Consider the following 72,089-nt stretch of genomic DNA (forward strand, 5'->3'; position numbering starts at 1 on the left):
TGTATGTGTATGACTGTATATCTGCACAGCCTATCTATTATCTGTTTCTGTTTGTGTATGCCACCATGTATGATTTGATACACAATAACCTTCTTTCCCGATGAATAACCAGCTGTTGCTAAGCTAATTTCTCACAGTAGCAATTAGCGCTCCGAAAATTCATCAGAGATCAGATCTCTGGTTAATTTTCTAAATGTCCACCAATTGCCCCCAAATTTCAGTGTAGTGTTCTTTATTAAAAATAAAAATAGTAGCATCTTTATTTTTTATAAAAGTAACTGCACAAAGCAGTTATAAAGGTTTAAAGTTGGCGGGTGTGGGGTGTTAGAAAAACTTTTTGAGCTTGTGTTCGCATTTCACCTAATTTGTTAAACCAGTGCATATTTGCATACCTTGGTATTACTGAGTGGAGAGCAAATATCACCCTTACAAAAGCAATATTTTGCGCTTCACTTGTAATCTGGCCTATAATATTTATATTTTACAGCATTAACGTAGATGGGGGTCATACATTGCCATCCCTCAAAAACTGTATCTTAGTAATCACTTACACCAGGTATAGTTTTCTCAAATCAACCAATTTACCTGTTTGGTTTGCCAGTAACACACATAAACAGTAGTGATATTTTGAAGCCTTGACTGCCCCTCACTTTCACATTTAGCTAACACACATGGGTCATGAACGTTGAAAAACTGAACATTTATGAGCCCAGCCTGCTAATATACTGGACTGTGGGGGCGGAGCCAACTGCCAATTCAACAAGACGTGCCGTTGCAGAGCTCCTGAAGCTAGATCATTAAACTATCATTTTATTCCGGCCTAAGAGCTTATTTATCTTTATGTTTTGATCCTAACATATACTAGGACATAGAACTTTTAACCTGGGGCTCAGATAAAACATAATTGCTACGGAGAGGACACAGAGGCCCGCTAGCCAGATGAGGCCGTGACAGGCAGTACAACATTAAGGCCGAAGTGACAGATATTCCCTTGGCGGACCAGATTGCCCCCTGATTTATCATCTTCCCTGATAACCAAACCCCTGCAGTGATATCAAGATGGAGGAGTTTTCTGTACACCTTGCTCTTTTGGTGGAAGGGCTATGCAGTAAAGCTGACAGACAGTTTCACAATCTGCGGTCTCTCATCGCTGAACTGCGCAGTCAAGATGGCGCCTCTTATCTAAACGGCTCTTACACCTACATGCTAAGCCCGATAGAAGATTTGCAGTTGCCAACCTTGCTCCTTCATGAACGAGCACAAGTAAAGCAGCCTGGGCAGGACTCGCCTAGCATCTTGTCTGAGGCAGTAAGTCATGTCTTGTCGCAACCACACGCAGCTGACATGTTACACTTAACCGCTGTCACATCAGGACCCACAAGAGACGTCTATCGGGCAATATCCCCAGCTATCTCTGTCTCCTTACCGGCGATCCCGAGTGGACCCAAGACCTAGTGCTCTCAAGACTCCAGAAAATACAGCCGGCTACTGTGGGCAATTAGCGGAAAATCCCCGCACTCCATGTAAGGTACTTATTGCATGGGGGAGAGGAGACCAGGCAGCGGTCCTGTTGTTTGTCCAGGACAATCCTAAATGGCTCAAAGCTCCAGCTCGACTGAACAGACTACAACCCCTCAGAAACAGATTAGACTGCAGGTTTGGCATAGGTTAATTTTATGCCCGAGGACACCTCATTTTACATGCTCCAGATTTGCATGTCAGTTATTTTTTCTTTCCTGCAAGTGAAACAACGCAGTAATTACTAGTTTGGTGTTAAATGTTTTATTGTTTATTAACCTATGGACATATCTCTGAGACTTCCTCTAATATGGCACACTAGATTTTGCATCAGATGTCAGATAACACGCACATGCTGCTCATTGAGAAGTGAGGTTTTGTTTTAAAAGAGATCGCATTTCAGTTGCAGGGTTGTTTGTAAGTTTAGATGCTGACACCCTTGCTACAACAGTGATATCATTACGGTACCCTAAGTCTGCATAAGTTGTTTAGATCTGATGTCCCCCCTGTCCTGCCCCAAGTTTATTCAGCTGTCTGTTATATCACTATAGCTTTTGTTTATGTTCACACATAGGATGGTTAGTGTAATTACCTGTGGGCTACATATCGTCTCTGTCTTTTGTCTAGTTTGTATCTGTCTGAGTAGGCAGAGATAGGGGTGAATATGGGAAGCAGATCATATTGTACAATTTCTGGGGAAGTTATACCCTAATATTCACACATCCTCTAGATACCCAAGTAGGTTTATTGGTGCATTTCTCCTCTTCCTATGACCTAAAAGTCTATATATAGTTTTGTTATATTTGTATACTAAGCAAGCGTGCTATATGTAAATTCCCCATATATGCTGCATGCTATTATCTGTGTATAGGTTTTTGCACTGTTGGAGGGGGTTTATGATATATTAGCTCTTTGAGTCATTTTGCGATCACTTGAACAAGCTGCGCATTAATTTTAGGAGAGACCATTCCTCATAGAACAGGTCCTAGTACTTTTCAAATATTACATTAGCAAGGATATATTTACTGTATCGTCAAAGGTAACAGTTAGGAATAGGTTCGGTGAGTGTTTCAAATTACATGCCTACTAAATGTGTCCCACACATTAGATACAATGGCAGATTAGATGCTATGTATATGTGTACGAATCTATATGTTTACTAATTACCATGCATCCTTGCCGATCCTCTGTATGAGTCTCCCTTCTTAAAGTGGTTCAAGAATTTTACAGTAGGCTCAGCTCCACACCCTACATATTTTGACTAGTAGGTATGCAGATTATTAAAGAAAAGTAGAACCTATACATAGAGTCAGCATAATATGTCAGGAACGGTTGGTATGCATTTTACAAGTCTTTTACCTGCTGTACATGTCTCACATGTTAGGTGTCACAGCAGAATAGATGTTATGTATATATGTACCCGCCTATTTCTCTACTAACTACTATATACACGCCATAGGTTATTATACCCTTTGAAGGCTTTAATGTAGATTATCCGCCCACCATATAGATTAGATATAAAAACTTCCTTCCCTCATAGCTTCACTTGTTTAAATACGCCTCTCATAGTTTCCTATCTTGGCCACTACTATGTACATATTTAGCATACATAGATTTATAACCGAACCCATACTGCAGCCCCTCCAAATTAGGCTCCGTCCCCCAGCTTTCTCCTCCCCGTCCCTTCCCCCTCCCACAACTCGAGTGGCTTTGGCCCACTGTAATCCCTCTTCCTTCCAGTGCTCTATGACCTACCTATGGTCACCCTACAAGCTAACTCCCCACATCATCGCAGCAATCCTCATTTTATTCATCCTAGAGATGTGGAGACCAGATTACAATTATTAAAATATAAAATGAAGTTTCACTTCAGTTCGCCCAAGCATATATTTGACACCCCCCTAGACACAACATAGGTTTCTACATGTTAAGGCTGACCTTATGATATTACTATGGTTATGTTTATTTCTGTGAGCCCTAAAAATGTATGATTTACCTTGATATATAGTTCAGTTACTCCTCCACTAGCCTAACAGATATAAGGGGTGTCAACACTGTTGTGCTGTACTTTTATGTTAATTTTATGATTGGGCAAATGTTGTATTTTGTATTCTTTGTGCTTTCTGAAACTTCAATAAAAAATCTTTTATAAAAATAATATACTGGACTGTCCCATTAAATACTGGAAACGTGGCACCGTAACTTCAAACAATGGCTGAGATTTTTTTTTTCGTATTTAAAAACCAGTAAGAATATTGAGCCAGTCTCTTGCTTGTTAGGAGCCAGGCAAACTTAGGTGGTGTGTGTGTGCGCGTTTGCCTTAAAAATGGAAAATGCATAAAAACTCATTTAATTAGGTTCTTTTGTGCAACCTTTTATTCTGTGCTTTAAGAGGGGCCACATACAGTAAACTCTCAATTAACCGGCACCCATGGGGATCGGTAGATTCCGGATAAGTGTATTTCTGGTTGCTTGAGAGTCACTATTAAAAATAGGTCTAACTAGTTCTATAACCCAGATTTTACTATAAACACTGTATTTACTTGATATACAGTAAATAAAAGCAAATTAATACAAATAAAGACAAACTTAATTTAATGTAACACAGTTTTATTATGCATTTTATTTCAAATGCTGTTACAGTAAATAAAAGCAAATAAAGGTAAACTTAACTTTATGTAACACAGTTCAATTGCTCTTGATCACCTTTGTTTTTTTCCTATTGGACCAATACTTTTTAATCATTGGTGATTCGTGGATCACATGGGCAGGAGCCGGTTAGAGGCGCACACTAGATGTATCATATGACCAGACTACTACTGAGCCCAATGGGAGGATCCACTTCAACAGGATGCTCAGTCAATAACCAATTCCCAGAACATCTTAATCTCTTGCAGAGAACAATGTGTTTATTCAGGAAATAAAACGCATTGTTTTCAGCAAGAGATTGAGCCGTTCTGGGAATTGGTTATTGATTGAGCATCCTGTTGAAGTGGATCCTCCCATTGGGCTCAGTAGTAGTCTGGTCCGGAAGAGTGATACAGTACATGACAATGACAGAGGGATACTGTGCAGTCGCGAGATAGCCCGCCCTGATTGCCAAGTGCTGCAGTATATTTTCTGTCCGTATTACTGTACCGTGTAGCAGATAAGTGTGTCTCTATATCCTGTTGAAGGAAATCCTCCTATTGGGCTCTATTTCTGTCCCTACCGTTTGTCTAATGAGTGGGTCTGTGAGTGGGTCAGTGTTTTCTACATGCTCTAACAAAAAAATTAATGTCTAAAAAAATAATTTATGTTTAAAAAATGTTTTTGGTTGCTTGAGAGTTACGGTTGCTTGAGTTCCGGATAATCGAGATTCTACTGTATTTATGCTTAAAGGGCCATAATGCCCAAATGTTTAAACACTTGGAAGTGATGCAGTATAGCTGTAAAAACCTGACTAGAAAATATCACCTGAACATCTCTATGTAAAAAAGAAAGATATTTTACCTCAAACGTTTCTCAGTAGCCACATCCCATTGTAAAGGACTTCTAAGCAGCAAATCAGTATGTCTGTCCCGGAACAGTGAAAGGAGCGAGCATTCATGCACACTCATATTATTTCCCTATTCAATGTAAGGAAGTTTACTATGAAATCTCATGAGAGTTAAGTGAATTCTCATTAAATCACAGTAAAAGGCCCCTATTTAAGAAAGGTCTTGCGGACCTGATCCGACAGTGCGGATCAGGTCCGCAAGACCTCGCTGAATGCGGAGAGCAATACGCTCTCCGTATTCAGCATTGCCGCCCCCTGCAGACTCGCGGCCAATCAGCCGCCAGCAGGGGGGTGTCAATCAACCCGATCGTACTCAATCGGGTTGATTTCTGACGATCCCTTTCCGCCTGCTCAGAGCAGGCGGACAGGGTTGTGGAGCAGCGGTCTTTGTGACCGCTGCTTCATAACTGTTGTTTCTGGTGAGTCTGAAGACTCGCCAGAAACACGGGCCGTCAAGCTCCTTTCGGAGCTTGATAGATAGGGCCCATAGAGTTTATGACCTCAGCACTGCTGATGCTGATTGGCTGCTGTTCATTTCTTCATATTTTGTTTTTACCTGCAGCTGGGCAACAGCTGAGTATAACTTTTTACACAGAACTTACTCTGCTGAGCTGAGGAGATTGTGAGGTAAAATATCTTCCTTTTTTACATAGAGATGCTCAGGTGATATTTTCCTGTCAGCTTTTTACAGTTATACTGCATCAGTTTCAAGTGATTTAGCATATGAGTATTATGTCCCTTTAACCTAAGGCCTCACTAACTCTAGAGCTGCCTCTGCAAGCAGATTATAAAACAAATGTATTTTCTGTATACACTCAGATAATCATCTGCAAAGACTTAAACAACAACAGAAGTAATGCAATCCCTTATGTATGTAATTAAACATTCCTATTTATATTTAGCGTAAAACATGTCGCCTATTAGATAATATTAAAGAATGTTTATCAACCTCTACTTTTATTTTTACTTCCTGCATCCAGGGGCCACTTTGTACCCAAACACACCGCATGTGTAATAGTAAGCAGGAGGAGGTTACGTATGTAAAAGGATGTTTATGGGCCTTACTATTAGCATATGATGCATATGACAGATATGCTACACAGAGCCAGATCTCCTATTGGTCCCTATTTGATAGGGAAAATCTCTAATTCTGAGCTCTGTACCTCTGAGGCAGACACGCCCATAGACAAAACAGACACGCCCAACAAGCACACAGACACGCCCAGAATCACACCCATTATACACATTGACTCCGCCCCAAACACGGTCCCACACACACAAAATGGTGATGACCACACCAACCTTCTTAATACCAAGTCACAAATGTTGGGAGGTATGCAGAGCCATTTTTAAAAATATGTTACAAACGATATCAAAACGTACTACAATAGAGCAAACTATACTACCGCCCCAAATGGTATAACTAATTTAGCTGGTGTTCCCAAACTATATGGAAATTCAATGGAATTCCATATAAAAGTATCTATAAATATAAATATCTGTCTATTAAATCCTGAAATATATATTAATGTAATAAAAAATAATTGAATATAGTTACGTTAAATGTATTCAGGCTATAGATTTTTATTGTAAAATGGTGCAATAAATAGCTGTTAATCCATCTATTATATGCTATAATGTGATAGCCTCCAGCCGACACAGATCACTTCCTCACATTTACCCAGATGACCAGGCTCACCAGGAACTGTTAAATCAATGGAAATAAGTTACATGAAGCAAAACAAGGCAGCTGTTTTTTTCTGATTTAGTGCCAATTTCACTCAGCTAATTTTATGCCTCAGTAAATATCGTACCTTAGCTCATCTGTGTGTGATTTCTGCAGGGGTATAGTGGAATAAGGCCATGCATATTAATTGGTGCAAACTCATATACAGCTTAACCTGCAACAAACATATACAAGTTCAGTGCACATTTTACCTTTCTAAAAAAACTCTCACAATTTCTGTTGAGCATATGATGACATTTGGCAAATGTTTTATTAATATATATCTGGATTTTCTTCTGACGTTTTAACTTAGCTAGATTTTAGTTTTAAAGTTTTAAAGGGGCATACAAACATTAGTATGCTGGCGATGTAATGCACTAAAGAGCCTGGTTTAACCTTTTTAATTCTGAGATTAGCACTATGTGCATGCATAAACACAGCTAGCCACTGTAATTTTGTTTGCAATAGTTCCATTGTTTTGAAGTCTCTTATCTGATCATTTCTGGTTAGGCCAATTAAAGGAAAACTAACATCAAAATAAACGTGTTTTGGCTTGAAACGCCAAACCAAAACACGTTGCTTAATTAGTTTAGCTTCCATACGGCTAGATTACGAGTTGTGCGTTAGGCTTAAAAAGCAGCGTTAAGAGGTCCTAATGCTGCTTTTTAACACCCCCTGGTATTACGAGTCTTGCAGGAACAGGTGTACCGCTCACTTTTTTGGCCAGTCTTGGAAATACCGCAAATCCACTTACGTAAATTGCGTATCCTCTTTTTTCAATGGGACTTGCATAGCGCCGGTATTACAAGTCTGCCAAAAAGTGAGCGGTAGACCCTCTCCTGTCAACACTGGTACCGCATTTTAAAGTTAGTAGTTAAGAGTTTTACACTACAATGCCGTAGCATAAAACTCTTAACTAAAGTGCTAAAAAGTACACTAACACCCATAAACTACCTATTAACCCCTAAACCGAGGCCCTCCCGCATCGCAAACACTAAAATACAATTTTAACCCCTAATCTGCCGAACTGGACATCGCTGCCACTATAATAAATATATTAGCCCCTAAACCGTCGCACTCCAGACTCGCAAACATTAGTTAAATATTATTAACCCCTAATTTGCCATCCCTAACATTGCCGACACCTACCTACATTTATTAACCCCTAATCTGCCGCCCCCAACGTCGCCGCCACTATACTAAAGTTATTAACCCCTAAATCTAAGTCTAACCCTAACCCTAACCCCCCCTAACTTAAATATAATTAAAAGAAATCTAGATAAAAATTACTATCATTAACTAAATTATTCCTATTTAAAACTAAATACTTACCTATAAAATAAACCCTAAGCTAGCTACAATATAACTAATAGTTACATTATAGCTATCTTAGGGTTTATTTTTATTTTACAAGTTTGTATTGATTTTAACTAGGTAGAATAGTTATTAAATATTTATTAACTATTTACTAACTACCTAGCTAAAATAAATACAAATTTACCTGTAAAATAAAACGTAACCTATGTTACACTAACACCTAACACTACACTATAATAAATTAATTCCCTAAATTAAATACAATTAAATACAATTAAATAAAGTTAGCTAAAGTACAAAAAACAACAAAACACTAATTTACAGAAAATAATAAACAAATTACAAGATTTTTAAACTAATTACACCTAATCTAATCCCCTAACAAAATAAAAAGCCTGCCCAAAATAAAACAAATTCCCTACCCTACACTAAATTACAAATAGCCCTTAAAAGGGCCTTTTGCGGGGCATTGCCCCAAAGTAATCAGCTCTTTTACCTGTTAAAAAAAAAATTACAAATCCCCCCCAACATTAAAACCCACCACCCACACAACCAACCCTATTCTAAAACCCACCCAATACCCCCTTAAAAAACCTAACACTAACCCCTTGAAGATCACCTTACCGGGAGAAGTCTTCATCCAACCGGGCCGAAGTCCTCAACGAATCCGGGAGAAGTCTTCATCCAAGCCGGGCAAAGTGGTCCTCCAGACGGGCAGAAGTCTTCATCCAGACGGCATCTTCTATCTTCATCCATCCGGCGCGGAGCGGGTCCATCTTCAACACATCCGACGTGGAGCATACTCTTCCTTCCGACGGCTAACACTGAATGAAGGTTCCTTTAAATGACGTCATCCAAGATGGCGTCCCTTCAATACACAGTACAGTTACACAATAGCGATTTACGCTAGAATTATTACCACATCCTAAGAGCTCTGGTTAACTGTATTTTGAAACAAAAAAGTTGCACAAGACACATTAAAAATACATTACAGAGTAAAATTACACTCATAATAACACCGTCTAATAAAAATACATTACACAGTACAGTTACACTCATAATAACACCATATAATAAATATGCATTACACAGTACATTTACACTCATAATAACACTATCTAATACATATTCAGTACACAGTACAGTTAAACTTATAATAACACCATATAATAAATATACATTACACAGTACAGTTACACTCATAATAACACCATATAATAAATATACCTTACACAGTACAGTTACACTCATAATAACACTGTCTAATAAATATACATTACACAGTACAGTTACACTCATAATAACACCATATAATAAATATACATTACACAGTACAGTTACACTTATAATAACACTATCTAATAAATATACATTACAGAGTACAGTTACACTCATAATAACACCGTCTAATAAATATACATTACACAGTACAGTTACACTCATAATAACATTATCTTATAAATATACATTACACAGCACAATTAAACTTATAATAACACCGTCTAATAAAATACATTACACAGTACAGTTTCACTCATAATAACACCGTCTAATAAATATACATTACACAGTACAGTTTCACTCATAATAACACCGTCTAATAAATATACATTACACAGTACAGTTACACTCATAATAACACCATATAATAAATATGCATTATACAGTACAGTTACACTCATAATAACACTATCTAATAAATATACATCACACAGTACAGTTAAACTTATAATAACACCATCTAATAAATATGCATTACAAAGTACAGTTACACTAATAATAACACCGTCTAATAAATATACATTACACAGTACAGTTACACTCATAATAACACCATCTAATAAATTTACATTACACAGTACAGTTACACTCATAATTACACAATCTAATACATATACAGTACACAGTACAGTTACACTCATAATAACATCGTCTAATACATATACAGTACACAGTACAGTTACACTCATAATAACACTGTCTAATAAATATACATTACAGAGTACAGTTACACTCATAATAACACCATCTAATAAATATACCTTACACAGTACAGTTACACTCATAATAACACCATCTAATAAATATACATTACACAGTACAGTTACACTCATAATAACACTGTCTAATAAATATACATTACACAGTACAGTTACACTCATAATAACACCGTCTAATAAATATACATTACACAGTACAGTTACACTCATAATAACACCATATAATAAATATACAATACACAGTACAGTTACACTCATAATAACGCCATCTAATAAATATACATTACACAGTACAGTTACACTCATAATAACACTGTCTAATAAATATACATTACACAGTACAGTTGCACTCATAATAACACCATATAATAAATATGCATTACACAGTAAATTTACACTCATAATAACAGTATCTAATAAATATACATTACACAGTACAGTTAAACTTATAATAACACTGTCTAATAAATATACATTACACAGTACAGTCACACTAATAATAACACTGTCTAATAAATATACATTACACAGTACAGTTACACTCATAATAACACCGTCTAATAAATATACATTACACAGTACAGTTACACTCATAATAACACTGTCTAATAAATATACATTACACAGTAGAGTTACACTCATAATAACACCGTCTAATAAATATACATTACACAGTAGAGTTACACTCATAATAACACCATCTAATAAATATACCTTACACAGTACAGTTACACTCATAATAACACTGTCTAATAAATATACATTACACAGTACAGTTACACTCATAATAACACTGTCTAATAAATATACCTTACACAGTACAGTTACACTCATAATAACACCGTCTAATAAATATACATTACACAGTACAGTTACACTCATAATAACACCGTCTAATAAATATACATTACAGAGTACAGTTACACTCATAATAACACCATCTAATAAATATACCTTACACAGTACAGTTACACTCATAATAACACTGTCTAATAAATATACATTGCACAGTACAGTTACACTAATAATAACACCGTCTAATAAATATACATTACACAGTACAGTTACACTCATAATAACACCATCTAATAAATATACCTTACACAGTACAGTTACACTCATAATAACACTGTCAAATAAATATACATTACACAGTACAGTTACACTCATAATAACACCATCTAATAAATATACATTACACAGTACAGTTACACTCATAATAACACCATCTAATAAATATACATTACACAGTACAGTTACACTCATAATAACACTGTCTAATAAATATACATTACACAGTATAGTTACACACATAATAACACCATCTAATAAATATAACATATAAGGGTGTTAGAGAGAGTGGGAAATATTGCTGACTATTGAAATTCTGGTGCCACCCTTAATAGGTAGTAAAATTAAATATAAATAGAAAGATAAAGTTTTAGACCATATAGTCCTGATCTGAAAAAGCAAGGGAATAAATATAGGCACAGAAGAATTTAATTTTCAAAACATGAATTAAATTTATTTATAATCCCATATCACATTTCGTGAATCACTGTATTTTGCTCAAACCAACATAATAAAGTGAACACCATATAAAAACACCTAAAGTCTAAGGTAGAATAACACCTGCATATAATACCTATCAAGGCATACGTATGCCACTAAAGCCTAAATATTCATATCACACACAATAATCAAATTGCAAAATTAGAGAGAATACCTTAGATTGAACACATCAGCTAATATCAAATGCATATAATAGCTATGGTAACAAGTACAACGCCATATAGCGTAATAGATATGCAAAGACGCTGAAAATGTCTCTCTGTGTGAGCAAAAGTGGGAAACAAAAGTAAGCTGCAATCGATCCCAAAGAGTGCAATAGAAATACAGTCCTTCATACAAAGGATAATTATAGCGCAGTAGTTCTTACTGTAACTCGCTCCAGAAGGTTATGTATATAGCACTTGCCACAGTAGAGTTACACTCATAATAACACCGTCTAATAAATATACATTACACAGTACAGTTATACTCATAATAACACCATATAATAAATATACAATACACAGTACAGTTACACTCATAATAACACCATCTAATAAATATACATTACACAGTACAGTTACACTCATAATAACACTGTCTTATAAATATACATTACACAGTACAGTTACACTCATAATAACACCATATAATAAATATGCATTACACAGTAAATTTACACTCATAATAACAGTATCTAATAAATATACATTACACAGTACAGTTAAACTTATAATAACACTGTCTAATAAATATACATTACACAGTACAGTCACACTAATAATAACACTGTCTAATAAATATACATTACACAGTATAGTTACACACATAATAACACTATCTTATTTATTTACATTACACAGTAGAGTTACACTCATAATAACACTGTCTAATAAATATACATTACACAGTACAGTTACACTCATAATAACACTGTCTAATAAATATACATTACACAGTACAGTTAAAATCATAACACTGTCTAATAAATATACATTACACAGTACAGTTACACTCATAATAACACCGTCTAATAAATATACATTACACAGTACAGTTACAATTATAATAACACGTCTAATAAAAATACATTACACAGTACAGTTACACTCATAATAACACCGTCTAATAAATATACATTACACAGTACAGTTACACTCATAATAACACCGTCTAATAAATATACATTACACAGTACAGTTACATTAATAATAACACCGTCTAATAAATATACAGTACACCGTCTAATAAATATACATTACACAGTACAGTTACACTCATAATAACACCGTCTAATAAATATACATTACACAGTACAGTTACAATTATAACACGTCTAATAAAAATACATTACACAGTACAGTTACACTCATAATAACACTGTCTAATAAATATACATTACACAGTACAGATACATTAATAATAACACTGTCTAATAAATATACAGTACACAGTACAGTTACACTCATAATAACACCATCTAATAAATATACCTTACACAGTACAGTTACACTCATAATAACACTGTCTAATAAATATACATTACACAGTACAGTTACACTCATTATAACACCATCTAATAAATATACATTACACAGTTCAGTTACACTCATAATAACACCATTTAATAAATATATATTACACAGTACAGTTGCACTCATAATAAAACTATCTAATAAATATACATTACAGAGTACAGTTACACTCATAATAACACTATCTAATAAAAATACATTAAAGAGTACAGTTACACTCATTATAACACTGTCTAATAAATATACATTACACAGTACAGTTACACTAATAATAACACTGTCTAATAAATATACATTACACAGTACAGTTACACTCATAATAACACCATCTAATAAATATACCTTACACAGTACAGTTACACTTATAATAACACCATCTAATAAATATACCTTACACAATACAGTTACACTAATAATAACACCGTCTAATAAACATACATTACACAGTAAAGCAACCCTCAAGAGGGGGTAACAAAGATGAGATCCTAGCCAGACAGGAAGCCTTCTGGATCTTCAAACTCCGTACACAGGTGCCGGAGGGCTTCAATTCTGAATTTGATCTCATCAATCATTGGCATTAATGAATATTTTCCACTCTGACCTTATCTGATATATATATATATTTGAGCTTATATATAGAGGGTCTTTTCAGAGGTCTGCTGAGATTTCCATTATTACCTAAACTGTTACCTTTACGTATTTCCCATTGACCTGGACTGGTGCCCATCGAGACCATATTTGTAATAATTATAATAATTGTAATATTTGTAATACCGCCAATCTTCCATCGTGATCGATCTGGTACCAGTTTCTTTGAAAACATACACATATTGTTGCAATATTATAATTCACAAGCTGGTTTCTGTTCTACAAACTCTCAGACTGGCTATATATATAATATACATTGTTATGGGCATTTTGAATATGTTAAAACATATTCAATTGTAACATACATGTGTTAGAAAATATTTCATGGCTATCATTATCAAATAGTTTTCTCATGTTTTTCCTAAATAATTGCTCTTATAGTAAATTAATTTGTTGGTGTTATCAATCACCATACATCTGTCAAGATATATTAAGGTTTACAGCAATATCTGGTTATAATGAGAATAGTTCTATTATTATTGATGGCATTTATGTTTTCTAAACTAGGTGTATAATTAAGATGGCCCTCACTAGTTTAGTATCCTTATATATTTTTGTATTTTTTGGAAATATATTCATTAACAGCCTACTGAGTGTTGAATAATTAATTATTGCTATTTCTGACATAATTTTGATACATCATAGTTTTAAATGAAAGGTTCTGCACTTATTAGTAAGGGTTTTCCATTCATCGTATAGGGCTCTAACCTGCAGGTCAGCTTTCAAGATTACTAGAATATTGCATTTTATAAATTTGTATTTTGTATTAAACAAGCGATTTAATTGATGTTCTATAGCCATAGTTGGAATATTTCATGTTAAATGCTGCATTTAGATGCAACAAGTTATTTACAAGTAAGAGGTTAATATGTAAGGGAGGGGTTGTAACCTCCCATTAACATTGACCAATCACTGTGTTAAGCAATCCCTTTAAATATGTTCACTTCTTAAGTGATTGCAGGTTTATGATTACGGCACTGCTGAAACTAGTCAACTACCTGCATTCCTTTTACCTGTTTGCTGTGATGTGATATTTTAAACAGAAGAATAAAGAATTGTTTTTTACGCATACAAGGAACCGACTGCTGCCTCATCTTTTGCAGTACAGTTACACACAGTACAGTTACACTCATAATAACACGTCTAATAAATATACATTACACAGTACAGTTACACTCATAATAACATCGTCTAATAAATATACATTACACAGTACAGTTACAATCATAATAACACTGTCTAATAAATATACATTACACAGTACAGTTACACTCATAATAACACTGTCTAATAAATATACATTACACAGTACAGTTACACTCATAATAACATCGTCTAATAAATATACATTACACAGTACAGTTACAATCATAATAACACTGTCTAATAAATATACATTACACAGTACAGTTACACTCATAATAACACTGTCTAATAAATATACATTACACAGTACAGTTATACTCATATTAACACTGTCTAATAAATATACATTACACAGTACAGTTACAATCATAATAACACTGTCTAATAAATATACATTACACAGTACAGTTACACTCATAATAACACTGTCTAATAAATATACATTACACAGTACAGTTACACTCATAATAACATCGTCTAATAAATATACATTACACAGTACAGTTACAATCATAATAACACTGTCTAATAAATATACATTACACAGTACAGTTACACTCATAATAACATCGTCTAATAAATATACATTACACAGTACAGTTACAATCATAAAAACACTTTAATAAAAATGTATTTAAAAAAATATTGTACACAAAAGTTATAAGGGCTCAAAGATATGAGCCCTTATAACTTTTGTGTACAATATTTTTTTAAATATGATATATGAGGTCTTAGGTGTCAGAAATAAAAAGGCAGCCAAAGGGCTTTAACATTGTGATACATACATTGGGATACATACATATACATAGCTAAATATGTATATGTATATTTATAAACATATGTCTATATGTGTGTACATATGTATTTATATGTGTATATATGTATTTACAGACATATATATATATATATACACACATATAAACACATAAATGCATTTGTAGACATATATAGAAGTGCATTGGAGCCCTTTGCAGTAAAGTAGAGGAAAACATGTAAAAATATATTTATGCAATATTCATTTTTAATCAATTGTTATGCTGTGTATTTACTGTAAATATTTCACATTCCAATGTTCTTCACATACCAGAATATGTTCTAAGTATTTATAAATAGATATTCCTATATTTATCTGTATATATCTATAGCTATATACAATCATGTATATATAGGTATATATATATATATATATATTGTACATAAATACCATCAGATATATATAGAAATATGTACTTATGAATAAATAGAACATACTCTTCTACATGAAGAACATTGGAATGCAAAATATTAATATTTTTATGTCACGTTAGCGCACTTTAGAATATGCAATCGGGTTTGCGCATGAGTAGGGTGTTAGTTTTTTCCCACTTCATCAAGCGTGTAATATAAGTTCGGCTTTTTATGCTCGCCTGGTTAGCGCGCAAGCAAGAATTGTTTACTTTCAACTTGTAATGCGAGTGCTAACTGACACATGCAAAAAAAAATGACTTCCAGCACAGTTAACGCTCGAGCGGGAGCATTAAATAATGTTCCACTCTGACCCTAAATGGTATATGAAACCCAAAAAGAATTTTGTGATTCAGACAAAGCATATAGTTTACAATTTACTTCTATAATCAAATTTGCTTTGTTCTCATGATATTCTGTGTTGAAGAGATACCTAGGTAGCATCTGGAGCACTACCTGGCAGGAAATAGCGCTGCCCTCTAGTGCTCTTGCAAATGAATAACATTCTTGCAAAACTGCTGCCATATAGTGATCCAGAAATGAGCAGGCTCCTAAGCTTATGTATCTGCTTTTTAACAAATGATACCACCACCTACAGACAACGCTGGTATTACGGGTTTTTAGAAACCCAGTGTTAGCCGCAGAAAAGTGAGCGGAGAGCAAAATTTTGCTCCACATCTCACCTCAATACCAGCGCTGCTTACAGTAGCAGTGAGCTGGCAAAACGTGCTCGTGCACGATTTCCCCATAGGAATCAATAGGGGAGTGCCGGCTGAAAAATACCTAACAACTGCAAAAAAGCAGCGTTTAGCTCCTAACGCAATCCCATTGATTCCTATGGGGAAAATACTTTTTATGTCTACACCTAACACCCTAACATGAACCCCGAGTCTAAACACCCCTAATCTTACACTTATTAACCCCTAATCTGCCGCCCCCGACATCGCTGACACCAACATTATATTTATTAACCCCTAATCTGCCGCCCCCAATGTCGCCGCCACCTACCTACACTTATTAACTCCTAATCTGCTGCCCCAACGTCGCCACCACTATAATAAAGTTATTAACCCCTAAACCTAAGTCTAACCCTAACCCCTCCTAACTTAAATATAATTTAAATAAATCTAAATAAAATAACTACAATTAACTAAATTATTCCTCTTTAAAACTAAATACTTACCGATAAAATAAACCCTAAGATAGCTACAATATAACTAATAGTTACATTGTAGCTAGCTTAGGGTTTATTTTTATTTTACAGGCAACTTTGTATTTATTTTAACTAGGCACAATAGTTATTAAATAGTTATTAACTATTTAATAACTACCTAGCTAAAATAAAGACAAATTTACCTGTAAAATAAATCCTAACCTAAGTTACAATTACACCTAACACTACACTATAATTAAATTAATTACCTAAACTAAATATAATTAAATACAATTATCTAAAGTACGAAAAAATAGAACACTAAATTACAGAAAATAATAAAATAATTACAAGTTTTTTAAACTAATTACACCTAATCTAATCCCTTTTATAAAATAAAAAAGCCCCCCAAAATAATAAAAAGCCCTACCCTATGCTAAATTACAAATAGCCCTTAAAAGGGCCTTTTGCGGGGCATTGCCCCAAAGTAATCAGCTCTTTTACCTGTAAAAAAAGTACAATACCCCCCAACATTAAAACCCACCACCCACACACCCAACCCTACTCTAAAACCCACCCAATACCCCCTTAATAAAACCTAACACTAACCCCTTGAAGATCACCCTACCTTGAGAAGTCTTCACCCAACCGGGCCAAAGTCCTCAACGAAGCCGGGCGAAGTGGTCCTCCAGACGGGCAGAAGTCTTCATCCAAGCCAGGAAGAAGAGGTCCTCCAGATGGGCAGAAGTCTTCATCCAGGCGGCATCTTCTATCTTGATCCAATCAGCCAATAGAATGCCAGCTCAATCCTATTGGCTGATTGGATCAGCCAATAGGATTGAACTTCAATCCTATTGGCTGATTGCATCAGCCAATAGGATTTTTTCTACCTTAATTCTGATTGGCTGATAGCATTCTATCAGCCAATCGGAATCTAAGGGATGCCATCTTGGATGACGTCATTTAAAGGAAGGAACCTTCATTAGTTGGTAGTTGTCGTCAGAAGAGGATGCTCCACGTCGGATGTCTTGAAGATGGAGCTGCTCCGCGCTGGATGGATGAAGATAGAAGATGCCGTCTGGATGAAGACTTCTGCCCATCTGGAGGACCTCTTCTTCCCGGCTTGGATGAAGACTTCTGCCCATCTGGAGGACTACTTCGCCCGGCTTCGTTGAGGACTTCGGCCCGGTTGGGTGAAGACTTCTCAAGGTAGGGTGATCTTCAAGGGTTTAGTGTTAGGTTTTATTAAGGGGGTATTGGGTGGGTTTTAGAGTAGGTTTGGGTGTGTGGGTGGTGGGTTTTAATGTTGGGGTGTATTGTCCTTTTTTTTACAGGTAAAAGAGCTGGATTACTTTGGGGCAATGCCCCGCAAAAGGCCCTTTTAAGGGCTATTTGTAATTTAGTATAGGGTAGGGCTTTTTATTATTTTGGGGGGCTTTTTTATTTTATTAGGGTGATTAGATTAGGTGTAATTACTTTAAAAAACTTGTAATTATTTTATTATTTTCTGTAATTTAGTGTTGTTTTTTTCCGTACTTTAGATAATTTTTTTAAATTGTAATTAATTGTATTTAGTTTAGGTAATTAATTTAATTATAGTGTAGTGTTAGGTGTAATTGTAACTTAGGTTAGGTTTTATTTTACAGGTAAATGTGTCTTTATTTTAACTAGGTAGTTATTAAATAGTTAATAACTATTTAATAACTATTGTACCTAGTTAAAATAAATACAAAGTTGCCTGTAAAATAAAATTAAACCCTAAGCTAGCTACAATGTAACTATTAGTTATATTGTAGCTAGCTTAGGGTTTATTTTATAGGTAAGTATTTAGTTTTAAAGAGGAATAATTTAGTTAATTGTAGTAATTTTATTTAGATTTATTTAAATTATATTTAAGTTAGGGGGTGTTAGGGTAAGGGTTAGACTTAGAGTTAGGGGTTAATACATTTAATATAGTTGCAGCGACGTTGGGGGCGGCAGATTAGGGGTTAATAAATGTAGTTAGGTGTCGGCGATGTTAGGGACGGCATATTAGGGGTTAATAAAATGTAACTAGTGTTTGCAATGCGGGAGGGCGGCGATTTAGGGGTTAATATATTTTTTATAGTAGTGGCGATGTCTGATTTGGCAGATTAGGGGTTAAAATTTTTATTTAAGTGTTTGCGATGTGAGGGGGGGGCTCGGTTTAGGGGTTAATAGGTAGTTTATGGGTGTTAGTTTACATTTTAGCACGTTAGTTAGTTAACTACTGACTTTTAAATGCGATATCAGTCTTGACAGGAGAGGCTGTACCGCTCACTTTTTGGAAGACTCGTTATATCGGCGTTAGGCAAGTCCCATTGAAAATCTAGGATACGCAATTGACGTAAGTGGATTTGCGGTATTTTCGAGTCTGGCCAAAAAAGTGAGGGGTGAGCCTGTCATTTCAAGACCCGTAATACCAGCGGGTGTTAAAAAGCAGCATTGGGACCTCTCAACGCTGCTTTTTAAAGCTAACGCAAGACTCGTAATCTAGCCGATAGCTTGTTATCAATTTTTGCAGAAAAAATCTGAACACTATTAATCTAACTTATAATATTGTGATGCTACCCTCATGAGAAAATATTATAGGAGAAAAAAAGCCAACTAAGTATAAAGGTGTAAAGACTAAAAAATGCTGAGAGAAGCAATTTAAGTAACAGATCAGAAAAATGCCATAGGGTTTAAAACTGTTTTTAACAGGAATAAGTGTCTATTTCTAGTTTGAGGACTTTGCCATAATGATTAATGACATTGTGTGTGCTTGTAATGACCTACTTAGGGAGCACCTGAGGCCTAGCCCTCTACACCACAGAGATATTGAATAGGTTTGGCTGATGGACCAAAAATAAGTTCATGAACAAATCAGATAATACTGGATCTCATCACGCAGCATAGAAGATACAACTGGTAGACATCTGCAAATACGTAAGACATTTATAATATGTAGGTGCTTACCATCATTGTTTAGCAGGCTACTGTTTGAAATCACCTGTAACATTATAATATTCTGATTACTAAGTAAAAGGAAGCCGCATTTTTACTCACTGCCAGGAATTCGATCCAGGAAAGAAATGTATAGAGAATAGCATTCCCCATCCTTCTGTTCCCTCTTGTGGCATGGGAAGTCACTAAAGAAATATGGTTCTAAGACAATAAGCACCCTGGTGCATGCAATAAGGCTGAACACAAAAAATAATTAAGATTAGCCAACCTTTCAATACAGAGAAGGAACTGCTGCAGGTGCAGTGACACTAGGGGGCCTATTTAACAAAGGTCTGTTGGACCTGATCCGACAGTGCGGATCAGGTCCGCAAGACATCGCTGAATGCAGAGAGCAATACACTCTCCGTATTCAGCATTGCACCAGCAGCTCACAAGAGCTGCTGGTGCAACGCCACCCCCTGCAGACTCGCGGCCAATCGGCCGCCAGCAGGGGGTGTCAATCAACCCGATTGTACTCGATCGGGTTGAATTCCGGTGATTCCTGTCCGCCTGCTCAGAGCAGGCAGACAGGGTTATGGAGCAGCGGTCTTTGTGACCGCTGCTTCATAACTGCTGTTTCTGGCGAGTCTGAAGACTCGCCAGAAACACGGGCCGTCAAGCTCCGTTCAGAGCTTGATAGATAGGCCCCTAGGGCTAGATAGAAGGGGGTCCCATGACAGCAAAGGCATCACCAAGGGGGGACTCTGTGCCCTTTCAATCATCAATCTGCGCTTGCACTGCAGTGTTTGTTCTCTGTTAAAAATCTGGCAGGCTGGTATGTTTAGCAAACAGCAAGTACAGGGCAGACAGTAAGACATCAGAAAAGGCTATGCCTGTCTGCTCCCCTGACCCTACTATAACAGTGCCCTAGTGCATTATGACACAAGGCATGGGCTGGTTGGTTTGGGGAAGGGGCCTATAACTTATTTGAGCAACAGAACTGGATTGGCTGCAGAAAAAAAGAAGTAAAAAAAATTTATAATCCTGCCCACATTTTATTGTTTATGCATAAATTTGTAATATTAAAAAAAAAGTTCATAGCGTGTTGTTTCATACTCATTGTTAAAAAATTTTTTTTTTATTTCCACTGATAAAAAAGGTTTTTAATGACCAAATGACACTTTTTTATTGTGTAAATAAATTATATTCTATATATTTATATATTTGTTATATATATTGGCTACCTCTGAACTACCCAACGGAAGGGGGCAACCAAAACATGTCCTGTACCACTGCTTACATAAATTTGGTCTCATCCAAACAATTTCACCAGTGAAATGTATGCCTCTCTTGCTTGCAAGGAAATATAAAACTTTGTGGGCCATTCCGTATTTTTCAGTTGTGAATAGTTGTTTTCTCAATATCAGGATATTTTTATGGTGCACAATGAACCAGTGCAAACCGATGGTGTTGCAGGTGTTCTATGTTGAGGGCAGGAGGATGAGGAGTTGCAGGTGTTCTATGGTCAGAGCAGGGGGAGGTGGAGTTGCAGGTGTTCTATGGTCAGAGCAGGGGGAGGTGGAGTTGCAGGTGTTCTATGGTCAGAGCAGGGGGAGGTGGAGTTGCAGTTGTTCTATGTTCAGAGTAGGGGGAGGTGGAGTTGCAGGTGTTCTATGGTCAGAGCAGGGGGAGGTGGAGTTGCAGGTGTTCTATGGTCAGGGCAGGGGGAGGTGGAGTTGCAGGTGTTCTATGGTCAGAGCAGGGGGAGGTGGAGTTGCAGGTGTTCTATGCTTAGGGAAGGGGGAGGTGGAGTTGCAGGTGTTCTATGGTTAGGGAAGGGGGAGGTGGAGTTGCAGGTGTTCTATGGTTAGGGAAGGGGGAGGTGGAGTTGCAGGTGTTCTATGGTTAGGGAAGGGGGAGGTGGAGTTGCAGGTGTTCTATGGTTAGGGAAGGGGGAGGTGGAGTTGCAGGTGTTCTATGGTTAGGGAAGGGGGAGGTGGAGTTGCAGGTGTTCTATGGTTAGGGAAGGGGGAGGTGGAGTTGCAGGTGTTCTATGGTCAGGGCAGGGGGAGGTGGAGTTGCAGGTGTTCTATGGTCAGAGCAGGGGGAGGTGGAGTTGCAGGTGTTCTATGGTCAGAGCAGGGGGAGGTGGAGTTGCAGGTGTTCTATGGTTAGGGAAGGGGGAGGTGGAGTTGCAGGTGTTCTATGGTCAGAGCAGGGGGAGGTGGAGTTGCAGGTGTTCTATGGTCAGGGCAGGGGGAGGTGGAGTTGCAGGTGTTCTATGGTTAGGGAAGGGGGAGGTGGAGTTGCAGGTGTTCTATGGTTAGGGAAGGGGGAGGTGGAGTTGCAGGTGTTCTATGGTTAGGGAAGGGGGAGGTGGAGTTGCAGGTGTTCTATGGTCAGAGCAGGGGGAGGTGGAGTTGCAGGTGTTCTATGGTCAGAGCAGGGGGAGGTGGAGTTGCAGGTGTTCTATGGTCAGAGCAGGGGGAGGTGGAGTTGCAGGTGTTCTATGGTCAGAGCAGGGGGAGGTGGAGTTGCAGGTGTTCTATGGTCAGGGCAGGGGGAGGTGGAGTTGCAGTTGTTCTATGTTCAGAGTAGGGGGAGGTGGAGTTGCAGGTGTTCTATGGTCAGAGCAGGGGGAGGTGGAGTTGCAGGTGTTCTATGGTCAGGGCAGGGGGAGGTGGAGTTGCAGGTGTTCTATGGTCAGAGCAGGGGGAGGTGGAGTTGCAGGTGTTCTATGGTCAGAGCAGGGGGAGGTGGAGTTGCAGGTGTTCTATGGTCAGAGCAGGGGGAGGTGGAGTTGCAGGTGTTCTATGCTTAGGGAAGGGGGAGGTGGAGTTGCAGGTGTTCTATGGTTAGGGAAGGGGGAGGTGGAGTTGCAGGTGTTCTATGGTTAGGGAAGGGGGAGGTGGAGTTGCAGGTGTTCTATGGTTAGGGAAGGGGGAGGTGGAGTTGCAGGTGTTCTATGGTTAGGGAAGGGGGAGGTGGAGTTGCAGGTGTTCTATGGTTAGGGAAGGGGGAGGTGGAGTTGCAGGTGTTCTATGGTTAGGGAAGGGGGAGGTGGAGTTGCAGGTGTTCTATGGTCAGGGCAGGGGGAGGTGGAGTTGCAGGTGTTCTATGGTCAGAGCAGGGGGAGGTGGAGTTGCAGGTGTTCTATGGTCAGAGCAGGGGGAGGTGGAGTTGCAGGTGTTCTATGGTTAGGGAAGGGGGAGGTGGAGTTGCAGGTGTTCTATGGTCAGAGCAGGGGGAGGTGGAGTTGCAGGTGTTCTATGGTCAGGGCAGGGGGAGGTGGAGTTGCAGGTGTTCTATGGTTAGGGAAGGGGGAGGTGGAGTTGCAGGTGTTCTATGGTTAGGGAAGGGGGAGGTGGAGTTGCAGGTGTTCTATGGTTAGGGAAGGGGGAGGTGGAGTTGCAGGTGTTCTATGGTCAGAGCAGGGGGAGGTGGAGTTGCAGGTGTTCTATGGTCAGAGCAGGGGGAGGTGGAGTTGCAGGTGTTCTATGCTTAGGGAAGGGGGAGGTGGAGTTGCAGGTGTTCTATGGTTAGGGAAGGGGGAGGTGGAGTTGCAGGTGTTCTATGGTCAGGGAAGGGGGAGGTGGAGTTGCAGGTGTTCTATGGTTAGGGAAGGGGGAGGTGGAGTTGCAGGTGTTCTATGGTTAGGGAAGGGGGAGGTGGAGTTGCAGGTGTTCTATGGTTAGGGAAGGGGGAGGTGGAGTTGCAGGTGTTCTATGGTCAGAGCAGGGGGAGGTGGAGTTGCAGGTGTTCTATGGTCAGGGCAGGGGGAGGTGGAGTTGCAGGTGTTCTATGGTCAGAGCAGGGGGAGGTGGAGTTGCAGGTGTTCTATGGTCAGGGCAGGGGGAGGTGGAGTTGCAGGTGTTCTATGGTTAGGGAAGGGGGAGGTGGAGTTGCAGGTGTTCTATGGTTAGGGAAGGGGGAGGTGGAGTTGCAGGTGTTCTATGGTTAGGGAAGGGGGAGGTGGAGTTGCAGGTGTTCTATGGTTAGGGAAGGGGGAGGTGGAGTTGCAGGTGTTCTATGGTCAGGGCAGGGGGAGGTGGAGTTGCAGGTGTTCTATGCTTAGGGAAGGGGGAGGTGGAGTTGCAGGTGTTCTATGGTTAGGGAAGGGGGAGGTGGAGTTGCAGGTGTTCTATGGTCAGGGCAGGGGGAGGTGGAGTTGCAGGTGTTCTATGCTTAGGGAAGGGGGAGGTGGAGTTGCAGGTGTTCTATGGTTAGGGAAGGGGGAGGTGGAGTTGCAGGTGTTCTATGGTCAGGGCAGGGGGAGGTGGAGTTGCAGGTGTTCTATGGTTAGGGAAGGGGGAGGTGGAGTTGCAGGTGTTCTATGCTTAGGGAAGGGGGGAGGTGGAGTTGCAGGTGTTCTATGGTTAGGGAAGGGGGAGGTGGAGTTGCAGGTGTTCTATGGTTAGGGAAGGGGGAGGTGGAGTTGCAGGTGTTCTATGGTTAGGGAAGGGGGAGGTGGAGTTGCAGGTGTTCTATGGTCAGGGCAGGGGAGGTGGAGTTGCAGGTGTTCTATGGTTAGGGAAGGGGGAGGTGGAGTTGCAGGTGTTCTATGGTTAGGGAAGGGGGAGGTGGAGTTGCAGGTGTTCTATGGTTAGGGAAGGGGGAGGTGGAGTTGCAGGTGTTCTATGGTTAGGGAAGGGGGAGGTGGAGTTGCAGGTGTTCTATAGTCAGTGAAGGTGGAGTTGCAGGTGTTCTATAGTCAGTGAAGGTGGAGTTGCAGGTGTTCTATGGTTAGGGAAGGGGGAGGTGGAGTTGCAGGTGTTCTATGGTTAGGGAAGGGGGAGGTGGAGTTGCAGGTGTTCTATGGTCAGGGCAGGGGGAGGTGGAGTTGCAGGTGTTCTATGGTTAGGGAAGGGGGAGGTGGAGTTGCAGGTGTTCTATGGTTAGGGAAGGGGGAGGTGGAGTTGCAGGTGTTCTATGGTCAGGGCAGGGGGAGGTGGAGTTGCAGGTGTTCTATGGTTAGGGAAGGGGGAGGTGGAGTTGCAGGTGTTCTATGGTTAGGGAAGGGGGAGGTGGAGTTGCAGGTGTTCTATGCTTAGGGAAGGGGGAGGTGGAGTTGCAGGTGTTCTATGGTCAGGGCAGGGGGAGGTGGAGTTGCAGGTGTTCTATGGTTAGGGAAGGGGGAGGTGGAGTTGCAGGTGTTCTATGGTTAGGGAAGGGGGAGGTGGAGTTGCAGGTGTTCTATGGTTAGGGAAGGGGGAGGTGGAGTTGCAGGTGTTCTATGGTTAGGGAAGGGGGAGGTGGAGTTGCAGGTGTTCTATGGTTAGGGAAGGGGGAGGTGGAGTTGCAGGTGTTCTATGGTTAGGGAAGGGGGAGGTGGAGTTGCAGGTGTTCTATGCTTAGGGAAGGGGGAGGTGGAGTTGCAGGTGTTCTATGGTTAGGGAAGGGGGAGGTGGAGTTGCAGGTGTTCTATGGTCAGGGCAGGGGGAGGTGGAGTTGCAGGTGTTCTATGCTTAGGGAAGGGGGAGGTGGAGTTGCAGGTGTTCTATGCTTAGGGAAGGGGGAGGTGGAGTTGCAGGTGTTCTATGGTTAGGGAAGGGGGAGGTGGAGTTGCAGGTGTTCTATGGTTAGGGAAGGGGGAGGTGGAGTTGCAGGTGTTCTATGGTTAGGGAAGGGGGAGGTGGAGTTGCAGGTGTTCTATGGTTAGGGAAGGGGGAGGTGGAGTTGCAGGTGTTCTATGGTTAGGGAAGGGGGAGGTGGAGTTGCAGGTGTTCTATGGTCAGGGCAGGGGGAGGTGGAGTTGCAGGTGTTCTATGGTTAGGGAAGGGGGAGGTGGAGTTGCAGGTGTTCTATGGTTAGGGAAGGGGGAGGTGGAGTTGCAGGTGTTCTATGGTTAGGGAAGGGGGAGGTGGAGTTGCAGGTGTTCTATGGTTAGGGAAGGGGGAGGTGGAGTTGCAGGTGTTCTATGGTCAGGGCAGGGGGAGGTGGAGTTGCAGGTGTTCTATGGTTAGGGAAGGGGGAGGTGGAGTTGCAGGTGTTCTATGGTTAGGGAAGGGGGAGGTGGAGTTGCAGGTGTTCTATGGTTAGGGAAGGGGGAGGTGGAGTTGCAGGTGTTCTATGGTTAGGGAAGGGGGGAGGTGGAGTTGCAGGTGTTCTATGGTTAGGGAAGGGGGAGGTGGAGTTGCAGGTGTTCTATGGTTAGGGAAGGGGGAGGTGGAGTTGCAGGTGTTCTATGGTTAGGGAAGGGGGAGGTGGAGTTGCAGGTGTTCTATGGTTAGGGAAGGGGGAGGTGGAGTTGCAGGTGTTCTATGGTCAGGGCAGGGGGAGGTGGAGTTGCAGGTGTTCTATGCTTAGGGAAGGGGGAGGTGGAGTTGCAGGTGTTCTATGGTTAGGGAAGGGGGAGGTGGAGTTGCAGGTGTTCTATGCTTAGGGAAGGGGGAGGTGGAGTTGCAGGTGTTCTATGGTTAGGGAAGGGGGAGGTGGAGTTGCAGGTGTTCTATGGTTAGGGAAGGGGGAGGTGGAGTTGCAGGTGTTCTATGGTCAGGGCAGGGGGGAGGTGGAGTTGCAGGTGTTCTATGGTTAGGGAAGGGGGAGGTGGAGTTGCAGGTGTTCTATGCTTAGGGAAGGGGGAGGTGGAGTTGCAGGTGTTCTATGGTTAGGGAAGGGGGAGGTGGAGTTGCAGGTGTTCTATGCTTAGGGAAGGGGGGAGGTGGAGTTGCAGGTGTTCTATGGTTAGGGAAGGGGGAGGTGGAGTTGCAGGTGTTCTATGCTTAGGGAAGGGGGAGGTGGAGTTGCAGGTGTTCTATGGTTAGGGAAGGGGGAGGTGGAGTTGCAGGTGTTCTATGGTTAGGGAAGGGGGAGGTGGAGTTGCAGGTGTTCTATGGTTAGGGAAGGGGGAGGTGGAGTTGCAGGTGTTCTATGGTTAGGGAAGGGGGAGGTGGAGTTGCAGGTGTTCTATGGTCAGGGCAGGGGGAGGTGGAGTTGCAGGTGTTCTATGGTTAGGGAAGGGGGAGGTGGAGTTGCAGGTGTTCTATGGTTAGGGAAGGGGGAGGTGGAGTTGCAGGTGTTCTATGGTTAGGGAAGGGGGAGGTGGAGTTGCAGGTGTTCTATGCTTAGGGAAGGGGGAGGTGGAGTTGCAGGTGTTCTATGCTTAGGGAAGGGGGGAGGTGGAGTTGCAGGTGTTCTATGGTTAGGGAAGGGGGAGGTGGAGTTGCAGGTGTTCTATGCTTAGGGAAGGGGGAGGTGGAGTTGCAGGTGTTCTATGGTTAGGGAAGGGGGAGGTGGAGTTGCAGGTGTTCTATGGTTAGGGAAGGGGGAGGTGGAGTTGCAGGTGTTCTATGGTTAGGGAAGGGGGAGGTGGAGTTGCAGGTGTTCTATGGTTAGGGAAGGGGGAGGTGGAGTTGCAGGTGTTCTATGGTCAGGGCAGGGGGAGGTGGAGTTGCAGGTGTTCTATGGTTAGGGAAGGGGGAGGTGGAGTTGCAGGTGTTCTATGGTTAGGGAAGGGGGAGGTGGAGTTGCAGGTGTTCTATGGTTAGGGAAGGGGGAGGTGGAGTTGCAGGTGTTCTATGCTTAGGGAAGGGGGAGGTGGAGTTGCAGGTGTTCTATGCTTAGGGAAGGGGGAGGTGGAGTTGCAGGTGTTCTATGGTTAGGGAAGGGGGAGGTGGAGTTGCAGGTGTTCTATGGTTAGGGAAGGGGGAGGTGGAGTTGCAGGTGTTCTATGGTTAGGGAAGGGGGAGGTGGAGTTGCAGGTGTTCTATGGTCAGGGCAGGGGGAGGTGGAGTTGCAGGTGTTCTATGGTCAGGGCAGGGGGAGGTGGAGTTGCAGGTGTTCTATGGTCAGGGCAGGGGGAGGTGGAGTTGCAGGTGTTCTATGGTTAGGGAAGGGGGAGGTGGAGTTGCAGGTGTTCTATGGTTAGGGAAGGGGGAGGTGGAGTTGCAGGTGTTCTATGGTTAGGGAAGGGGGAGGTGGAGTTGCAGGTGTTCTATGGTTAGGGAAGGGGGTGGTGGAGTTGCAGGTGTTCTATGGTTAGGGAAGGGGGAGGTGGAGTTGCAGGTGTTCTATGGTCAGGGCAGGAGGATGTGGAGTTGCAGCTGTTCCATGGTCAGGGCAGGGGGTGGTGGAGTTGCAGGTGTTCTATGGCCAGAGTAGAGGGAAGTGGAGTTGCAGTTGTTCTATGGTCAGAGCAGGGGGAGGTGGAGTTGCAGGTGTTCCATGGTCAGGGCAGGGGAAGGGGGGGGAGTTGCAGGTGTTTCATGATCAGGGCAGGGGGTGGTAGAGTTGCAGGTGTTCTATGGTCAGGGCAGGGGAGGTGGAGTTACAGGTGTTCTATGGCCAAAATAGGAGGAATTGGAGTTGCAGTTGTACTATGGTCAGGGCAGGGGGAGTTGCAGGTGTTCTATGGTCAGTGCAAGAGGATGTGGAGTTACAGGCCAGAGTAGGGGGAAGTGGGGTTGCAGGTGTTCTATGGTCAGGGCAGGGGAGGTGGAGTTGCAGGTGTTCTATGCTCAGAGCAGGGGGAGGTGGAGTTGCAGGTGTTCTATGCTCAGAGCAGGGGGAGGTGGAGTTGCAGGTGTTCTATGGTCAGAGCAGGGGGAGGTGGAGCTGCAGGTGTTCTATGGTCAGGGCAGGGGGAGGGGGAGTTGCAGGTGTTCCATGGTCAGGACAGGGGAGGTGGAGTTGCAGGGGTTCCATGGTCAGGGCAGGGGGAGGTGGAGTTGCAGATGTTCCGTGGTCAGGGCAGGGGGAGTTGCAGGTGTTCTATGGTCTGGGCAGGAAAAGGTGGAGTTGCAGGTGTTCTATGTTCAGGGCAGGAGGAGGTGAAGTTGCAGATGTTCCATGGTCAGGGCAGGGTGAGGGGGGGGGTTGCAGCTGTTCTTTGGTCAGAGGAGGAGAAGTTTTAGGTATTCTATGGTGAGGGCAGGTGGAGTTGCAGGTGTTCTATGTTCAGGGCAGGAGGAGGTGAAGTTGCAGATGTTCCATGGTCAGGGCAGGGTGAGGGGGGGGGGGGTTGCAGCTGTTCTTTGGTCAGAGGAGGAGAAGTTTTAGGTATTCTATGGTGAGGGCAGGTGGAGTTGCAGGTGTTCTATGGTCAGGGCATGAGGTGGTGGATTCACAGGTGTTTTATGGTCAGGGCAGGAGGAGGTGAAGTTGCAGATGTTCCATGGTCAGGGCAGGGTGAGGGGGGGGGTTGCAGCTGTTCTTTGGTCAGAGGAGGACAAGTTTTAGGTATTCTATGGTGAGGGCAGGTGGAGTTGCAGGTGTTCTATGGTCAGGGCATGAGGTGGTGGATTCACAGGTGTTTTATGGTCAGGGCAGGAGGAGGTGAAGTTGCAGATGTTCCATGGTCAGGGCAGGGTGAGGGGGGGGGGTTGCAGCTGTTCTTTGGTCAGAGGAGGACAAGTTTTAGGTATTCTATGGTGAGGGCAGGTGGAGTTGCAGGTGTTCTATGGTCAGGGCATGAGGTGGTAGATTCACAGGTGTTTTATGGTCAGGGCAGGAGGAGGTGAAGTTGCAGATGTTCCATGGTCAGGGCAGGGTGAGGGGGGGGGGGTTGCAGCTGTTCTTTGGTCAGAGGAGGAGAAGTTTTAGGTATTCTATGGTGAGGGCAGGTGGAGTTGCAGGTGTTCCATGTTCAGGGAAGAGGGGAGATGAGTTGCAGATGTTTATGGTCAGGGCAGGGCAGGGAATGTGGAGTTGCAGGTGTTCTATGGTCAGAGCAGGGGAACGTGGAGTTGCAGGTGTTCTATGGTCAGGGAAGAGGGTGGAGTTGCAGGTGTTCTGAGGGCAGGTGGTTTTGAGCTTGTGGTTAGACAGTTGTGGGATGTGGTCTGTCTAAATGTCCGGGGAAGGGAGTAATCATTTTTATCTTTTTACCCTCTACCCCTGCACAAATGGGGTTGCAAGATAACATATTGGAGTTGCTTTGGAACTTAACAGGAAGTGTTATGTTTGTTCAATTGATACACGGGTTGACACACAGTAGTTGTGAAATTATTCCTGGGGCTAGACAGACAGACAGAAAAATAGATAGATAGATAGATAGATAGATAGATGTAGGAGAAAAAAACAAACTAAGTATAAAGGTATAAAGATTTGGTTAAAAAAATGCAGAGAAAGGCAATTTAAGTAACAGATTAGAAAAATGTTTTTAACAGGAATAAGTGTCTATTTCTAGTTTGAGGAGTTTGTCATAATGATTGATGACATTGTGTGTGCTTGTAATGACCTACTTAGGGAGCACCTGAGGCCTAGCCCTCTACACCACAGAGATATTGGATTGGTTTAGCTTAAGAACCGAAAATAAGTTCACGAACAAAGCAGATAATACTGGATCACATCAAGCAGCGTAGAAGATACAGCTGGTATATATCTGCAAATAAGTAAGACATTTATATCATGTAGGTGCTCACCACATTGTTTATCAGGCTGCTAATTGAAATAATCTGTAATGTTATAATATTCTGATTACTAAGCAAAAGGAAGCCAGACTTGTACTCACTGCCAGGAATTTGATCCAGATTTTTTTTTTTTATAGAGAATAGCATTCCCCATCTTTCTGTTCTCTCTTGTGGCATGGGAAGTCACTAATGGAGTATAGTACTAAGACAATAAGCTCCCTGGTGCACGCAATAAGGCTGAACACAAAATAATTAAGAAGATTAACCAACCCTTCAGTACAGAGATGGAACTACTGCAGGTGCAGTGACACTGAGTCTAGAGAGCAGGGGGTCCCATAGCAGCAAAGGCATCACCAAGGGGGGACTTTGTGCCCTTTCAATAATCGATCTGCTCTTGCACTGCAGTGTTTGTTCTCTGACAATAGCACAAAATCCGGCAGGCTGGTGGGTGTAGCAAGCAGCAAGTACAGGGCAGACAGAGGAAAACTGTAAGTCAGTAAGACATCAGAAAAATCTAAGCCTGTCCTTGTTGGCTGTCTGCTCCCCTGACCCTGACACAAGGCATGGGCTAGTTGGTTTGGGGAAGGAGGCCCTATAACTTCTTTGAACAACAGAACTGGATTGGCTGCAGAAAAAAAAGAGAGTTGCATCTGTTAACCAAGAAGTAAAAAAAAAAGTATAATCCTGCCCACATTTTATTGTGTATGCATAAATTTGTAATATTAAAAAAAAAGGTTAATAGCATAAGTGGTGGAGCATGCAGGTGTTCTATGGTCAGGGCAGGGAAGCAGGAGTGGTAGGTGTTCTATGGTCAAGCAGGGCCAGATTTACCATTAGGCAGAGTAGGCATGTGTCTACAGGCGCCTTCCATAGAGGGGCACCTGTCTCTCTGCTCCATATGCCTTTTCTGCAGTATGTGGCCCCTATTTATCAAAGTCTGGCGGACCTCGCTGAATACGGAGAGCAATACGCTCTCCGTATTCAGCATTGCACCAGCAGCTCACAAGAGCTGCTGGTGCAACGCCGCCCCCTGCAGACTTGCGGCCAATCAGCCGCCAGCAGGGGGGTGTCAATCAACCCGATCATGCTCAGAGCAGGTGGACAGGTTATGGTGCAGCGGTCTTTGTGACCATTGCTTCATAACTGCTGTTTCTGGCGAGCCATTCGGAGCTTGATAGATAGGCCCCTGTTTCTCCAGTGAATGCAGACAGAGCAGCCGTAGAGTAAGTGTGTGAGAGTTGGTTCTTTTATGAGGAGTGACAATGAGTGACTATTTGTGCGCTATTACAGAGCGCTTTGAGTGCACGGTGGGCATCTATCAGCTGCAGCGGCTGTCAAAATCAAAATAACAGATTGTGCAGTCAGAGGGTAGTCTCTCATATAAAATACTATAGGTATGAATATTATTGCTAAAATGCCAGGGCTGGTGCACAGGATAAACACACTTTAAAAAAACAACTGACCCTTGGTTGATTGTCCACATTGCAGGCTTGGTCAGCACAGATTCTAAATGAAGCCCCAGTCCAGACAACCTGCACTTTTTTTGTATAAATTATATTTTTAAAAAAAAAACAGTTCTGACTGGAATCTCATCATACTGGGCAAATACTGTCTGGAGTGTTTTGTTATAGTTCATGGACTGCCATTTATGTGGCAAAATTAGCAGCTGATGTAAAAAAAAAAAAATCATAATTCTATAATGTTTTAGGCTGTATCTGTAGTTTCATATATGTGAACCGGGAGCGCGTGGGGGCGCTTTAGATTTTGGTGCCTACAGGTGCCTGGGCTGTAAATCCGGCTTTGTGGTCAGGGCAAGGAAGGTGGAGTTGCTGGTGTTCTATAGTCAGTGAAGGTGGAGTTGCAGGTGTTCTATAGTCAGTGAAGGTGGAGTTGCAGGTGTTCTATAGTCAGTGAAGGTGGAGTTGCAGGTGTTCTATAGTCAGTGAAGGTGGAGTTGCAGGTGTTCTATAGTCAGTGAAGGTGGAGTTGCTGGTGTTCTATAGTCAGTGAAGGTGGAGTTGCAGGTGTTCTATAGTCAGTGAAGGTGGAGTTGCAGGTGTTCTATAGTCAGTGAAGGTGGAGTTGCAGGTGTTCTATAGTCAGTGAAGGTGGAGTTGCAGGTGTTCTATAGTCAGTGAAGGTGGAGTTGCAGGTGTTCTATAGTCAGTGAAGGTGGAGTTGCAGGTGTTCTATAGTCAGTGAAGGTGGAGTTGCAGGTGTTCTATAGTCAGTGAAGGTGGAGTTGCAGGTGTTCTATAGTCAGTGAAGGTGGAGTTGCAGGTGTTCTATAGTCAGTGAAGGTGGAGTTGCTGGTGTTCTATAGTCAGTGAAGGTGGAGTTGCAGGTGTTCTATAGTCAGTGAAGGTGGAGTTGCTGGTGTTCTATAGTCAGTGAAGGTGGAGTTGCAGGTGTTCTATAGTCAGTGAAGGTGGAGTTGCAGGTGTTCTATAGTCAGTGAAGGTGGAGTTGCAGGTGTTCTATAGTCAGTGAAGGTGGAGTTGCAGGTGTTCTATAGTCAGTGAAGGTGGAGTTGCAGGTGTTCTATAGTCAGTGAAGGTGGAGTTGCTGGTGTTCTATAGTCAGTGAAGGTGGAGTTGCAGGTGTTCTATAGTCAGTGAAGGTGGAGTTGCAGGTGTTCTATAGTCAGTGAAGGTGGAGTTGCTGGTGTTCTATAGTCAGTGAAGGTGGAGTTGCAGGTGTTCTATAGTCAGTGAAGGTGGAGTTGCAGGTGTTCTATAGTCAGTGAAGGTGGAGTTGCAGGTGTTCTATAGTCAGTGAAGGTGGAGTTGCTGGTGTTCTATAGTCAGTGAAGGTGGAGTTGCAGGTGTTCTATAGTCAGTGAAGGTGGAGTTGCAGGTGTTCTATAGTCAGTGAAGGTGGAGTTGCAGGTGTTCTATAGTCAGTGAAGGTGGAGTTGCAGGTGTTCTATAGTCAGTGAAGGTGGAGTTGCTGGTGTTCTATAGTCAGTGAAGGTGGAGTTGCAGGTGTTCTATAGTCAGTGAAGGTGGAGTTGCAGGTGTTCTATAGTCAGTGAAGGTGGAGTTGCAGGTGTTCTATAGTCAGTGAAGGTGGAGTTGCAGGTGTTCTATAGTCAGTGAAGGTGGAGTTGCAGGTGTTCTATAGTCAGTGAAGGTGGAGTTGCTGGTGTTCTATAGTCAGTGAAGGTGGAGTTGCAGGTGTTCTATAGTCAGTGAAGGTGGAGTTGCAGGTGTTCTATAGTCAGTGAAGGTGGAGTTGCAGGTGTTCTATGGTCAGTGAAGGTGGAGTTGCAGGTGTTCTATAGTCAGTGAAGGTGGAGTTGCTGGTGTTCTATAGTCAGTGAAGGTGGAGTTGCAGGTGTTCTATAGTCAGTGAAGGTGGAGTTGCAGGTGTTCTATAGTCAGTGAAGGTGGAGTTGCAGGTGTTCTATAGTCAGTGAAGGTGGAGTTGCAGGTGTTCTATAGTCAGTGAAGGTGGAGTTGCTGGTGTTCTATAGTCAGTGAAGGTGGAGTTGCAGGTGTTCTATAGTCAGTGAAGGTGGAGTTGCAGGTGTTCTATAGTCAGTGAAGGTGGAGTTGCTGGTGTTCTATAGTCAGTGAAGGTGGAGTTGCAGGTGTTCTATAGTCAGTGAAGGTGGAGTTGCAGGTGTTCTATAGTCAGTGAAGGTGGAGTTGCAGGTGTTCTATAGTCAGTGAAGGTGGAGTTGCTGGTGTTCTATAGTCAGTGAAGGTGGAGTTGCAGGTGTTCTATAGTCAGTGAAGGTGGAGTTGCAGGTGTTCTATAGTCAGTGAAGGTGGAGTTGCAGGTGTTCTATAGTCAGTGAAGGTGGAGTTGCAGGTGTTCTATAGTCAGTGAAGGTGGAGTTGCTGGTGTTCTATAGTCAGTGAAGGTGGAGTTGCAGGTGTTCTATAGTCAGTGAAGGTGGAGTTGCTGGTGTTCTATAGTCAGTGAAGGTGGAGTTGCTGGTGTTCTATAGTCAGTGAAGGTGGAGTTGCTGGTGTTCTATAGTCAGTGAAGGTGGAGTTGCAGGTGTTCTATAGTCAGTGAAGGTGGAGTTGCAGGTGTTCTATAGTCAGTGAAGGTGGAGTTGCAGGTGTTCTATAGTCAGTGAAGGTGGAGTTGCAGGTGTTCTATAGTCAGTGAAGGTGGAGTTGCAGGTGTTCTATAGTCAGTGAAGGTGGAGTTGCAGGTGTTCTATAGTCAGTGAAGGTGGAGTTGCAGGTGTTCTATAGTCAGTGAAGGTGGAGTTGCAGGTGTTCTATAGTCAGTGAAGGTGGAGTTGCTGGTGTTCTATAGTCAGTGAAGGTGGAGTTGCAGGTGTTCTATAGTCAGAACAGGGGGAGGTGGAGAAACAGGTTTTCTATGGTCAGAGAAGGGGGAGGTGGAGTTACAGGTGTTCTGTGGTCAGAGCAGAGAAGGTGGAGTTGCAGGTGTTCTATGGTAAGGGCAGGGAAGGTGGAGCTGCAGGTAGTCAATGGTCAGAGCAGGGGAGATGAGTTGCAGGTGTTCTATGGTCAGGGCAGGGCAGGGGGAGGTGGAGTTGCAGGTGTTTTGTCAGAGAAGGGGGAGGAGGAGTTACAGGTGTTCTGTGGTCAGAGCAGAGAAGGTGGAGTTGCAGGTTTTCTATTGTCAGAGAAGGGGGAGGAGGAGTTACAGGTGTTCTGTGGTCAGAGCAGAGAAGGTGGAGTTGCAGGTGTTCTATTGTCAGAGAAGGGGGAGGTGGAGTTGCAGGTGTTCTATGGTCAGGGCAGGGCAGGGGGAGGTGGAGTTGCAGGTGTTTTGAAGACAGGAGGAGGTGGAGTTGAAAGCGTTCCATGGTCAAGACAGGAGGAAATGACATTGCAGGTGTTATGAGGCATGGTCAGAGCAGGGGGAGGTGGAGTTGAAAGTGATCCATGGTCAAGACAGGAGGAAGTGGCATTTCAGGTGTTATGAGGCAGGGTCAGGGCAGGGGGAGGTGGAGTTGCAGGTGTTTTATGGTCAAGGTCGGGGAAGGAGGGTGGATTTACAGGTGTTTTGAGGGCAGGTGGTCTTGGGTTTGTGGTTAGACAGTTGTGGGATGTGGTCTGTCTAAAAGGACAGGGGCAGGGAGTAATAATTTTTACCCTCCACCTCAGCACAAATGGGGGTGCAAAATAACATATTGGATTTGCTTTTGAACCTAACAAGGAAGTGTAATTTTTGTTCAACTGATACATGGGTTGACACACAGTAGTTTTGAAATGTATCCTGAGGGCTAGGCATACAGACATAAAGATAGATAGATAGATAGATAGATAGATAGATAGATAATAGATACATTTTTAAAAATCTCAATGTGGCATTACCTAACATAATAGGTCTATAAATTATTTTTTTATGCAATCTTAAAGAAAATAATTTGCTATATTTCTTTAGGCCATTGAAAATAATTGGTTATTTTTTCATTTCTAATTTTTAATGTTAATACTGATTATTTTTGTAAGTTGCTTTTATACTATTGCTAAAGGAAACACTCTCCCTGAAGAAATGTACCCTTCCTTGGAAGCTCTGGATTAGATTTTGATTACCCAAATTTACCACAGCAAAGAGAAATGTAAATATTATAGCTAATTGAATTTCAGAATTATGAATCCATGCCCCTGGTACTCCAAGCTTAAAGGACCAGTAAATACAGTAGATGTGCATAATCAACAAATGCATAATAACAAGAGAATGCAATAACGATTAGTCTGAACTCCAAATTAATAGTAGACTTTTTTTCTGCATGTTCTATCTGAATCATGAAAAATTATTTTTGACTTGAGTGTCCCTTTAAATGGAATCTACATGGATGCATGTGAGTTTTGAATAGAAGCATTTTTGTAATATACTTCTAGTAGCAAAAATATTTTTAATGAAATAAGCTCTTTCAAAAGTGTACTTAAGTATGCACTGTGCACCAGCATTTTAAACACAGCATTTGCTCAGAGAGCCTAAGGTGCTTGTACCATCTGGTAATGACTCAATTTGTTAACTGATGACATGCTACAAGCCCCACGGGCTCTCTGAGCAGCTGCAGTACTTACAATGCTGGTGCACTGAGAATATCTAGTTATGCTTCACATGCACATGCAGAGAAAAATGTTAACACTAAAACAGTTATAACTCATACTGCAAGCATTTTTTACCAATACATGGGGGCATATTTATCAAGCTCGGTATGGAGCTTGATGCCCCATGTTTCTGGCGAGCCTGCAGGCTCGCCAGAAACAGCAGTTATGAAGCAGCGGTCACAAAGACCGCTGCTCCATAACCCTGTCCGGCTGCTCTGAGCTGGCGGACAGACATCGCCGGAAATCAAACCGATCAAGTACGATTGTGTTGATTGACACCCCCCTGCTGGCGGCCCATTGGCCGCGAGTCTGCAGGGGGCGGCGTTGCACTCTTGTGAGCTACTGGTGCAATGCTGAATACGGCGAGCGTATTGCTCGCCGTATTCACCGAGGTCTGGCGGACCTGATCCGCACTGTCGGATCAGGTCCGCCAGACTTTCATAAAAAGGGGCCATGTAGTGTATATTGCAATTGTTTTTCCATTTAAAGATTTAATTCATCTATGTGCATTTCAATTTTGACTGGAATGTCCCTTTAATTAAAGGGACATAAAACACAAATTTTGTCTTTCATGTTTTAGACAGAGCATTCAGTTTTGTTAAAAAAAAGTTTCCAGTTTACCTACTTTATCAAGTTTACTTTGTTCTCATGGTTTTCTATGGGTAAGAAAATATATAAGTAGATATCACAAACATGCAGAACAATATGGCAATACTTTTATAAGAATGCTTTTGACAGCAGCAGTGCTTGCACAAGGTATACAATTGTTAAAAGCATTGATGCAAAACTGTTGTCATATACCAGGTGCATGCTCCTGAGCCTATCTACCTGTTTTTCAACAAAGGATTCTAAGAGAAATATGTCAATTTTATAATAGAAGTATATAGGAACATTGTTTTTTTTTTTTAACTCTGCACTTTTATGAATCATCAAAGACAATTTTTGAGTTTAATATCCCTTTAGCTGTTTCCTGTGAAACACCAGTGACCAGCAAGTGCCCCATAGCCCAAACAACTATAGATATCTGCCTACATTGCCATACAGGAAACACAGCTCTGAATATAATGATGCTGAGCAGCACCGTGTCTCCTGCACCTTGTAGGATTGTTAGAAGTTCTGTACTTCTGTCTTTAGCCTCTCTCCTTGCCTTACTGATGTCTCAGATTCTGTAGAAGAAACATTGGACTACCCACATCAGCCTTCAAACAGCCAAACACCGACCTCCAGAATTCCCAGCCTTGCTGCTTCTGATACTGTCCAACTTCACCCTTGAACTGTCCAACTCTTCCCTCCAGACTGACTAGAACTAAATAAAAACTTAGAAAGTACAACATTTAAATTTGCCACATTTAAAACGTTTTTTACTTTAAATTTATTAGCTCATGAATGGAATCAGTAATACACAGAATACAGTACAGGCAGTCCCCGGGTTACGTACAAGATAGGGACTTTAGGTTTGTTCTTAAGTTGAATTTGTATGTAAGTTGGAACAGGCACTTTTTTTAGGTGAAACTCTAGCCAAACATTTTTTGTTTGTTTTGGATAGCATAGGATAAAGTTTGTTTTGCTATCTGTGCCACTGTTCAGAAAATTTCACATCACTTTCTGTCCTTGTGACAATTGGATTTTCAGTATTTTGGATTATCCTGGAAAGAAGGATTGTCGATAAAGCTCTATTTTCTCTGTATGTAAGTACGAGTTGTACTTAAGTCGGATGTCTGTAACCCGAGGACTGCCTGTAAGTAGTTTAGTCTCATTATCAGACATATTCTATAAGTTACACTGCCTCAAGATAAAAATATTTTCTCATTTATCTGACCTACAATACCCCTCTAAGTGTCTTAATTAATCAATAAGAACTAAATCCTTTTGCATCTAAGAAATACCCATATGCCAACCTTAAAGTCATGACGATTTTTTTTAACCTAGAATGTATAATTTATCTTTTCATTTCAATATCACTTGAGTAATTGTGTGTCCCCTGGGAGCCATGCCACAAGTGATTCTGGAAAGCATGAATATTTTATAAAAAGCAAAGCCTAAGGAGAGATTATAAAGATCATCTTCCCCGTAGGAGGGTTTTATGGCGAAAACTAATGTAACTAAGAGATCGCATAATATCTAAGGGCATTGGCATTTAGCCTCCTTGTGTTACTGACCTTTCAAAAAAAAAAAAAAATCTCAGTTATACCTTGTTTGTTTCCAGGCAAAGGCTTTTTAGGGGGGTTGGGGGTGGAATGATATTTTAATAATTATAGACTGTGACTGTATTTAACTACTTGAGTGCTGTGCTGTAGAGAATAAAACAATATCTTTCAGAAAGTCTAATAACAATATTGATTTAAAATTGGTACCTCCTCTTAACAGACTTAATAGTGACCTTAAATAATTACTTACTATGAAATAACTTGAACGTTTCCAATTTTTCTCTTCTTTTCAGTTGACCATAAAGATGTCACAGTTTCATCACTTTTGTTGAATTCTTTATTGCAACATTTTTGTACTTTTCCTTTACTACACTGGGTAATATAGTTCAACACTTTGTCCAGTCTGATAAAAAGTTGATGGGAGTGGAATGATCTTTCAATAATTATGAACTTAGACTCTAAAGCAGAGCTTTCCAAACTTTTCATGTTGGTGACACACTTTTTAGACCTACATCATTTCGCGACACGGTAATTCAGTTGTACTAGCAAACAGGAGGTTAAACTAACTTGTTTTAAGAGATATGGACACATACATAAATGATATAATAACAAAATGTATTTACAAGTAACAGAAAGTATGTGCAAGAATTAAAAAAAAGTTTAATATCACTAATAGCTACTTACTATTTTAATGGGATGTATGAGGTTGATGGGATGAACAGTTTCGGAATATTTGGTGGAATATTAGATAAAGACACTCGCATTTCATCATCAAGCATTTTTAAGCTTCCACTTCCTATCCATATATCAAGAACAGGAGCAGCAATGCACTACTGGGAGCTAGTTGCAAAAAAATCCCACTGACTTCTGCTCAGCGTTTAAGCTGCCACCCTCAGAGCTCTGTGAGTCCGACTGACTACTGCCCGGGCTGCAAACACACTGCTGTCCCACTCACTGGCTACACGTGCAGTCACAAGCCAATGTGTCGCCAATGGTAATACTTTCAGTTCCCACTGAGCTGTGCCAATTGGTTAAGATGATCTGTGACCCACTAGGTATCAATCACGTGTCAACCATGTGATATCTGTGTAGCAGGCAGGTGGAAAGTCAGAAACCAAAAAACTATTTAAAAATAAATAATTAAATTTAAAAAAAATTGTGCTGAAGCAGGGACACACCTACACACTGCTGCCGACACACTAGTGTGTCCCGACACACAGTTTGGAAAGCACTGCTCTAAAGGGACGCTTGCATAATCTTCTATTTATGGTTTTCAAGAAATACTTACTTTGAAATTACTTGAAACATTCCACTCCAATAAAAACTATAAAATCAAAATATGTAGCAAATTGTAAGTTATAACCATGTTCTGTGTTTATCATAAAACCATACAAGATTCAACCTTCTACTCTATAATGGCTCTGTGCTGTAGGAATGGCAGCGAGAGCAGAGTGGTCTCACATCTATTTTGTATGCACTAAACTCTTAATGGTTGATGGTGATGTGTTGTGCATCATTGCTGCCCAGACAGACAATTTTGTTCAACTTCCATAAAAGCTGAGATTATTACAGTAATGTCATATAAATAAAATGGATGGCTGAGTTAATTTGTTGTAAAAGCAATAGTAAAACACTGCTAAGAACTTAATATTAAATGAAGCATGCTCAGCAAAATGCATCTCAAGCGTGGCCTCCTTTACGTTTGCCTTATGTTTCTTTTAGTACTTCAGACTCAGAATATTCCAGCAGCTTAATGGTCCAAATGTACCAAACCATAAATCACTTCAATTCCAAGGTGTGTGTGTGGGGGGGGGGGGATGTCACTGGGCATCACATTCCCAAAAGTACCAGATTTATTAGATACTTATACAAATAACAATACATAAAAATAAATAACCAATCAGGGGCCCGATCCGATATGCAGCGTCGCCCGCAAAAGCCGGCGACTCCGAATTTTGCGCGCGTTTGATATCCTATATACGGCGTAACCTAGTTACGCTCGTATATTTCTGCCTTTGCCCGTAGTTTTTTGGGCCATAGGCAGGTATACCAAACCCGCGCAGTTTGGTATCCAATATACAGCGTAAGGACTTACGTGGCAAAAATGGAGAAATCTTACTCCATTTTCACCTAGCCACAAAATGCAGCCGTAGTAAGCCTTACGCTGTCTATTGGAGCCCCGTAACTCCAGAAACTAGCTGCCAAATAAAACCTAACACCTAAAGCATGCGCAATGTCTATCTACCTGTCAACCGCGATCCCCCGCCGCAATCCCTAATATAGTGTTTAACCCCTAAACCGCCACTCACGGACCCCGCCGCCACCTACATTAAAAGTATAACCCCCTAATGTGATCCCCCTACACCGTCGCCAGCTACATTACATACCCCCTAATGTGAGCCCCTTACACCGCTGCCATCTACCTAACCTACCCCCTAAAGTGAGCACCTATCCCGCCGCCATCTACCTTACCTACCCCCTAAAGTGAGCTCCTACCCCGCCGCCATCTATTTTAAAAATATTAACCCCTAATTTAATCCCCCTACACCGCCGCCACCTATATTAAACACATTAACTCCTAATTTAATCCCCCTACACCGCCGCCACCTATATTAAACACATTAACCCCTAATCTAATCCCCCTACACCGCCGCCAGCTATATTAACTATATTAACCCTAATTATATTAGGGTTAATATAGTAAATATAGTTATTATATTATATATATATTAACTATATTAACCCTAATTATATTAGGGTTAATATACGGCTAGATTTAGAGTTTTGTCGGTAACGACCCGCGTAGCTAACGCTGGCTATTTTCTGGCCACACCTTTAAAATAACTCTGGTATTGAGAGTCCACAGAATGGCTGCGTTAGGCTCCAAAAAGGGAGCGTAGAGCATATTTAACGCAACTGCAACTCTCGATACCAGAGTTGCTTACAGACGCGGCCAGCCTCAAAAACGTGCTTGTGCACGAATCCCCCATAGAAAACAATGGGGCTGTTTGAGCTGAAAAAAAACCTAACACCTGCAAAAAAGCCGCGTTCAGCTCCTAACGCAGCCCCATTGTTTGCTATGGGGAAACACTTCCTACGTCTGCACCTAACACCCTAACATGTACCCCGAGTCTAAACACCCCTAACCTTACACTTATTAACCCCTAATCTGCCGCCCCCGCTATCGCTGACCCCTGCATATTATTATTAACCCCTAATCTGCTGCTCCGTAAACCGCCGCTACTTACATTATCCCTATGTACCCCTAATCTGCTGCCCCTAACACCGCCGACCCCTATATTATATTTATTAACCCCTAATCTGCCCCCCCACAATGTCGCCGCTACCTACCTACACTTATTAACCCCTAATCTGCCGAGCGGACTGCACCGCTATTATAATAAAGTTATTAACCCCTAATCTGCCCTCCCTAACATCGCCGACACCTAACTTCAAACATTAACCCCTAATCTGCCGAGTTGAGCTCACCGCTATTCTAATAAATGTATTAACCCCTCAAGCTAAGTCTAACCCTAACACTAACACCCCCCTAAATTAAATATAATTTAAATCTAACTAAATAAATTAACTCTTATTAAATAACTTATTCCTATTTAAAGCTAAATCCTTACCTGTAAAATAAACCCTAATATAGCTACAATATAAATAATAATTACATTGTAGCTATTTTAGGATTAATATTTATTTTACAGGCAACTTTGTAATTATTTTAACCAGGTACAATAGCTATTAAATAGTTATTAAGTATTTAATAGCTACCTAGTTAAAATAATTACAAAATTACCTGTAAAATAAATCCTAACCTAAGTTACAATTAAACCTAACACTACACTATCAATAAATTAATTAAATAAAATACCTACAATTACCTACAATTAAACCTAACACTACACTATCAATAAATTAATTAAATGCAATATCTACAAATAAATACAATTAAATAAACTAACTAAAGTACAAAAAATAAAAAAGAACTAAGTTACAAAAAATAAAAAATGATTTACAAACATAAGAAAAATCTTACAACAATTTTAAACTAATTACACCTACTCTAAGCCCCCTAATAAAATAACAAAGACCCCAAAAATAAAAAAATGCCCTACCCTATTCTAAATTACTAAAGTTCAAAGCTCTTTTACCTTACCAGCCCTGAACAGGGCCCTTTGCGGGGCATGCTCCAAGAAATTCAGCTCTTTTGCCTGTACAAAAAACACATACAATACCCCCCCCCCAACATTACAACCCACCACCCACATACCCCTAATCTAACCCAAACCCCCCTTAAATAAACCTAACACTAAGCCCCTGAAGATCTTCCTACCTTATCTTCACCATATCAGGTTCACCGATCGGTCCAGAGTCTTGATCCAAGCCCAAGCGGGGGGCTGAAGAGTGATGTCCATCCTCGGGCTGAAGTCTGGATCCAAGCGGCGGCTGAAGAAATCCATCATCGGGCTGAAGTCGGAAGTCCATCATCGGGATGAAGTCTTCTATCAAGCGGCATCTTCAATCTTCTTTCTTCTGGAGCAAAGCGGAGCCATCTTCTTCCAAGCCGACGCGGAACATCCTCTTCAACCGACGACTAGACGACGAATGACGGTTCCTTTAAGGGACGACATCCAAGATGGCGTCCCTCGAATTCCGATTGGCTGATAGGATTCTATCAGCCAATCAGAATTAAGGTAGGAAAATTCAATCAGCCAATCAGATTGAGCTCGCATTCTATTGGCTGTTCCGATCAGCCAATAGAATGCGAGCTCAATCTGATTGGCTGATCGGATCAGCCAATCGGATTGAACTTGATTCTGATTGGCTGATTCCATCAGCCAATCAGAATTTTCCTACCTTAATTCCGATTGGCTGATAGAATCCTATCAGCCAATTGGAATTCAAGGGACGCCATCTTGGATGACGTCCCTTAAAGGAACCGTCATTCGTTGTCTAGTCGTCGGTTGAAGAGAATGTTCCTCGTCGGCTTGGAAGAAGATGGCTCCGCTCCGCTCCAGAAGAAAGAAGATTGAAGATGCGGCTTGATAGAAGACTTCATCCCAATGATGGACTTCCGACTTCAGCCCGATGATGGATTTCTTCAGCCGCCGCTTGGATCCAGACTTCCGCCCGAGAATGGACATCACTCTTCAGCCCCCCGCTTGGGCTTGGATCAAGACTCTGGACCGATCGGTGAACCTGGTATGGTGAAGATAAGGTAGGAAGATCTTCAGGGGCTTAGTGTTAGGTTTATTTAAGGGGGGTTTGGGTTAGATTAGGGGTATGTGGGTGGTGGGTTGTAATGTTGGGGGGGTATTGTATGTGTTTTTTTTACAGGCAAAAGAGCTGAATTTCTTGGGGCATGCCCCGCAAAGGGCCCTGTTCAGTGCTGGTAAGGTAAAAGAGCTTTGAACTTTAGTAATTTAGAATAGGGTAGGGCATTTTTTTATTTTGGGGGTCTTTGTTATTTTATTAGGGGGCTTAGAGTAGGTGTAATTAGTTTAAAATTGTTGTAAGATTTTTCTTATGTTTGTAAATATTTTTTTATTTTTTGTAACTTAGTTCTTTTTTATTTTTTGTACTTTAGTTAGTTTATTTAATTGTATTTATTTGTAGATATTGTATTTAATTAATTTATTGATAGTGTAGTGTTAGGTTTAATTGTAGGTAATTGTAGGTATTTTATTTAAATAATTTATTGATAGTGTAGTGTTAGGTTTAATTGTAACTTAGGTTAGGATTTATTTTACAGGTAATTTTGTAATTATTTTAACTAGGTAGCTATTAAATAGTTAATAACTATTTAATAGCTATTGTACCTGGTTAAAATAATTACAAAGTTGCCTGTAAAATAAATATTAATCCTAAAATAGCTACAATGTAATTATTCGTTATATTGTAGCTATATTAGGGTTTATTTTACAGGTAAGTATTTAGCTTTAAATAGGAATAAGTTATTTAATAAGAGTTAATTTATTTCGTTAGATTTAAATTATATTTAAGTTAGGGGGGTGTTAGTGTTAGGGTTAGACTTAGCTTTAGGGGTTAATACATTTATTAGAATAGCGGCGAGATTCGGTCGGCAGATTAGGGGTTAATAATTGAAGTTAGGTGTCAACGATGTTAGGGAGGGCAGATTAGGGGTTAATACTATTTATTATAGGGTTATTGAGGCGGGAGTGAGGCGGATTAGGGGTTAAGAACTTTATTATAGTAGTGGTGAGATCCGCTCGGCAGATTAGGGGTTAATAAGTGTAGGCAGGTGGAGGTGACGTTGAGGGGGCAGGTTAGGGGTTAATAAATATAATATAGGGGTCGGCGGTGTTAGGGGCAGCAGATTAGGGGTACATAAGTATAACGTAGGTGGCGGTCGGCAGATTAGGGGTTAAAAATTTTTAATCGAGTGGCGGCGATGTGGGGGGACCTCGGTTTAGGGGTACATAGGTAGTTTATGGGTGTTAGTGTACTTTAGAGTACAGTAGTTAAGAGCTTTATGAACCGGCGTTAGCCCAGAAAGCTCTTAACTACTGACTTTTTTCTGCGGCTGGAGTTTGGTCGTTAGATTTCTAACGCTCACTTCAGACACGACTCTAAATACCGGAGTTAGGAAGATCCCATTGAAAAGATAGGATACGCAATTGACGTAAGGGGATCTGCGGTATGGAAAAGTCGCGGCTGAAAAGTGAGCGTTAGACCCTTTTTTGACTGACTCCAAATACCGGCGGTAGCCTAAAACCAGTGTTAGGAGCCTCTAACGCTGGTTTTCACGGCTACCGCCAAACTCCAAATCTAGGCCATAGTTAATATCGTTATTATATTATATGTATATTAAGTATAATAACCCTATCTAACTCTAACATCCCTAACTAAATTCTTATTAAAATAAATCTAATTAATATTAATATTAATATTATTAATTAAAATATTCCTATTTAAATCTAAATACTTACCTATAAAATAAACCCTAACGCCTAGATTTAGAGTTTGGCGTTAGCCGTCAAAACCAGCGTTAGGGGCTCTTAACGCTGGTTTTTACCGCCCGCTGGTATTTAGAGTCAGTCAGGAAAGGGTCTAACGCTCACTTTGCAGCCGCGACTTTTCCATACCGCAGATCCCCCTACGCCATTTGCGTATCCTATCTTTTCAATGGGATCTTTCTAACGCCGGTATTTAGAGTCGTGGCTGAAGTGAGCGTTAGAAATCTAACGACAAAACTCCAGCCGCAGAAAAAAGTCAGGAGTTAAGAGCTTTTTGGGCTAACGCTGGTTCATAAAGCTCTTAACTACTGTGCTCTAAAGTACACTAACACCCATAAACTACCTATGTACCCCTAAACCGAGGCCCCCCAAATCGCCGCCACTCTATTAAATTTTTTTAACCCCTAATCTGCCGACCGCACACCGCCGCAACCTACATTATCCCTATGTACCCCTAATCTGCTGCCCCAACACCGCCGACCCCTATATTATATTTATTAACCCCTAAGCTGCCGCCCACAACATCGCCTCCACCTACCTACAATTATTAACCCCTAATCTGCCGACCGGACCTCCCTGCTACTCTAATAAATGTATTAACAACTAATCCGCCTCACTCCCGCCTCAATAACCCTATAATAAATAGTATTAACCCCTAATCTGCCCTCCCTAACATCACCGACACCTAACTTCAAGTATTAACCCCTAATCTGCCGACCGGACCTCACCGCTACTATAATAAATGTATTAACCCCTAAAGCTAAGTCTAACCCTAACCCTAACACCCCCCTAAGTTAAATATAATTTTATTCTAACAAAATAAATTAACTCTTATTAAATAAATTATTCCTATTTAAAGCTAAATACTTACCTGTAAAATAAATCCTAATATAGCTACAATATAAATTATAATTATATTGTAGCTATTTTAGGATTAATATTTATTTTACAGGCAACTTTGTATTTATTTTAACCAGGTACAATAGCTATTAAATAGTTAATAACTATTTAATAGCTACCTAGTTAAAATAATTACAAAATTACCTGTAAAATAAATCCTAACCTAAGTTACAATTAAACCTAACACTACACTATCAATAAATTAATTAAATACAATGCCTGCAAATAAATACAATTAAATAAACTAACTAAAGTACAAAAAATAAAAAAGAACTAAGTTACCAAAATAAAAAAATATTTACAAACATTAGAAAAATATTACAACATTTTTAAACTAATTACACCTACTCTAAGCCCCCTAATAAAATAACAAAGCCCCCCAAAATAAAAAAAATGCCCTACTCTATTCTAAAATTAAAATAGAAAAGCTCTTTTACCTTACCAGCCCTTAAAAGGGCCTTTTGCGGGGCATGCCCCAAAGAATTCAGCTCTTTTGCCTGGAAAAAAAAACATACAATACCCCCCCTAACATTACAACCCACCACCCACATACCCCTAATCTAACCCAAACCCCCCTTAAATAAACCTAACACTAAGCCCCTGAAGATCTTCCTACCTTATCTTCACCACACCGGGTATCGCCGATCGGTCCAGGCTCCGATGTCTTGATCCAAGCCCAAGCGGGGGGCTGAAGACGTCCATCCTCCGGCTGAAGTCTTGATCCAAGCGGCGGCTGAAGAAGTCCATCTTCGGGCAGAAGTCTTCATCCTATCCGGGCAGAAGAGGAGATCCGGACCGGCAAACATCTTCATCCAAGCGGCATCTTCTATGTTCTTCCATCCGACGACGAGCGGCTCCATCTTCAAGACCTCCGGCGCGGATCCATCCTCTTCTTCCGATGACTAGACGACGAATGAAGGTTCCTTTAAGGGACGTCATCCAAGATGGCGTCCCTCGAATTCCGATTGGCTGATAGGATTCGATCAGCCAATCGGAATTAAGGTAGGAAAATTCTGATTGGCTGATGGAATCAGATTCAAGTTCAATCCGATTGGCTGATTGGATCAGCCAATCAGATTGAGCTCACATTCTATTGGCTGATCGGAACATCCATCAGCCAATCAGAATTTTCCTACCTTAATTCCGATTGGCTGATAGAATCCTATCAACCAATCAGAATTCGGGGGACGCCATCTTGGATGACGTCCCTTAAAGGAACCTTCATTCGTCGTCTAGTCGTCGGAAGAAGAGGATGGATCCGCGCCGGAGGTCTTGAAGATGGAGCCGCTCGTCATCGGATGGAAGAACATAGAAGATTCCGCTTGGATGAAGATGTTTGCCGGTCCAGATCTCCTCTTCTGCCCGGATAGGATGAAGACTTCTGCCCGAAGATGGACTTCTTCAGCTGACGCTTGGATCAAGACTTCAGCCGGAGGATGGACGTCTTCAGCCCCCGCTTGGGCTTGGATCAAGACATCTGAGCCTGGACCGATCGGTGATACCCGGTGTGGTGAAGATAAGGTAGGAAGATCTTCAGGGGCTTAGTGTTAGGTTTATTTAAGGGGGGTTTGGGTTAGATTAGGGGTATGTGGGTGGTGGGTTGTAATGTTGGGGGGGGGTATTGTATTTTTTTTTTCCAGGCAAAAGAGCTGAATTCTTTGGGGCATGCCCCGCAAAAGGCCCTTTAAGGGCTGGTAAGGTAAAAGAGCTTTTCTATTTTAATTTTAGAATAGGGTAGGGCATTTTTTTATTTTGGGGGGCTTTGTTATTTTATTAGGGGGCTTAGAGTAGGTGTAATTAGTTTAAAATTGTTGTAATATTTTTCTAATGTTTGTAAATATTTTTTTATTTTTTGTAACAGTTCTTTTTTTATTTTTTGTACTTTAGTTAGTTTATTTAATTGTATTTATTTGTAGGTATTGTATTTAATTAATTTATTGATAGTGTAGTGTTAGGTTTAATTGTAACTTAGGTTAGGATTTATTTTACAGGTAATTTTGCAATTATTTTAACTAGGTAGCTATTAAATAGTTATTAATTATTTAATAGCTATTGTACCTGGTTAAAATAAATACAAAGTTGCCTGTAAAATAAATATTAATCCTAAAATAGCTACAATATAATTATAATTTATATTGTAGCTATATTAGGATTTATTTTACAGGTAAGTATTTAGCTTTAAATAGGAATAATTTATTTAATAAGAGTTAATTTATTTCGTTAGAATAAAATTATATTTAATACATTTATTAGAATAGCGGCGAGATTCGGTCGGCAGATTAGGGGTTAATTATTGAAGTTAGGTGTTGGCGATGTTAGGGAGGGCAGATTAGGGGTTAACACTATTTATTATAGGGTTATTCAGGCGGGAGTGAGGCGGATTAGGGGTTAATAACTTTATTATAGTAGCACTGAGGTCTGGTCGGCAGATTAGGGGTTAATAAGTGTAGGTAGGTGTCGGCGACGTTGAGGGGGGCAGATTAGGGGTTAATAAATATAATATAGGGGTCGGCGGTGTTAGGGGCAGCAGATTAGGGGTACATAGGGATAACGTAGGTGGCGGCGGTGTACGGAGCGGCAGATTAGGGGTTAATAATAATATGCAGGGGTCAGCGATAGCGGGGGGGCAGCAGATTAGGGGTTAATAAGTGTAAGGTTAGGGGTGTTTAGACTCGGGGTACATGTTAGGGTGTTAGGTGCAGACATAGGAAGTGTTTCCCCATAGGAAACAATGGGGTTGCGTTAGGAGCTGAACGCTGCTTTTTTGCAGGTGTTAGGTTTTTTTTCAGCTCAAACTGACCCATTGTTTCCTATGGGGGAATCATGCACGAGCACGTTTTTGAAGCTCGCCGCGTCCGTAAGCACCGCTGGTATTGAGAGTTGCAGTTGCGGTAAATATGCCTCTACGCTCCCTTTTTGGAGTCTAACGCAGCCCTTCTGTGAACTCTAAATACCAGCGGTATTTAAAAGGTGCGGGGGGAAAAAAGCCAGCATTAGCTACGCGGGTCGTTACCGACAAAACTCTAAATCTAGCCGTAAGATAGCTACAATGTAATTAATAATTACATTGTAGCTATTTTAGGGTTTATATTTATTTTACAGGTAACTTGGTATTTATTTTAACTAGGTAAAGTAGCTATTAAATAGTTAATAACTATTTAATAGCTACCTAGTTAAAATAATTACCAATTTACCTGCAAAATAAATCCTAACCTAAGTTACAAATACACCTACACTATCAATAAATTAAATAAACTACAAATATCTAAACTAAAATACAATTAAATAAACTAAACTAAATTACAAAAAAAACAAACACTAAATTACAAAAAAATAAAAAAGATTACAAGATTTTTAAGCTTATTACACCTATTCTAAGCCCCCTAATAAAATAATAAAGCCCCCCAAAATAAAAACATTTCCCTACCCTATTCTAAATTTAAAAAGTTAACAGCTCTTTTACCTTACCAGCCCTTAAAAGGGCCTTTTGCGAGGCATGCCCTAAAGAAAACAGCTCTTTTGCCTGTAAAAAAAAATACAATACCACCCCCCCAACATTACAACCCACCACCCACATACCCCTATTCTAAACCCACCCAAACCCCCCTTAAAAAAACCTAACACTACCCCCCTGAAGATCTCCCTACCTTGTATTCACCCAGCCGGGCAGAACTCTTCATTTGATCCGGGCGATGTCTTCAATCAAGCGGCAGAGAAGTCTTCTTCCATCCGGGCGATGTCTTCAATCAAGCGGCAAAGAAGAAGTCTTCATCCCGGCGATGTCTTCAAGCAAGCGGCAGAGAAGTCTTCTTCCATCCGGCGATGTCTTCAAGCAAAGCGGTATCTTCAATCTTCTTTCTTCGCTCCTCCGCCGCGGAGCATCCATCCGGCACGACGACTGAACGAGGAATGAGGTACCTTTAAATGACGTCATCCAAGATGGCGTCCATCGAATTCCGATTGGCTGATAGGATTCTATCAGCCAATCGGAATTAAGGTAGAAAAATCTGATTGGCTGATTGAATCAGCCAATCAGATTCATGTTCAATCCAAGAAGGCATCCATCGAATTCCGATTGGCTGATAGGATTCTATCAGCCAATCGGAATTAAGGTAGAAAAATCTGATTGGCTGATTGAATCAGCCAATCAGATTCAAGTTCAGCCAGTCGGATTGAACTTGAATCTGATTGGCTGATTCAATCAGCAAATCAGATTTTTCTACCTTAATTCCGATTGGCTGATAGAATCCTATCAGCCAATCGAAATTCGACGGACGCCATCTTGGATGACATCATTTAAAGGTACCTCATTCCTCGTTCAGTCGTCGTGCCGGATGAATGCTCCGCGTCGGAGGAGCGAAGAAAGAAGAATGAAGATGCCGCTTTGCTTGAAGACATCGCCGGATGGAAGAAGACTTCTCTGCCGCTTGATTGAAGACATCGCCCGGATGGAAGAAGAGTTCTGCCCGGCTGGGTGAAGACAAGGTAGGGAGATCTTCAGGGGGGTAGTGTTAGGTTTTTTTAAGGGGGGTTTGGGTGGGTTTAGAATAGGGGAATGTGGGTGGTGGGTTGTAATGTTGGGGGGTGGCATTGTGTTTTTTTTTACAGGCAAAAGAGCTGTTTTCTTTGGGGCATGCCCCGCAAAAGGCCCTTTTAAGGGCTGTTAAGGTAAAAGAGCTGTTAACTTTTTTAATTTAGAATAGGGTAGGGAAATGTTTTTATTTTGGGGGGCTTTATTATTTTATTAGGGGGCTTAGAATAGGTGTAATTAGCTTAAAAATCTTGTAATCTTTTTTTATTTTTTGTAATTTAGCTTAGTTTATTTAATTGTATTTTAGTTTAGATATTTGTAGTTTATTTAATTTATTGATAGTGTAGGTGTATTTGTAACTTAGGTTAGGATTTATTTTACAGGTAAATTGGTAATTATTTTAAATAGGTAGCTATTAAATAGTTATTAACTATTTAATAGCTATTGTACCTAGTTAAAATAAATACCAAGTTACCTGTAAAATAAATATAAACCCTAAAATAGCTACAATGTAATTATTAATTACATTGTAGCTATCTTAGGGTTTATTTTATAGGTAAGTATTTAGATTTAAATAGGAATATTTTTATTAATAATATGAATTAGATTTATTTTAATAAGAATTTAGTTAGGGATGTTAGAGTTAGATAGGGTTATTATACTTAAAATATATATAATATAATAACGATATTAACTATATTAACCCTAATATAATTAGGGTTAATATAGTTAATATATATCATATAATAACTATATTAACCCTAATATAATTAGGGTTAAAATAGTTAATATAGCTGGCGGCGGTGTAGGGGGATTAGATTAGGGGTTAATGTGTTTAATATAGGTGGCGGCGGTGTAGGGGGATTAAATTAGGGGTTAATATTTTTAAAATAGATGGCGGCGGGGTAGGAGCTCACTTTAGGGGGTAGGTAAGGTAGATGGCGGCGGTTTAAGGGGCTCACTTTAGGGGGTAGGTAATGTAGATGGCGGCGGGGTAGGGGCTCACTTTAGGGTGTAGGTAAGGTAGATGGCGGCGGTGTAAGGGGCTCACTTTAGGGGGTAGGTAAGGTAGATGGCGGCGGGGTAGGGGCTCACTTTAGGGGGTAGGTAAGGTAGATGGCGGCGGTGTAAGGGGCTCACTTTAGGGGGTAGGTAAGGTAGATGGCGGCGGGGTAGGGGCTCACATTAGGGGGTTATAGATTTAATATAGCTGGCGGCGGGGTCCGGGAGCGCCGGTTTAGGGGTTAATAACTTTATTAGGTGGCAGCGGGGTCCGGGCACGGCGGTTTAGGGGTTAATACATTTTTTATTGTTAGGATAGTGAGGGGGGATAGCGGATAGAGAGTTAGACGTGTCGGGCTATGTTTGGGAGGCGTTTTAGACAGTACGGGTGATTTTATAACTTAGTCAGGTTTTGTAGGCGCCGGCAGTTTCTAAAGTGCCGTAAGTCACTGACGACTCCAGAAATTTGTACTTACACAGATTTCTGGACATCGCTGGTTTGTCAGACTTACGGCACTTTAGCCTCTGATGGCGCCGTATATGGGATAGCTTGAGTTGCAAGCTGAAACTACGGGCGGCAGGGGTTCCCTCGCTTGCGCTGCAAACTACGATCTATATCGGATCGCGCCCCATATTTCTTACAGTCAGGAAGTGAACGCTATAGAACTAGGGATTAATTCAAATCCCTATATGATGGGTAAATGCCTCGAGAAACGACAAGATACTAAATCTGCCCCTTGAAAAATTTCTAAAAGGGGCAGTAAACCTACACAATAATGTTATATAATTCTGCACATAGTGCAGAATTATATAACATTATTTTAGCTCCAAGTTTATAAACCAAAGTATTTCAAAGATTTTTTTAGCAAGAACTTAGAATTTTGTATTACGTTACTTTTGGCTCTATTGAGCGTGTCTGTTATTTACCTAAGCGCATCGCGGCACACTTAGTCACAGCCGGCCCGGTCGCGCCATTAAACTCAATGTAGCTCGCTCCCAAGTGCATTGAATGCTTTCATTTTTAGAGTGTTTGATATACAACCACACAAAAATATTAGCATACCTTATAATAAACCATTTATCTAATGCTTTTTTAAAATGTGTTGGTCCCATAAGATCATGATCTATACCTTACATAGGGGCTATTTGACAATTTTTCCAATTAAAAAATAAATAAATCTCCCCAGTTACTTTGAAGCTCAATACAAGTGACGTATTGAAAACAAACAAATAATCAAATAGCATTATTTGATGATTTGTGCAGCTTTTTTTCAATGTTAAAGTTGTTGACACACACAGTCCTAATTTTATTAATCTAGATATAATTTTTTTTCAATAATAAGTACAAATCATAAAATTGTTCTCAAATTAAATATGTCTAGCTCAATGTTCATTTATGATTGCAATGAAGTATTTGGAGGTTTAAACTTGCTAATTATAAAATAATCAATATTACATCAACTTATTAATTGCACAGGTTGCATTCTAACACATTAGGCATTGATATTTAATTGTCAATTATTTAAACTTGGCTCCCACCAACCCATGAACAGGTTGGCGTAGGAGGGGGCAAACTTCGCCCCCATCGCCGTCCCACGCCTCTGAAGGTAGAATTCCCCCTCAAACACAAAATAATTGTGTGTTAAGAGGAACTTAGTGATGTCAATCACGTACTCCACATACCTTCTATCCTCACCGAATTCAGTGTTTAGAAAGTAGCGGATGGCATCCAGGCCCTTGTCATGTGGTATTGTGGAGTACAATGATCTGACATCCACTGTAAGCCAAGTGTATTCTTGTTGCCACACAAAATCATTCAGCAGGTTTAAGACATGCTTAGTGTCTAGAATGTAACTCCACAGTTTACTCACAAGGGGTTGTAATATGTGGTCTAGCCACTCTGAGAGGTGCTCAAGGAGTGACCCTATTCCACTGACAATTGGCCTCCCCTGTACCTCCCTCATGGATTTGTGGACCTTTGGGAGGTGGTTGAAAGTTGGTATTGAAGGATTCTCTACCAATAGGTACTTTTTAGTCTCCTGGTCTATGATTCCCAGGTCCATTCCATCATCCACAAGGGAGGCCAACTGCCTTTGGAAAGATGATGTCGGGTCCCCCTTTAATTGGATGTAATCATCCACGTTCTTGAGTTGCCTATGTGCTTCTTCTATAAAGTCTCTCTTATTGAGCACCACCACTGCACCGCCCTTATCCGCTGCTCTTATTACTATGCCCTCGTTCTCTTGTAGGCTTTTTAGTGCTAGTCTTTGGGCTCTGCTGATATTCTGATTAGTACCCCTTGTGGTAACATATTGTAACCTTGTCAAATCTTCCTCCACCCTTGTCTGGAATTTTTCCAGTATGGGACCCCTGCTCTGTACCGGGTAGAAGCGTGACACTGGTTTAGACTGGGTTTTCTTGGTACTCTAGTCCCTTCTATGCAGGTTGAATCCTGCAGGGACTCCAATACTCTTATGTCACAATATTCGTGAAAATCTAATGCAGTATTCTCAACAGAGGCTAAATTGGACTCTTGCTCTGGTTCAATTGAAATGATATCGTGTCTCTCATTGGTTGTATTTTAATTTTTTACTTCAAATAATTTTTTTACTGTTAATTTTCGTATTAGACCATTAACATCAAGTAGAGTCTTGAATAGGTTAAAGTAATTTGAAGGCACAAAGGTGAGGCCCAGATTCAGGACTTCTAACTCCATCTCAGTTAGTCCGTACTCCGATAAATTGATTACATTTCTTCCCGGTAGCTTCCTCTCCCCCTGCCTCTCCTGAGGGGGTACCGATGTTGTTGGTATGGAGGTGCTTGTTTCTCTTTCCTGGAATAATGGTAGCCTTGGTTTCCTCCCCCCCCCCTTCGGGTGCTTTTGGGGGTAACCGAAAAACCTGCTCCATCTGTGCTCTTTCATTATCATAATGTGAGCCTCTCTGATCCGGTTCCTCTCTATAGTTAGAGGGTCTATAGTTATCTTGTGGAGCATTCGTCAGAATGGGAGGTAATCTACTGAGATTCTCCTTAGGTCTTGTTGCTTGTTCAAAATGTCCTCTCTGGTCATGGTTCTGTGGTGCCTGATTGATTGAACCCTGTTCATCACCACCAGATCCTGACCCTTCATTGTAGGACTCCCCTTCGCTCTCATTGAAGTTCACACGTCTTCCTCAGTTTCTTCTGTGTCTGTTGCCTCCCCTTTGATGGAAAGGAGCGTAGGGAGTCATTGTTCTGTTCTTTTATTAAAGCAAACCTTTCTTTGCGATTCCAGACATAGACCTTGTTCTGGTCATAGTCCAACTGGTCCCTTACATATTTTTTATGTTTGATTTCCAGTAGTAGTTTCTTAGCCTGTGCTACTACCTCCTGTAAGGTCTTATCAAATTTTCCAAGGTAGGGTTCCTTACTCTGTTTATTTAATTCATCTTGGACTGTCTTGATTTTCTGACTTAGGTCCTCCAGAGCTTTCTCCTTATAATCTATAATCAGTAGGATAAGTTTTAGGGAACAATCCGTGAGGTGTCCATTCCAGATTTCTATAAAGGATTTGTCTTCTGTCACGAAAGTAGGGAATTTATTCAGCCTTAAACCTCTTGGTATAATACCTAATTCATGATATTTCCTTAAAGTTCTGATATCCCATTTGAGTTTGTCCTCTTTCATCAAGAAAAATTCCAATTCTTCAAATAGTGCTATTAGGCTGTAATCCCTTTTACCAGTAGAGAATATCTTATTGCAATCCCATATCCCAAGATCCCTTTCTTGGGCTGAACGTAATGAAAACGGGATCTCGATCAATTCAGTTTCCCCTTTCGTCATATTTGATATTTTTATCCAATATATAAATAATCCTATTTGGTTTGTAAACAAGCAACTATGTGCTGTATGATATGGAGAGTGGTTAGCCTGGATACCAGTTAGTTACAGGAGCCTGGCCAATGGCTCCGCCGATAGGCTATATATAACAGGATAGAGGTGGTGGTGTAACTAACTGGAATGGAACCAGGGGACCGGTAATCTGTGTTGCTGTGTGTCTAGATATGTTCTGGGCTAAGCCTTTTACAACCGTTATTTGCAGCATAAACTTCAATGCCCTTTCACACTTGCTCTGTTCAAATGTTAATATGCATTATTTTGTGTCTGCAGTGTAAAAATGTTAAGCAGGAAGAGAGGTCAATGCAGCACAGTAATGTGTACACAACATAACGCAGCAGCGTGAGCAACCAACAGCCGTCAATGTATAACAAAGTCCGTAAATAGAAAACAGCTTAGCAGCTGTACTCACGTCCCTTCAATAGCTGCTTTTACTGCGGATCCGTCCAGCTCACTCGGTAACCTCCTGTGGCTTCTTTTTGCAGCACCGGACTTGCCTGCCTTCAGACCTTCTCTGCCTCCTGTTAATATGCACTGCCGTGCAACCGGTCTTGTCGTTCATCACTCTCCCATAGGATCCACTATGGTAGCTCGTGCTCACACCATGGCCAAATGGTGTACAGTATAATGAAAAAGTGGAGCACCAAGTCTAAATAGTGGTTATAAAAGCAATATCTTTATTAGAAAACACATTTGTTCAGGGACCCATGTCCCCGGGATAAAACTGAATTGTGTAGGTAAAAAAGATTTGAGCTAACATGTTTCGGCACCCAAGCCGTAATCTTAGCCACATGTAAAACATTTCACATAGATAGAGCTTAAAATACCTATCCTTGCTTCCCATTGGCTCACGGTTACACACCCATACTTTTAAGAGCCAATTGGGATGCTGGTAGTCTCGGGTTTGTCATACTTTGAGTGAGATACACTCCCCTATGTAGGGGCCAATCAGAGACTGCCAATGTCGTAACCCCGTTCAGATTGCTTTCCTAGTCCTATAGGAATTACACATCTCCCTCTCTCCTATTACTGGCAATGTCACACTCAGATGTGTAAGCCGAGTGGGAAAGGGCATTGAAATTTATGCTGCAAATAACGGTTATAAAAGGCTTAGCCCAGAACATACCCAAACACACAGCAACACAGATTACCGGTCCCCTGGTTCCTTTCCAGTTAGTTACACCACCACCTCTATCCATGGCTTCCAAGATGGCTGCCCCAGTATTGCTATAAAAAAAGTAATTATATTTGTACAGGACGGCTGTACCACTGCATTGCTTCTGGCAAACACTAACCAATGCACACATTGTACTATATTGCTGCTACCTCAGCGTCTGCTTATTGCAAACAGCCAGAAAGGGTACTGTTGAAACTTTACTTGGGGGGTGGGGGCTGCCACAGAATTTGCACTGGGGCACAGTGAGGTCTATTTATTTCCCTGGTCTGATTCCACCTAAAAAGTACAGTCCAGCCCCAAAATTCTCCTCTAAATGAAAAACATGGCTACCCCAAAATGATTGTTTTGATCTACTCTGGCATTTGGTCATATATTTTCTTTTTTTCCAATTAGAAAGCGTACAGAGATGACTTTACTGGAAATTGTGCTGAGAAATATAACATCTGTCTGTGTAACGAGAGAAAGAATGAATAGATGCTCATTCTAAAATATGGCAACATATAGATTTATGGTGCAGATTTATATACAATCACCAGGTTTTAATGCCCTTATTTTGCATGCAGGATGTTTAACATGGTTAATTACATAAAGGCTTAACATCTTTGTCACATTAAATAGGTATTCCCAATGAGTATTGATCCGTGAATAACACATCTTACAACGTGTCTATATTATGTAATGAATTACAAGATTAAAAGTGTTTCACCCTAAGGTACATAAAACAAAATAACTTTTTAGGAATCAAATGTACGAAAACAACATCATATCAGTGGTTTAAGTATTGCTAATAAAATGGCTGTGGGAAGGAAATTGCTTAGAAATAGATCTATGCCCTTTACAAGTAATTGTTGATTTCTATATATTGTGAATATATTTTACAAATGCATTGATGTGCTGCTCTAGCTAGTAAGACTGTCATTTGTATGTTTTTTTATATTCAATAAAATATAACATGTTTATTTTACTCAAACCCATGTGCACCTGTGAGATATGATGTCATAGGTATGATTCAACTTTAGTCTCTGAGAGTGTTATTGTATTTTTTTAATTTTTTAATTAAATGGACAGAAAACCTAAATTATTTATTTAATAATTAAGATAGAGTGTGTAAGCAACTTTATAATTTACATATATTATATATTTTTCTTCGTTCTCTTGTTATCTTTATTTGAAAAAGCAGGAATGTAAACTAAGGAGCCGGACCATTTTTAGGTTCAGCACCTGGGTAAATAAAGACACCAACCCACAAGCGCTACCCAGGTGCTGAACCAAACATGGCTATATTCCTGCTTTTTGTAATAAAGATAGCAAGAAAATGAAGACAAATTGATAATAGGAGTAAATTAGAAAGTTGCTTAAAATTGCATGCTCTATCTGAATTCTGAAAGAAAAAAATTGGGTTTTGTGTCCCTTTAACTAAGATGAGTATTTTTCTGTGTAGTCTATATAAATGTAATACATATAATCTATATAAATGTGTGACAACTAAGCATCTCAAAAAAGATTGCTGGGAAATAGAACATGGTCACTTAAAACATAACCATAATGGTATAAGGAGATATTAAAGGGACGTGGAAGATTCATGATTTTGATTAAAAATATATATATTAAACCTTAAAGGGACATGGAATCAATATTAACGTTTTTGAATTTAGAATGTGTGTATGTAACCATTTTGCCAAATTAAAATTAAAGGGACATAAAATAAAAAATATTTATATATTATGATTCAGATATCAATTTAAAAAAAGCTTCCAATATAATTTTATTAGGATATTTGCTAATGATGTGTATGCTTTATGTTAGATTTTAAGTTCAGTAGTTATGCTTAGTTCACACTGTGCATTCATTGCTTTGCTCTTTATTGTCATTGAAGCTAATTCGCCAAGGTCATATGTAATCAAAACCAAGTGTGAACAGAAACTGAGACGCAACAGGCGTCATCTTCGACCAGACACTGCAGCCGATACTTTACTCGGGGAACCAAGCAGCAATGACAATAAAGAACAAAGCAATGAATGCACAGTGTGAACTAAGCATAACTACTGAACTTAAAATATAACATAAAGCATACACATCATTACAATGCTTACATTATTCTTTGTTGAAGATATATCTAGGTAGATGTCTGGAGCACTACATGGCAGGAAGTAGTGCTGCCCTCTAGTGTTCTTGCAAATGGATAACATTCTCACAAAACTAAAGCTATATAATGCTCCAGACACGTGCACGCTCCTGAGCTTACCTCTCAGCTTTTCAACAAAGTATACCACAAGTATAAAAAATTAAATTGGAAAGTTGTTAAAAATTGTATGCTCCATCGGAATCATAAAAGAAAAAAATGGGTTTTATTTCCCTTTTACGTCTTTCTCTTAGTCTTATTATTATTAAAGGGACACTGAACCCAAATTTTTTTCTTTTGTGATTCAGATAGAGCATACAATTTTAAGCAACTTTCTAATTTACTCCTATTATCAATTTTCGTTCTCTTGCTATCTTTATTTGAAAAAGAAGGCATCTAAGCTAAGGAGCCAGACAATTTTTGGTTCAGAACCCTAGAAAGCACTTGTTTATTGGTGGGTGAATTTATCCACCAATCAGCAAGAACAACCCAGGTTGTTGACCAAAAATGGGCCAGCATCTAACCTTACATTCTTGCTTTTCAAATAAAGATATTTATTTTAAATAGAAGTAAATTGGAAAGTTGTTTAAAAACATAATTTATGTAAGAACTTACCTGATAAATTCATTTCTTTCATATTGGCAAGAGTCCATGAGCTAGTGATGTATGGGATATACAATCCTACCAGGAGGGGCAAAGTTTCCCAAACCTCAAAATGCCTATAAATACACCCCTCACCACACCCACAATTCAGTTTAATGAATAGCCAAGTAGTGGGGTGATAAAGAAAGGAGTAAAAAGCATCAACAAAGGAATATGGAAATAATTATGCTTTATACAAAAAAATCATAACCACCATAAAAAAGGGTAGGCCTCATGGACTCTTGCCAATATGAAAGAAATGAATTTATCAGGTAAGTTCTTACATAAATTATGTTTTATTTCATGTAATTGGCAAGCTAGTGACGTATGGGATAGCAATACCCAAGATGTGGAACTCCACATAAGAGTCACTACAGAGGGAGGGATAAAATAAAAACTGCCATTTTTCGCTGAAAAAAATTAATCCACAACACAAAATATAAGTTTATTCTTATAAATGAAAGGAAAAACTTAAATCATGAGCAGAAGAATCAAACTGAAAAAGCTGCCTGAAGAACTTTTCTGCCAAAAACTGCTTCCAAAGAAGCAAATACATCAAAATGGTAGAATTTAGTAAATGTATGCAAAGAAGACCAAGTTGCTGCTTTGCAAATCTGATCAACTGAAGCTTCATTCTTGAAAGCCCACGAAGTGGAGACTGGTCTAGTAGAATGAGCTGTAATTCTCGGAGACGGGGCTTGACCCAACTCCAAATAAGCTTGAAGAATCAATAGCTTTAACCACGATGCCAAGGAAATGGCAGAAGCCTTCTGAGCTTTCCTAGAACCAGAAGAGAAAACAAATAGACTAGAAGTCTTCCTGAAATCTTTAGTAGCATCAACATAATACTTCAGAGCTCTCACCAGATCCAAAGAATGTAAAGATCTCTCTAAAGAATTCTTAGGATTGAGACACAAGGAAGGGACAACAATTATCTCTATTAATGTTGTTAGAATTCACAACCTTAGGTAAGAATTTAAATGAAGTCCCCAAAACTGCCTTATCCTGATGAAAAATCAGAAAAAGAGATTCACAAGAGAGAGCAGATCATTTGGAAACTCTTTTAGCAGAAGAGATAGGTAAAAGGAACAACACTTTCCAAGAAAGTAGTTTAATATCCAAAGAATGCATAGGCTCAAAAGAAGTAGCCTGTAAAGCCTTCAAAACCAAATTAAGACTCCAAGGAGAAGAGATTGATTTAATAACAGGCTTGATACGAACCAAAGCCTGAACAAAACAGTAAATGTCAGGAAGCTTAGCAATCTTTCTGTGAAATAAAACAGAAAGAGCAGGGATTTGTCCTTTCAAGGAACTTGCAGACAAACCCTTATCCAAACCATCCTGAAGAAACTGTAAAATTCTAGGAATTCTAAAATAATGCCAAGAGAATTTCTGAGAACACCATGAAATATGTCTTCCAAACTCGATAATAAATCTTTCTAGAAACAGATTTACGAATCTGTAACAGTATTAATCACTGAGTTAGAGAAACCTCTATGACTAAGCACTAGGCGTTCAATTTCCATACCTTCAAATTTAATGATTTGAGATCCTGATGGAAAATCGGACCTTGAGACAGAAGGTCCGGTCTTAATGGAAGTGGCCAAGGTTGGCAACTGGACATCTGAACAAGATCCGCATACCAGAACATGTGAGGCCATACTGGAGCCGCCAGCAACGCAAACAATTGCTCCATGATGATTTTGGAGATCACTCTTGGAAGAAGAACTAGAGGCTGGAAAATATAAGAAGGTTGATAACACCAAGGAAGTGTCAACGCATCCACTGCTTCCGCCTGAGGATCCCTGGACCTGGACAGGTACCTGGGAAGTTTCTTGTTTAGATGAGAAACCATCAGATCTATTTCTGGAAGACCCCACATCTGAACAACCTGAGAAAACACATCTGTATGGAGGGACCACTCCCCCGGATGTAAAGTCTGACGGCTGAGATAATCTGCTTCCCAATTGTCTATACCTGGGATATGAACCGCAGAGATTAGACAGGAGCTGGATTCTGCCCAAGCAAGTATCCGGGAAACTTCTTTCATAGCTTGGGGACTGTGAGTCCCACCCTGATGATTGACATATGCCACAGTAGTGATATTGTCTGTCTGAAAACAAATGAACGGTTCTCTCTTTAACAGAGGCCAAATCTTAAGAGCCCTGAAAATCACACGGAGTTCCAAAATATTGATTGGTAATCTTGCCTCTTGAGATTTCCAAACCACTTGTGCTGTCAGAGATCCCCAAACAGCTCCTCAACCTGAAAGACTTGCATCTGTTGTAATCACAGTCCAGATTGGATGAACAAAAGAGACCCCTAGAACTATACGATGGTGATTTAACCACCAAGAGATAGTCGAACATTGGGATTTAAGGATATTAATTGTGATATCCTTGTATAATCCCTGCACCATTGGTTCAGCATACAAAGCTGGAGAGGTCTCATATGAAAACAAGCAAAGGGGATTGCGTCCGATGCTGCAGTCATGAGACCTAAAACTTCCATGCACATAGCTACTGAAGGGATTGACTAAAACTGTAGGTTCCGACAGGCTGAAACCAATTTTAAACGTCTCTTGTCTGTTAGAGACAGAGTCATGGACACTGAATCTATCTGGAAACCTAAAAAGGTGACCCTTGTCTGAGGAATCAAAGAACTTTTTGGTAAATTGATCCTCCAACCATGTTTTCGAAGAAACAACACTAGTTGATTTGTGTGAGATTCTGCAGAATGTAAAGACTGAGCTAGTACCAAGATATTGTCCAAATAAGGAAACACCGCAATACCCTGTTATCTGATTACAGAGAGTAAGGCACTGAGAACCTTCAAAAAGATTCTTGGAGCTGTCGCTAAGCCAAACAGAAGAGCAACAAATTGGTAATGCTTGTCTAGAAAAGAGAATCTCAGAAACTGAAAATGGTCCGCATGAATCAGGATATGAAGATAAGCATCCTGTAAGTCTATTGTGGACATGTAATGCCCTTGCTCAACAAAAGGCAGAATAGTCCTTATAGTCACCATCTTGAAAGTTGGTACTCTTTTTTTTTTTTATAACTTTATTTGTAGTAATAGGATCCATTACACTCCGAACAAGTCGTACAAAGAAATAGCATGGATACAATTGGAACAATTTGATCTGATGAAGCATACATACAGTCAGTGTCCTTGTGAGACTATTCATAACATACATCACAGTCCAAACGTCCTTTTTTTTTTCTGTTGTAAGAATCATGATACAGAAGGTAAACATCAAAGAGCGATCTGGATCCCTTTTTTCAATTTTTAACAAGAAAACAAACAAAAAATACAAAACATAATCAAAATTATAACTTACCCTCAACAACCCCAGACCTTCCTCCGCAGACCAGGACCCGAGACAATAATGTATGATTCATTTAGAGAGGGAGGTTAGTTAGAGCAGTTGGAAAGGTACCAGTTACCTCTCAAATTTTCTTTAAGGATATAAAGGCTATTTCTAAAAGGATAGATTACTCTGTCTCTGACGGCTGTTGGTAAATTTGATAAATATGGTTCCCATTTATGCAGAAATCTTTTAATTCTCTTCTCTGGGTCCCCCCCCCCCCCTAACATCTGCTTGTTCTATTAACATTTGGAGGTGAATTTTTTGTTTTAAGTGTTGAAAGGGGGGAGATTTATTCTCTGCCCAACCAGACAAAATCAGCTGCCTTGCTAGGATAACAATTGTAGAAATGAAGTCGTCAAAATTGTGCCTTTGTCCTCCTGAAATTAGGAATATAATTTGCTGAGGAGAGAAACATATCTGTGTTTTAACCAGTTTAGTTAACCAGAAGGAAATTTTGTTCCAAAAACTAGACAGCTTGGGACAACTGCAAAACAAATGAATCCAGTCTTGAGAGGGAAAACTACATTTCACACAAATGTCTCTGGCCTCTGGTATCCATTTAGAATGCAAATTAGGAGTTATGTATGCCTGTTGTATGATTTTTAAATGTGTTTCCCTCAGGATCGCTGAGATAGTTATGGACTGGATATTGTTCAAACTGGCCTCTATCACTTCTTCATTTATTGCCAGATCTACATACCCCGACCATTTGGATACAGCGTTGGAGTAACAAATTATAAGTATTAGCAATAGCATAAGATCCCATCCTAGCCAAAACACACAACTTATCTATGTTGGTCACGTCAGTGGTTAGTGTACCCTCGGATTTCAGCTTAAGTATGTAATGTTGTAATGTCTACATTGAAAGTAAGCAAAGCTGTGAGTGCTAGGGAGATAAAACATTTTCCGTAACTCCTGAAAGGGTATAATATCTAAAGTCAACGGATTAATTAACTGTCTAAGTGTGATAAGTCCTCTCTGCTGCCACATTCTAAATGCCTCTGTAGTGTACCCCGGGAGGAATTGTAGGTTACCTTGAATTGCCAAGTATTTACTCACAGTCTTTTGTATATCCCAAAATTTACAGATTTTATCCCAGGCTCTCAAGGGGTCCCGATACAAGATATGTGTCTGTATATATATTGGCAGGGAGGAGCGATCCGCATGTGGGAGAAACGCAATATTTATTGGATTAATTAGGCATGCCTCAAGAGCAGGGATCGTAAAGTGATTGTTTCCCACAAGCCAGTCTACTGTCAGCTTAGCTAGAGTTGCCCAATTATACCATACAATATTTGGAAGCCTGAGTCCTCCTCTGCCAAATGGCATAAAAAGAAAGGATTTCCCTATTCTAGGCTTGAAAGTTGGTACTCTTACATAACAATTAAAACATTTTAGATCTAGAACTGGCCTGAATAAATTTCCTTTCTTTGGGACAATGAATAGATTTGAATAAAACAGACCCTGTTCTTGAAACAGAACCGGCATGATTACCCCTGAAAGCTCCAGGTCTGAAACACACTTCAGGAAAGGTTGAGCCTTTACTGGATTTGCTGGGATGCGTGAGAGAAAAAATCTTCTTACAGGAGGTCTTACTCTGAATCCTATTCGATACCCCTGAGAGACAATACTCAGAATCCATTGATTTCGGACAGAATTTGTCCAAACATCTTTGAAAAATCTTAATCTGCCCCCTACCAGCTAAGCTGGAATGAGGGCCGCACCTTCATGCAGACTTGGGGGCTGGCTTTGGTTAAATGGCTTGGATTTATTCAAATTTGAAGAAGGTTTCCAATTGGAAACAGATTCCTTGGGGGAAGGATTAGGTTTCTGTTCCTTAAAGGACCAGTCAACACAGTAGATTTGCATCATCAACAAATGCAAGATAACAAGACAATGCAATAGCACTTAGTCTGAACTTCAAATGAGTAGTAGATTTTTTTTCTAACAATTTTAAAAGTTATGTCTTTTTCCACTCCCCCTGTACCATGTGACAGCCATCAGCCAATCACAAATGCATACACGTACCATGTGACAGCCATCAGCCATTCACAAATGCATACACACTTATTCTTGCACATGCTCAGTAGGAGCTGGTGACTCAAAAAGTTTAAATATAAAAAGACTGTGCATATTTAGTTAATGGAAGTAAACTGGAAAGTTGTTTAAAATATCATGCTCTATCTGAATAATGAAAGTTTAATTTTGATTGAGTGTCCCTTTAATTTGTCAAAAGGAACGAAAGTGGTAAGAAGCTTTAGATTTATCCTTAGGTCTTTTATCCTGAGGCAAGAAAACTCCCTTCACCCCAGTGACAGTTTAAATAATCGAATCCAACTGAGAACCAAATAACTTATTACCTTGGAAAGAAAGAGATAGCAATCTAGACTTATAATTCATTTCAGCATTCCAAGATTTAAGCCACAAAGCTCTGCTAGCTAAAATAGCTAAAGACATAGATTTAACATCAATTTTGATTATATCAAAAATTGCATCACAAATAAAATGATTAGCATGTTGAAGCAAGCAAACAATGCTAGACAAATCAGAATCCAATTATTGTTGGGCTAAATGTTCCAACCAAAAAGTTGATGCAGCTGCAACATCAGCCAAAGAAATTGCAGGCCTCAGAAGATGACCCAAATATAAATAGGCTTTCCTTAGATAAGATTCATGTTTCCTATCTAAAGGATCTTTAAAAGAAGTACTATCTTCCATAGCAATAGAAGAGATAGCCCCATCAACTTTGGGGATCTTTTCCCAAAACTCCATGTAACTGCTGGCAAAGGAAATAATTTTTTAAACCTTGAAGAAGGAATAAAAGATGTACTAGGCCTATTCCATTCCTTAGAAATCACATCAGAAATAGCATCAGGAACTGGAAAAACTTCTAGAGTGACCACAGAGGGTTTATAAACAGAATTTAAATGTTTACTAGTTTTAATATCAAGAGGACTAGTTTCCTCAATATCCAATGTAATCAACACTTCTTTTAACAAAGAACGAATGTACTCTATTTTAAATAAATAAGTAGATTTGTCAGTGTCAATATCTGAGGAAGGATCTTCTGAATCAGATAGATCCTCATCAGAGGAGGATAATTCAGTATATTGTTGGTCATTTGAAATTTCGTCAATTTTATGAGAAGTTTTAAAAGACCTTTTACGATTATTAGAAGGTGGGATGGCAGACAGAGCCTTCTGAATAGAATCAGCAATAAAATCTTTTAAATTCACAGGTATATCTTGTACATTAGATGTTGAAGGAACAACAACAGGCAATGCACTATTACTGATGGACACATTCTCTGCATGTAAAAGCTTATGACAACTATTACAAACCACAGCTGGAGAAAAAATCTCTACAAGTTTACAACAAATGCACTTAGCTTTGGTAGAACTGTTATCAGGCAGCAGGGTTCCAACAATGATTTCTGAGACAGGATCAGATTGAGACATCTTGCAAATGTAAGAGAAAAAACAACATATAAAGCAAAATGATCAATTTCCTTATATGGCAGTTTCAGGAATAGGAAAAAAATGCAAACAGCATAGCCCTCTGATAGAGAAAAAAAGGCAAGAGGCATTTAGAAATGGGGTTTTAAAAAATGAAAATATTTGGCGCCAAGTATGACCCACAACACAAACAGAATTTTTTTTGGTGCTAACAAAATCCGGAAATGACACACTCGCATCATCAAAGACGCAACCTTGGGAAAGGACTAGGTGTCAACTAAGATGCCGGAAATGATGAATTTGCATCATCGAATGTTATTTTACGCCAAAAATGACACAATATACTTTGGCATTTTACGCCCTCGCTAACCTAATTTTGCCCGCGAATTAAAAAGAGCAGTCAATTGAAAAAAGACTATACCCCAGGTAAGAAAAAAAAAAATCCTAAAAAATGCATTTCCCAGATATGAAACTGACAGTCTGCAAAAGGAAATATTACTTAAACCTGACTCATGGCAAATATAAGTACAATACATATATTTAGAACTTTATATAAATACATAAAGTGCCAAACCATAGCTGAGAGTGTCTTAAGTAATGAAAACATACTTACCAAACACACCCATCCACATACAGCAGATAGCCAAACCAGTACTGAAACGGTTATCAGTAGAGGTAATGGAATATGAGAGTATATTGTCGATCTGAAAAGGGAGGCAGGAGATGAATCTCTATGACCGATAACAGAGAACCTATGAAATAGATCTCCGTGAGGAAAACCATTGTATTCAATAGGTGATACTTCCTTCACATCCCTCTGACATTCACTATACTCTGAGAGGAATTAGGCTTAAAATGCTGAGAAGCACATATCAATCTTAGCACAAACTTACTTCACCACCTCCATAGGAGGCAAAGTTTGTAAAACTGAATTGTGGGTGTGGTGAGGGGTGTATTTATAGGCATCTTGGATTGTATATCCCATACGTCACTAGCTCATGGACTCTTGCCAATTACATGAAAGAAATGATATTCTCTATCTGAATCATGAAATAAAATATTGGGGTTTCATGTCTCTTCAAGGGAGTTTTTTTTCCTGTTTTAGTGAGTTTGTTCAGTAGTGTTTTTAAAGCCTTTTTAAGTTGCAATGTTAAAAGCATTCCTGCAAAATGGATGTTCCAGACTCTTACCTAGATATAATTCTTAACAAAGTATAGCAAGAAAACAAAGGAATGTCCCCAGAGGGCAGTCTATGTTTAAAAACTACAACAAAGTTACAACAAATAAAAAAAGAAAAATTACAGAAAAAAAGACAAATATATCCAAAATAAAAAATGTAAACCTAAACTAATGCCCCTATAAAAATAAAAAATCCTTCCCAAATAAAAAAAAAACAACCTAATCTAATATTAAGCTACCAAAAGCCCTTAAAAGTTAAACAGCTCTTTTACTAAAAAAAATACCAATTACCCTCTAACAGTAAAACCCCCACCTAACCAACCCCCCAAAATTAAAAAAAACTAACTAAACCTAAGCTATCCATTGCCCCTTTGTATGAGCATCTTTTACTGCCCTTAAAAGGGCAATCAGTTCTTTTACAGCCCATTAAATCCCTAATCTTAAAAATAAAAAAAATAAAAAAATACTAAAACTAAGCCCCAATAGGTACTTACCGTTCCTGAAGTCAGGCGGTGAAGGTTTTCTTCCAGGCGGCTCCATCATCTTCTATCTTCATCCGGAGCAAAGGCAGCACGGAATGGAGATGCAGAATGGTCTTCCCCGATGCGCGGTAAGGAGCGGCGGTCCTCAGCGGCTTGGAGGCTCCTCTTCATCCGCTCTCCGACGTACGCTGAAAATTAAATGCAAGGTACCGCATTCAAGGAACGGTGAGTACCAATTTGGGGCTTAGTTTTAGGATTTTTTTTTTATTTTTATTTTTAAGATTAGTGATTTAATGGGCTGTAAAAGAGCTGATTGCCCTTTTAAGGGCAATGCCCATACAAATACCTCTTTAGGGGCAATGGGTAGTTTAGGTTTTTTAGTGTTGTTTTTTTTATTTTGGGGGGGTTTGGTGGGTGGGGGGCATTAGTATTTTTTAAATGTAAAAGAGCTGTTTAACTTAGGGCAATGCCCTACAAAAGGCCCTTTTAAGGGCTATTGGTAGTTTAGATTAGGGTGTGTTTTTATTTTAAGGGACTTTTTATTAGGTTTAATTTTTTTTCTGTAATTTTTTATTTTTTGTAATTTAAGATTATTTTTTTGTAATTTAATGTTAGGTTTTATTTAAGTGTAACTTAGTATTGGGTTTAATTTAGGGGGTATTAGGTTAGGGGGCTTAGTATTTAAATTAGTTTTTTGTGTTGTGGGGGGTTGGTGGTTTAGGAGTTAATATGTTAATTAGGTTTATTGAGATGTGGGGGTTTGGTGGTTTGGGGGTTAATACTTTGTGCGGGAGTTTAGCCAATAGGATTGAGCTCGCATTCTATTGGCTGATTGGAACAGCCAATAGAATGCAAGCTCAATCCTATTGGCTGATTGGATCAGCCAATAGGATTGAAGCTCAATCCTATTGGCTGATTGCATCAGCCAATAGGATTTTTTCACCTTTAATTCCGATTGGCTGATAGAATTCATCTTGGATGACGTCACTTAAAGGAACTTTCATTCTGGAAGAAGACTTCGATTGAAGAGGATGCTCCGCGCCGGATGTCTTGAAGATGGACCCGCTCCGTGCCGGATGGATGAAGATAGAAGATGCCGTCTGGATGAAGACTTCTGCCCATCTGGAGGACCACTTCTGCCGGCTTGGATGAAGACTTCTGGCTTCGTTGATGACTTCTTGCCGCTTGGATGAAGACTTCTCCCGGCTTCATTTAGGATAGATGTCCGGTCTTCAAAACTGTAAGTGGATCTTCGGGGGTTAGTGTTAGTTTTTTTTAAGGGTTTATTGGGTGGGTTTTATTTTTAGATTAGGGTTTGGGCAATTGAAAAAAGAGCTAAATGCCCTTTTAAGGGCAATGCCCATCCAAATGCCCTTTTCAGGGCAATGGGGAGATTAGATTTTTTTAGTTAGGTTTTTATTTGGGGGGTTGGTTGTGTGGGTGGTGGGTTTTACTGTTGGGGTGGTTGTTTGTATTTTTTTTTACAGGTAAAAGAGTTGATTTCTTTGGGGCAATGCCCCGCAAAAGGCCCTTTTAAGGGCTATTGGTAGTTTAGTTTAGGCTAGGGTTTTTTTTATTTTGGGGGGGCTTTTTTATTTTGATAGGGCTATTAGATTAGGTGTAATTAGTTTAAATATCTGATAATTTCTTTTTTTATTTTGTGTAATTTAGTGTTTGTTTGTTTTTTGTAATTTAGGTAATTGTATTTAATTTAGGTAATTTATTTAATTGTAGTGTAAGGTTAGGTGTTAGTGTAACTCAGGTTAGGTTTTATTTTACAGGTAAATTTGTATGTATTTTAGCTAGGTAGCTAGTAAATAGTTAATAACTATTTACTAACTATTCTACAAAGTTAAAATAAATACAAACTTGCCTGTAAAATAAAAATAAATGCTAAGCTAGCTACAATGTAACTATTAGTTATATTGTAGCTAGCTTAGGGTTTATTTTACAGGTAAGTATTTAGTTTTAAATAGGAATTATTTAGTTATTAATAGTATGTTTTATTTAGATTTATTTTAATTATATTTAAGTTAGGGGTTGTTAAAGTTAGGTTTAGACTTAGGTTTAGGGGTTAATAAATTTAGTATAGTGGCGGAGACGTTGGGGGCGGCAGATTAGGGGTTAATAAATATAGGTAGGTGGCGGTGATGTTAGGGACGGCAGATTAGGGGTTAATAATATTTTACTAGTGTTTGCGATGCAGGAGTGCTGCGGTTTAGGGGTTAATATGTTAATTATTGTGGCGGCAATGTCCGGAGCGGCAGATTAGGGATTAATAATTTTATTTTAGTGTTTGCGATGCGGGAGGGCCTCGGTTTAGGGGTTGATAGGTAGTTTATGGGTGTTAGTGTACTTTTTTTTACTTTTTAACACTTTAGTTATGAGTTTTATGCTACAGCTTTGACTTTAGATTGCGTTACGAATCTTGCGGGATAGGCTGTACCGCTCACTTTTTGGCCTCCCAGAAAAAGATTGTAATATCGGCGCTATGGAAGTCCCATTGAAAAAAGACTTTACACAAATTGCGTAAATTAATTTGTGTTAAGGCCAAAAAAGTGTGCGGTGCCCCTAAACCTGCAAGACTCGTAATAGAAGCGGTAGTGAAAAAGCAGCGTTATGAGCCTTAACGCTGCTTTTTCACTCATATCGCAAAACTTGTAATCTAGCCTAAGTTAATTACTAAGCCACCTAACCTAACACCCCCTAAATTAACCCCAAACTACATAAAATTATAAAATACTAAATTATAATTAAAATAAAAAATCCTAAATAAATCCTAAAATTAAATTAAAATAAATTAATCTAAAATTAACAAAAATAAAAAAGTCTAGCATTACAGAAAATAATAAACAAAATTATCCCAAATAAAACAATTTAACCTAATCCCTATGAAAATAAAAAAGCCCCCCCAAAATAAAAACACCCCCTAATCTAATGCTAAACTACCAATAGCCCTTAAAAGGGCCTTTTGTAGGGCATTGCCCTAAGTTAAACAGCTCTTTTTATCTTAAAAAATACTAAGTCCCCCCTCTAACAGTAAAACCCACCACCAAACAAACCCCCAAAATAAAAAAACCTAACACTAAAAACTACCCATCCATTGCCACTATAGGGGCATTTGTATGGGCATTGCCCTTAAAAGGGCATTCAGCTCTTTTAAGAGTGCCCAATAAATCCCTAATCTAACCCCCCCAAAAAAAAAAAAAAAAATCCTAACTCTAACCCCTAACTCTAGGTACTCACTGTTCCTGATGTCCGGCGAAGAAGGTCCTGTTCCAGGTGTTAAAGTCTTATTCCAAGAGGCCGACATCTTCTTCCAAGTGGGGACCACTTCCTTCTTCATCCAAGACCAAGCCGGCGTGGAGCAGAGATAAGCGCAGAGCAGGGCCAGCGACCACGGAGCTATGGAGTGTGGAGGATCCACTTCGTATGATCGCCGCACACAGAATAGTGAATTCAAGGTACGCATTTAAATATGGCGTCCCTTGCATTCCTATTGGCTGATTTGATTCTTCA

At 40.1% G+C, this 72,089-nt stretch overlaps 1 long non-coding RNA gene across 1 annotated transcript in view; it reads left to right on the forward strand.

Annotated features, from left to right (window-relative positions):
- Positions 1-71,819: 71,819 nt before the first annotated feature.
- LOC128655810 (uncharacterized) overlaps positions 71,820-72,089 on the forward strand; it is a 14,863-nt gene continuing 14,593 nt past the window's right edge. The window contains exon 1 of the long non-coding RNA XR_008401913.1: positions 71,820-72,034. This is a non-coding gene — a long non-coding RNA (uncharacterized LOC128655810). The remainder of the gene's footprint in view (positions 72,035-72,089) is intronic.

Source organism: Bombina bombina, chromosome 4, assembly GCF_027579735.1.
Source record: "Bombina bombina isolate aBomBom1 chromosome 4, aBomBom1.pri, whole genome shotgun sequence".
In the NCBI taxonomy this organism is placed as follows: Eukaryota; Metazoa; Chordata; class Amphibia; order Anura; family Bombinatoridae; genus Bombina; species Bombina bombina.